Genomic DNA, 72,089 nt, shown 5'->3' with positions numbered 1-72,089 from the left:
TTATTGACATGATTTGAATTGATTTATCCCCCCTACTGGGCTTTTACTTTTGAAATTGATGATCTAGATGATGCCTAGGATAGGCCAATAATCCAGATATGAATGAGTGAGCCCACAAAGCCAGACAAAAGCATTTATCTTGCTTAAAAATCAGAGTCCTTTCTTCCTTTTCAATCAACTTCTAGGATGAAAAAAATGTTATATTTTAATTTAAATGAATACTGAGAACTATCTGCTATAGTGGATCAAGGGGACACTTGTCCAGACACTTGGCACATAAAGAAAAAGTAGGAGAGTAGATTCAATGACAATAATCCCACCTGCATTAAGTATTTCCTGAACCATACATGATGCCATATTCTAAATATATTTCAGTAAATTATTTCTTTTTTTTTTAAGATTTTATTTATTTATTTGACAGAGAGAGAGAGACAGCGAGAGAGGCAACACAAGCACGGGGAGAGGGAGAGGGAGAAGCAGACTCCCCACTGAGCAGGGAGCCCGATGCCGGGCTCGATCCCAGGACCCTGGGATCATGACCTGAGCTGAAGGCAGGCATTTAATGATTGAACCACCTAGGCGGCCCAGATAAGCATTAAAACTTTCTTTGGTGTCTGTGTATTTTCTCCGGAAGCTATTACTCATGCAAAGATCGTTCTTCCTGTTTCCTAACATACTCAGCAACTGATATGGTCATTATTTATATATTAATATACATACATACACATATATGTTATATATACACATAGTATTAGAATATAATATACAGAAAAAATTCCAGAAGGATATCCTTTCTTTTAACACTTCCTTTGTTATCTTTCTGTTAGGTTTGAAAAACTACACTAGTATCTTTATGAGCAGGTATCCCTTCTAGAAAAATTAAAAATCAGAAGAGCTTAAAAATCTAGCATTACTGTAGACTCTTAAAGTAAATAAATATAACATCTGAGTTTATGACAATTAACTCCTGGTTTTGAAGGTGGTATAGATGAACAGGTCATTCTCTTGAAACATACATTTGAACTGTATACACTCTGAGGGCAGGGAACAGGAGCAGGTCTCTCAGCTGGTAGCTGAGACCAGCAGACTTCATGGCATATTCGTTTCAACAGGACATTGCTGTTCTCTATTTCATGTTGCATACCTAGCGAACTCTACCAAAGGGTTGCTGGAGTGGTGGGGGGGTGGGAGGGATGGGGTGGCTGGGTGATAGACATTGGCGGGGGTATGGGCTATGGTGAGCACTGTGAATTGTGCAAGACTGTTGAATCACAGATCTGTACCTCTGAAACAATGCAATATATGTTAAGAAAAAAAAAGAAGAAGATAGCAGGAGAGGAAGAATGAAGGGGAGTAAATCGGAGTGGGAGACAAACCATGAGAGACGATGGACTCTGAAAAACAAACTGAGGGTTCTAGAGGGGAGGGGGTGGGGGGATGGGTTAGCCTAGTGATGGGTATTAAAGAGGGCACATTCTGCATGGAGCACTCGGTGTTATACACAAACAATGAATCATGGAACACTACATCAAAAACAAATGATGTAATATATGGTAATTAACATAACATAATAATAAAAAAAAGGAAAAAAGAGGGCACGTATTGAATGGAGCACTGGGTGTTATGCACAAACAATGAATCATGGAACACTACATCAAAAACTAATGATGTAATGTATGGTGATTAACATAACAATAAAAAAGAGAAAATGTGATAAAAAAGACAACATTTATATAACTGTTACTATCTGCCATATACTTTTTAACACTTGATAAGTCTAACTCATTTAATCCTTCTTCTAATTTGCAAGGTAGGTTCTATCTTCATTTTCATTTTCCAGACAAAAAAATGAGCAATGTGGTTGAGCAATCTGCTAAAGATCACACAACTAATAAGTGGTGGAGCCAGGCTGTGAATCTCAGCAGTCTGGCTTTAACCGTTTCTCTTCCCTCTAAGAAAAAAGAGAAAAGGTGAGAGATGGAAACAGTTAAAGCCATGGCTCCAGACATGGAGGGCAGAAGGTTTATGCAAAATGGAAAATACAATCAACTCTTTTCATAAACATGTGGAAAAAAAAAGTGATTCAATTGAATATTGATTCACATAAAATTTTGGGGTAAGAAACAGAGGAAAAGGCAGTAGTTTTATAACTGATTGACTTTATGGTAAATCAAGTTTTCTCTGAAGATGTTAAGAGCAAGTTTTCTAAGTTTAAAGTTAGACTGGAACACTTCTGTGATGTTATTGCAGAGATGTTCCTCTTAAGCTGAACAAGAATATGGAGGAGGACATTTATAAGCTAAAGAATGTATACAGTACAGACAATATAGGCTTATGGTAGAAGAAAATGACATCATAAACATGCGCTTCCAAGGAGGAGAAAACATGAAACATTAGTGAGCAGGAGCTGATTGACTATACTACTTCATAGGATAGTCAGTGCTGCACAATCAGTGATTGAGCCAGGCTGCCACTACTGTTTTTATAAACCCTACAAATGAAGAAGCAAGAATAAGAACCTCTGACATTAATGCTAGCTATTTAATAAAAAGTTTGGGTCATGGTTCAAAACTCCTTGAAAAAAGAAATGTCTTCTTTCCCAGAAACTTGACTCACCATGAAGAACATCCTGGATCTTAAAGTCTACTGTTTTTGTATCTGAATATTCATTTTATATAACTTTCTTTGATATTATTTAGCCCTCATCTTTCCAATGAGGGTAGTATAAATTATTTCATGGTATATGAGATATGTTGTATTTTTACTTCTACCAGGAAAACCAGGATAAAGATCTCAACATTAATATGAACTCATGCTGGAGAGAGTAAAAATCTGATAAATATGTAATGACCACTAACAATGAAATAGGGGGAAAAAAGTCAGAAATGGTGAACAATTCCATTAAGGGCACTGAAGAGGAAGGAAATCGCAAATCTCCTCCGGATGACTTATCCCCACAGGAAACAAAGTGAAGCTTGTCATGTTTTATAGGAAATAAGTGGCAAACATGGCTAAATTGATATGGAAAGGCTGACAGATGAGATTTGCAACAATAGTATTGCTCCCATATATTGATTTATATTTGTGTATCAGTCAGGGATTAGCCAGACCAATAGAAGCTCTTCTACATCTTTTGAAGAAAAATTGTCACTAAAAATATTTAGTTGAAGTATTGTGTGCATCCATAAAATATACATAATTTTACTGCTCAATGAATTTTCTTCGTAGGAACATACCCATGTCACATGACCCAGATTTAAAAATAGAACATTATCAGTACCTCAAAAGCCCACATCATGCTCTATTTCTGTCACTTCTTTACCTAAGGATATCTATGTAAGATTTATAGGGTAACTGGAAGGGTTGAGAAACAAAGGTCATTGAGGCCACCTCTAGCCTTCAGGAAATCTATAAATATAGAGAACCTAGAGGGATGTCACCATAAATGATCTCAGCTTTTTGTGGCACTAAAGTGGGGGTCTTGGAAAGAAATCTGTCTTGCCACTTGCCTTTGCCCAAAAATCTGTCCACGGTTGCCACCAGAAAATAATAGCTTGTTTTTTGCCTTCCAAATATTTTGCCACTGACTTTCACTGAACATTTCTACATGAGAATTTTAGAAATGTAATACTGTTAGCAATCCCTGTGGCTGACAGAAAATATTAGAAAATTAAAGACGGTACTGAGCATCAACTGAAAATATCTGATCTAGTCTTTTCCACCAGTTTAGCTTCTGAGTGTCCATACACACACTTCTGTGTATTTCTAAATGAGCACATCACAACAGGGTGCTATGATTCATCATGCAAATGGGGATAAAAAATGGGGAAAAGAAGTCTCATAAATAATTCCATTCATTTTTAGCTGGTACTTACTTCTTGATCAGTCACAATTATCCAATGATATTATGTAACTTAAATACCAATGTAACACCTTGTATAAACTATTGAAGGAAGGAAGGAGAGGGAGAGAGATGATAGATGGATGATCAGTGATAGATATGTTCAGCTACTACTGTTGTTATTTTTGTAAATAACCAATGCCATCATAAACACCTTACAAATGCCTTCCTCCTGCCACTACCCATGCTATGCTCCTTTCCCTCAGTAAGAATAAAACTATTAATGATTCTCATTTATTGGGTGAACAAAGTCTTCATTCGTCGTCTCTGGGATGACTGTGCCCCTGCCTGTATGAGATTGCTATCGTTCTCCGCTAACAATTACACTGGAAATAGAAACAATAGTACTTGCTTGAAAGAACCCCTTGATTCTAGACATAGTCTTCCTGTCCCTGTTGTAGAGCAGAAACCATAATTCCCCTTGATGGTTGGGATTCATCATCCCAAGCAGCATAGTAGTCCTTCTTTGTTATTGATTCAGGATCAGAAAGTACTTAATGTGTTCATATTTAAGCCTCAATTTCAAATTCAATTTGGTGATAGTTGTGTCTCCCATAAAAGCATAGCTCACTTGGAAACTAGGATTCACAACTTCCCCACTGTTTCCAGGATATATGCTTTCCTTTGGCCGTGGGACAAATGCTTCACATGTTTATACAGGGCATATGTTAAAATTCATATAGCACCGCACAAACATTAAGGCTTTGTCATTGCCAAACTTTGTCATAATTGAATATGCAGTAGCCATTTCACCATTCGGTCAGTCCTATTGTTCCTGCACGATGAGAACAGGGTAAAGTCAATGAATTCCATGGCTGTGAGCACCTTATCCCACTTACTCTGCTTTCAAATTAATTATAACAAAGTCTCAATCAAAATCATACCAGATTATTCTGAAGAAATGGACAACTTGATTCTAAAATACCTACAGACATGCAAAGAATCTAGAACAACGAAACCATTTTTAAAAGAATTTGTATTTCAAACCTTACTATAAAGCTATAGCAATCGAGATAGTCTGGCTTTGACAAAAAGACATATAGATAAATGAAAAGGAAAAGAAAATTCAGAAATACCCCTATGCCTATATAGTAAGTTAATTTTTGGCAAAGATGCCAGGATAATTCAATAAGGGAAAGAAACTCTTTTCAATAAAAGGTGCTAGAACAACTGGCTATTCATGTGAAAAAGAGAAATTCTACTCCTTATTTCTCACTGTAAACAATAACTTAAATATGTCTAACATGAAAACTATAATTATAAAATGTATTTTATACAAGAAGCACGAGATCTTTGCAACCGTAGAGTAGGTAAAAATGTCTTAGATACAAAACAAAAGCCATAAAAAGATAAACTTATCATAAAAATTAAACCTTTGTTCTCTGAAAGACATCATTACTATAATGAGAATGCAAGAAATAGGTTAGGAGAAAATATTTGCAAAACATGTATCTGTCAATGGAAATCCATCCAGAACATACGAAGAACTCTTACAATTGCAGGATAACAACCCAATTTTTAAAATGGGCAAATGGATATGCACTTCAATAAGCACATGAAAAGATGCTCAGTATCATCAGTCATTAGGAGATTATTAAAAAACAACATGATGAAATATTCTCTTATATCTACTAGACTGGCTAATAAAAATGTTGATAAAATCAATTATTGATGAAAATTGATAATAACCAGACCTTGCCTTGCCTTTTATGTAGAGGTGTAAAAATGGTTACCACCACTCTGTGGAAAAAGTTTTGACAGTTTCTTGTAAATGAAACATGCCCTTATCTTTAATCTAGCAATGCCAAGTCTATGTGTGACACAAGAGAAAAAAAAAAAACACACCTACAAAATGCACAGAAATGTTCATTGCAGTTTCGTTCTTAAGAGCCAAAACACTGGAAACAACCTAATTATTTGTCAGTTGGAGAACGGATAAAAAATTGTGGGGTATCTACACAATGGAACCCCACTCAACAACATAAACTAATGAGTTACTGACACATTTCACAATGTGAGTGAATCTCAAAAAGTCCATTATGCTAAATGTAAAGAACAAGAAGCAAAATACTATATACTGTATGATTCCACTTATATGCAACTCTGGAAAAGGCAAATGCAATGCATAGCCATAGAACGCAGAGCGGTGTTTGCCTAGGGCCAAAGTAGAGGACGGGGGTTTGAGAAGGACAAGTGGGGCTCTGGGGAATGCGGAAGTGGTCTAGACATTAACTGTGGTAGTGGTTAAAAAAGCATATGCATTTGTCTAATCTCATTAAAGTATACATTTAAAATGCATGTGTTTTACGGTATACAAACTAAAACAATATAGTTAATTTTAAAAATTGGTTTTTGATCAGAAGCAATATTTGAGCTGTAGTATTATGTAGTGTATACATGATGAGATTCAACATGATGATGGACAAGACCTTCAGGAAGTCCATGAGCGTGGTACTTGTACAAGCACCATGGGAAGGAGGGTCAAGTCCATATGCAGAATAAGTCCCGGAGATTGGGAAAAGAAGGGTAAGCAGAAAGATTCAAAACTACACATGATCCTGTAAGAACTGAATTTATGATGCTGCTTAAGGAGCCTATCATTTACAAATATCACTATATCCCTCACTTTTTTTTTTTTTCAGCGTATGAATTTTGGTGAGGTTTTTGCTGAGAGCCACAAAAATATCTGGAGGAACTTTCTCAATTGTTGTAAACTGACTTCATCCTACTAAACAAAACATGTCCTTATCACTGTTATATATCCAGTGCATCTTATTGCCCAAACAGTGCAGCTTCATTTGTTATCATTACTTTAATTTGACAGATTCAGTTAAGCTCTAAGTTAATGTCAAAAAAAAATGATTGTCACATAGTAGAATTTTAACAAAATATTAATAGTTTTATAAATGCATTTATTAGTACGCAATGGAAATTAACAAAGGCAAAAGCATCGCTTAAGATGGTCAATTTTAGGAGCAAGATGGCAGAGGAGTAGGAGACCTGGATTTCCTCTGGTCTCAGGAATTCAGCTGAATAGGGATCAAACCATACTGAACACCTACGAACTCAACAGGAGACCGAAGAAGAGAGTAGCAACAACTCTCTGAACAGAGACGCAACCACTTACTGGAAGGTAGGACGTGCGGAGAAGTGAATCGACGCGATATTCGGGAGGATAGACGGCAGGGGAGGGGCCTCCGTGGGCCGCTTCTGGCAAGTGATAGAGCCGCGGAGCATAAAATCGGAATTTTAGACGCCGGCTCCGCTGAGGGACGTCGTTCCAGTGGCTAAGCGGGGGGTGGAACCCTCGCGGGACAGTGTGGTCTCAGGACCCTCGGGGTCACAGAAAGACCGGGGGTGCCTGAGTGCAGCAGAGCTCCCAGGTATCGGAGTGGGGAAGCCGGCTGCAGAAACGGAGCCGAGGCGTGGGCTCTCAGCTCGGGGTTGCCATAAACTGTGATCCGCGGCCCAGTCGGGCCACTGCTCCTCCAGCAGGGACCCAACGAGCGGCAGATCCGGGGAGACTCCCCTCCCTCCCCCAGGAGGAGCGGCGCGGGAGCGCACCACAGGGATCTGCTGGGTTTGGAGACTCCACACGGGGTCGGGTGCCAGAGATAGCAACGTTCGGTCACAGGCTGGGTGAGCATGCAGTGCAGCCGGAGACCAGGGAGACGGGAGTGACTACTTTTCTCTGGGGGCGCACTGAGGAGCGGGGCCCCGAGTTCTCAGCTACTCCAGCGGAGATTGGGAGGCCACCATTTTCACCCTGGTCTTCCAAAGCTGTACCAGAGCTTGCAGGGAACAAAAGCTCCTGAGAGCAAACCCAAGCAGCTTGCTTAGCCCAGACCGACAAGGGTGGGGCAATTCTGCCTCCGGCAAAGACATTTGGGAACCACGGCAACAGGCGCCTCCCCCAGAAGATCTGAACGAACAGCCAGCAAGCCAAGACCAAGTTTACAGATCAAGGAGAACGGGAGAACTCCACCTCTAGGGGAATACTGCACATAGAATTCATGGCTTTTTTTTTTACCATGATTCATTAGATTTTCAAAGTTAATTTTTTAAACTGTTTCTTTAATATTTTTTCCCTTTTTCAACCAACACCTTATCAATCCCGTTTTAAAAAAAAAACATTTTTTATTTTTCTTTTTAGAGTCATATTTTGTCCCTTCATAGTAGTTACCCTTATTTTTAGCATATATACACATAAGTTGTTCTCTCTTTAAAATTTTGAGATACAGTTTCTTCTAACAGATCAAAATATACCCTAAATCACTAGTGTATGGCTTTGTTCTAGTATCCTGCCGGATCACATTCTCTCTCTTTTTTTTTTTAAATCTTCTTCTTTCTTTTTTCAAACAACTTCTTATCTTATCAATTCCTTTTATAAAATCTTTTATAATTTTCATCTTTACAGTCATCTTTCATCCCTTCATTGTATCAACCGTTATTTTGTACATATATAAGTCTTTCTTCCTTTAAAATTTTAGCAGGCACTTTCTTCTAACAGACCAAAATACGCCCAAAATCTAGTGTGTGCAACTGATCTATGCACTAGCCTGATCATATTTGATCATATTCTGTTTTTTTTTTGTATTGTTCTGTTTTTGTTTATCTTTCTCTTTTTGCTTTTTTTCCCTTTCTTTTCTCTTTCTTTTCTCTTTTTTCTTTCTTTCCCTTTCTTTTCCCCTGGTTTCAGGTCTTTTCTGATTTGTATAGAGTATATTTGCTGGGGACATTGTTAACCTGTTAGCATTTTGTTCTCTCATTCATCTATTCTCCTCTGGACAAAATGACAAGACGAAAAAAATCACCTCAGCAAAAAGAACAAGAGGTAGTACTGTCAGCCAGGGACCTACTCAATACGGACATTAGTACGATGTCGGACCTAGAGTTCAGAATCATGACTTTAAAGATACTAGTTGGGCTTGAAAAAAGCGTGGAAGTTATTAGAGAAACCCTTTCTAGAGAAATAAAAGAACTAAAATCTAACCAAGTCAAAATCAAAAAGGTTATTAATGAGGTGCAATCAAAAATGGGGGCACTAACTGCTAGGATAAATGAGGCAAAAGAGAGAATCAGTGATACAGAAGACCAAATGATGGAAAATAAAGAGGCTGAGAAAAAGAGAGAGAAACAACTACAGGATCACGAGAGTAGAATTCGGGAGATAAGCAATACGATAAGATGAAACAACATTAGAATAATTGGGATCCCAGAAGAAGAAGAAAGAGAGAGAGGGGCAGAAGGTATATTGGAGGAAATAATAGCAGAGAACTTCCCTAATGTGAGGAAGAAAACAGGCATCAACATCCAGAAGGCACAGAGAACCCTTCCCAAAATCAATAAAAAGAGGTCAACACCCCGACATCTAATAGTTAAACTTACGAGTCTCAGAGACAAAGAGAAAATCCTGAAAGCAGCTCGGGAGAAGAGACATGTAACCTACAATGGTAGAAATATTACGTTGGCAACAGACCTATCCACAGAGACCTGGCAGGCCAGAAAGGACTGGCATGATATCTTCAGAGCACTAAATGAGAAAAATATGTAGCCAAGAATACTATATCCAGCTAGGCTGTCATTGAAAATTGAAGGAGAGCTAAAAAGCTTCCAGGACAAACAAAAACTAAAGGAATTTGCAAACACGAAACCAGCCCTCCAAGAAATATTGAAAGGGGTCCTCTAAGCAAAGAGAGAGCCTAAAAGCTGCATAGATCAGAAAGGAACAGAGACAATATACAGAAACATTCACCTTACAGGCAATACAATGGCACTAAATTCATACCTTTCAATAGTTACCTTGAATGTAAGTGGGCTAAATGCCCCAATCAAAAGACACAGGCTATCAGATTGGATTAAAAAACAAGACCCATCGACATGCTGTCTGTAAGAGACTCATTTTAGAACCAAAGACACCCCCAGATTGAAAGTGAGGGGGTGGAAAACCATTTACCATGCTAATGGACACCAAAAGAAAGCTGGGGTGGGAATCCTTATATCAGACAAATTAGATTTGAAAACAAGCACTGTAATAAACTACTTAAAGGGTCTATCCAACCAGAGGATCTAACAATTGTAAATATCTATGCCCCTAACATGGGAGCAGCCAATTATATGAGGCAATTAATAACAAAAGCGAAGAAACACATTGACAACAATACAATAATAGTGAGGGACTTTAACACCCCCCTGACTGAAATGGACAGATCATCTAAGCAGAAGATCAACAAGGAAATAAAGACTTTAAATGACACACTGGACCAAATGGACTTCACAGACATATTCAGAACAGTCCATCCCAAAGCAATGGAATACACATTCTTCTCTAGTGCCCATGGAACATTCTCCAGAATTGATCACATCCTAGGTCACAAATCAGGTCTCAACCGGTACCAAAAGATTGGGATTATTCCCTGCATATTTTCAGACCACAATGCTTTGAAACTAGAACTCAATCACAAGAGGAAAGTCGGAAAGAACTCAAATACATGGAGGCTAAAGAGCATCCTACTAAAGAGTGAATGGGTCAACCAGGAAATTAAAGAATTATAAAAATTCATGGAAACCAATAAAAATGAAAACACAACTGTTCAAAATCTTTGGGATACAGCAAAGGCAGTCCTGAGAGGAAAGTATATAGCAATACAAGCCTTTCTCAAGAAACAAGAAAGGTCTCAAATACACAACCTAACCCTACACCTAAAGGAGTTGGAGAAAGAACAGCAAATAAAGCCCAAAACCAGCAGGAGAAGAGAAATAATCAAGATCAGAGCAGAAATCAATGAAATAGAAACCAAAAGAACAATAGAACAGATCTACGAAACTAGGAGCTGGTTCTTTGAAAGAATTAACAAGATTGATAAAGCCCTGGCCAGGCTTATCAAAAAGAAAAGAGAAATGACCCAAATCAACAAAGTCATGAATGAAAGAGGAGAGATCACAACCAACACCAAAGACATACAAACAATTAAAGAACATATTGTGAGCAACTCTATGCCAGCAAATTAGATAACCTGGAAGAAATGGGTGCATTCCTAGAGATGGATGAACTAGCAAAATTGAATCAGGAAGAAATAGAAAACCTGACAGGACCTATAACCACTAAGGAAATTGAAGCAGTCATCAAAAATCTCCCAACAAACAAAAGTCCAGGGCCAGATGGCTTCCCAGGGGAATTCTATCATACATTTAAAGAAGAATTAATACCTATTCTCCTGAAACTGTTCCAAAAAATAGAAATGGAAGGAAAACTTCCAAATTCATTTTATGAGGCCACCATTACCTTGATCCCAAAACCAAAGACCCCATCAAAAAGGAGAACTACAGACCAATATCCTTGATGAACATGAATGCAAAAATTCTCACCAAAATACTAGCCAATAGGATCCAACAGTACATTAAAAGGATTATTCACCATGACCAAGTGGGATCTATCCCTGGGCTGCAAGGTTGGTTCAACATCCGCAAATCAATCAACGTGATACAATACATTAACAAAAGAAAGAACAAGAATCATATGATCCTCTCAATAGATGCAGAAAAAGCATTTGACAAAGTACAGCATCCTTTCTTGATCAAAACTCTTCAGAGTATAGGGATAGAGGTACATATCTCAATTATCATAAAAGCCATCTATGAAAAACCTACAGCGAATATCATTCTCAATGGGGAAAAGCTGAGAGCTTTTCCCCTAAGGTCAGGAATGCGGCAGGGATGTCCACTATCACCACTGCTATTCAACATAGTATTAGAAGTCCTAGCCACAGCAATCAGACAACAAAAAGAAATCAAAGGCATCCAAATCGGCAAAGAGGAGGTCAAACTCTCACTCTTTGCAGATGATATGATACTGTATGTGGAAAACCCAAAAGACTCCACCCCAAAACAGCTAGAACTCATACAGGAATTCAGTAAAGTGGCAGGATATAAAATCAATGCACAGAAATCAGTGGCATTCCTATACACCAATAACAAGACAGAAGAGAGACAAATCAAGGAGTCGATCGCATTTACAATTGCACCCAAAACCATAAGATGCCTAGGAATAAATCTAACCAAAAAAGCAAAGGATCTGTACTCAGAAAACAATACAATACTCATGAAAGAAATTGAGGAAGACACAAAGAAATGGAAAAACCTTCCATGCTCATGGATTGGAAGAACAAACATTGTGAAGATGTCAATGCTACCTAGAGCAATCTACACATTCAATGCAATCCCCATCAAAATACCATCCATGTTTTTCAAAGAAATGGAACAAATAATCCTAAAATTTGTATGGTACCAGAAGAGACCCCGAATAGCCAGAGGAATGTTGAAAAAGAAAAGCAAAGCTGGCAGCATCACAATTCCGGACTTCCAGACCTATTACAAAGCTGTCATCATCAAGACAGTATGGTACTGGCACAAAAACAGACACATGGATCAATGGAACAGAATAGAGAGCCCAGAAATGAACCCTCAACTCTATGGTCAACTCATCTTTGACAAAGATGCCAGGAAAGAATGTCCAACGGCAAAAAGACAGTCTCTCCAACAATGGTGTTGGGAAAATTGGACAGCCACATGCAGAAGAATGAAACTGGACCATTTCCTTACACCACACACAAAAATAGACCCCAAATGGTTGAAAGACCTAAACGTGAGACAGGAGTCCATCAAAATCCTAAAGGAGAACACAGGCAGCAACCTCTTCGACCTCAACCGCAGGAACTTCTTCCTAGAAACATCACCAAAGGCAAGGGAAACCAGGGCAAAAATGAACTATTAGGATTTTATCAAGATAAAAAGCTTTAGCACAGCAAAAGAAACAGTCCACAAAACCAAAAGACAACTGACAGAATGGGAGAAATATTTGCAAATGACATATCAGATAAAGGGCTAGTACCAAAATCTATAAAAAACTTATCAAACTCAACCCCCAATGAACAAAGAATCCAATCAAGAAATGGGTAGAAGACATGAACAGACATTTTTCCAAAGAAGACATCCAAATGGCCAACAGACACAAGAAAAAGTGTTCAACATCGCACGGCATCAGGGAAATCCAAATCAAAACCTCAATCAGATACTACCTCACACCAGTCAGAATGGCTAAAATTAACAAGTCAGGAAATGACAGATGTTGGCGGAGATATGGAGAAAGGGGAACCCTCCTACACTGTTGGTGGGAATGCAAGCTGGTGCAGCCACTCTGGAAAACAGTATGGAGGTTCCTCAAACAGTTGAAAATAGAGCTACCATACGATCCAGCAATTGCACTACTGGGTATTTACCCCAAAGATACAAATGTAGGGATCCGAATGGGTACGTGCACCCCAATGTTTATAGCAGCAATGTCCACAATAGCCAAACTGTGGAAAGAGCCAAGATGTCCATCAACAAATGACTGGATAAAGAAGAAGTGGTATATATACACAATGGAATATTATGCAGCCATCAAAAGGAATGAGATCTTGCCATTTGCAACAACGTGGATGGAATTGGAGGGTGTTATGCTGAGTGAAATCAGTCAATCAGAGAAAGACATGTATCATATGATCTCACTGATATGAGGAATTCTTAATCTCAGGATACAAACTGAGTGTTGCTGGAGTGGGGGTGGGGTGGGAGGGATGGGGTGGCTGGGTGATAGACATTGGGGAGGGTATTTGCTATGGTGAGTGCTGTGAATTGTGCAAGACTGTTGAATCACAGATCTGTACTTCTGAAACAAATAATGCAACATATGTTAAGAAAAAAGAAAAAGAAGATAGCAGGAGGGGAAGAATGAAGGGGAGTAGGTCAGAGGGGGAGATGAACCATGAGAGACGATGGACTCTGAAAAACAAACTGAGGGTTCTAGAGGGGAGGAGTGTGGGGGGATGGGTTAGCCTGGTGATGGGTATTAAAGAGGGCACATTCTGCATGGAGCACTGGGTGTTCTGCACAAACAATGAATCATGGAACACTACATCCAGAACTAATGATGTAATGTATGGTGATTAACATAACAATAAAAAAATTTTTTAAAAAAGATGGTCAATTATATTTTATTGAATGTTAAGGGGAAATTATGTTAAAATTATTGACTTGGGAATGCACAAATATCTTGGTATGTATCCCATGTGAATATAATGGGTGGTCTCTTATACTTTGGCATTGAGTCTCACTGCAGTAAAAATTTTTAGCCAAACATTACTTTTTGCACCCACAGCTTGAGGTGAATATATGCAAATTGATTCTGTATTAGTCACCTCTAATTTTCACTGACATCCTTATAAAGTGTATTTTTTTAAATTTCTTCATTAACAAAACCTTATTTTCTACTATAGTATCACATGAAGTTTCACTACTCTGTGAACCATATTTTACACTAATGTTTATTTTAATGTTGGAATATTGTAACCTATAAAGAAATATAATAACAAGGGAACTTGGAAAGGAGTTAAAGGGCATGTTTATATATGATGTACCCAAATTATATTACCAGATTCATATCAAAAGGTAATTTTTTCCAACTATGAATAGTATTTATCAAGCAATTTAGAATATAAAATATTAGAGTTGGGGATGATTTCAAAATGAACTATTTGCTTGCTCAGAAAACTGAGGACCAGATGAATTAAGTAACCTTTTAAAAGCTTGTGCTGTTCCAAGGCCTGAAAATTTGATTTAATCCAATACCAGCTTTCCACTCAAAATTTGCAGCTAAACATACTGGAAATGGGGAGTAAATATAAATACATAAAATCCTGTCAACACATATAATTCAGGATATAAACATTTTTCTTCCACTCATCTTTTGCAATTTCTAAGTGACTTTTTTCTGAGCTTTTACTTATCTGTAGTGTCACATATATCCAACTTTTTACTGTAGACTACCTCAGGAAACCTTTTTTTTATCAAAGACAGTTTTTTTTAATTTATTTTTTAAAGACTTATTTATTTGAGACAGAGAGATAGAATGTGTGTGCCCACACACCTGTGTGAATGAGGGTAAGGGCAGAGCGAGAGAATCTTCAAGCAGACTCCCCAAGCTGAGCATGGAGTCCAACTTGGGTCTCTATCCCATGACCCATGAGATCAGACCTGAGCCAGAACCAAGAGCTGGAGGCTTAACCAACTGAGCTACCCAGAAGCCCCTCAAAGACAGTTTCTTAAAACACTTTTAGATTTCTAGAAAAAAAGAGAGAGAGAGAGAAAATAGTACAGACAGCATCCATATACCTTTGCATCCAGTTTCCACTATTATGAACATTTTAATGTTAGTACAGTACACTTCTTAATGAACCAAGGTTGATACATTATCATTAACTAAAGTACATGGTTTATTCCAATTTCCATAATTTTTACCAATGTCTTTTTCTATTCCAGGATCCCACCCAGGGTACCACATTTACATGTCATGTCTTCTTGGGCTCCTCTTGGCTATGACTGTTTCTCAGATTTTCCTTATTTTTGATGACCTTAATAGTTTTGAGGTGTACTGGTCAAGTACTGTAGCATGTTTTTCTCATGATGAGGCTGGGGTTATGGGTTTTGAGGAGAAAGATCGGAGAGGTAAAATGACATTTTCATTATATCTTATCAAGAATACAAGCAATCAATATGATTTATGACTGTTGATGTTGACCTTGATCATTTGGCTGAGGTAGTGATTGTCAGAATTCTCCACTTGTAAAGTTATTCTTTTTTCCCCCTTTCTATACTTTTTGGAAAGGATATGCACAATTATATTTAAGAACTAGAGAGTTATGCTCCCCCTCCTTTAGGTCAAAGTATCTGCATAAATTATTTGGACTTCTGCATAAGAAATTATTCATCTCTTCTCCCCATTAAGTATGGACTTATTCATTCTGTATGTTGGGTTATAATTAACATTATTTTGTTACTCAATTTGTTCTACATGCAGCCATTGGGACCATTTTTGTTGGCTCTTGTGCCCCTCTGACTACCCCCATCAGTGTGGGGTTTGTTTTGTTTTTCTTTAACACAAAACACTCCAGGCTCATTTGTGATTTCCCTGCTCTAGTCCTAGAGTCAACCAGTTCTCCAAGGAGTTCTGGTTCTTTTTCTCCGAGAATGGTATAAGAAACAAGTATCTGGGTGCCCATTGAGCCCAGAGGCCTCTGTGAAATCAGGAATTTTGTCCTGCCACAATGATATTTGTGAAGCAGTGCAAATATATTATGAAAGATAATCAGTAGTGGCTTTTTGATATGTTGCTCTATCTTAATTGGAGATTTTCTCCTACATTTCCTGAGTAGAGAGAGGATACAATCATATTTTATATGGAAGATGTGTATTAGATGTATCAAAAGCAATACTGTGTTTCCCCAGTGACTTCCTCCCCTTCTTTTGTTTTGTCAATAACTCTTTGCTCACTTGACTTTACCAAATGCTCCCTTCACTTGTAGGCCCCAGAGAGTTGATAAACAGAGTACAACAAAAGGTAAATAGCCTCTCACCTGAGTTCAGGCCCCTGGGCACTCTACTGAATTGAAGTGGAATCACCAATGTCTTAGCTTTTATATCTTCTTCTAGATATCCTAGAATATTTTCATCTGAAAAATGCATTTTCCGATTTTGTAAAATTGACCCTCATCAGAAAGATTTTAAGAAAGAGCAAATGAGGGTGCTGGGTGGCTCAGTCATTAAGCATCTGCCTTCGGCTCAGGTCATAATCCCAGGGTCCTGGGATTGAGTCCCATATCTGGCTCCCTGCTCGGCAGGAAGCCTGCTTCTCCCTCTCCCACTCCCCCTGTTTGTGTTCCCTCTGTTGCTGTGTCTCTCTCTGTCAAATAAATAAATAAAATCTTTAAAAAAAAGAAAGAAAGAAAAAGCAAATGAGTTTTCTGGGAGAAGAAAGAGAGGCTGGGAAAATGGCACACTGTACCCTGAGTCTCAGAGAAGGTTGTCACATATACCAAAAGAAGAACAATAGAAATTTCTGCTCTGAGGTGTGAGCTATAGAATTCTTTTAAAGTACTAGATTATGTGTCTATTTTTGTGCCAATGCCATATTGTTTTGATCACTACAGCTTTGTAGTATAACTTGAAATCTGAAATTGTGATGTCTCCAGCTTTGCTTTTCTTTTTCAAGGTTGCTTTGGCTATTCGGGGTCTTTTGTGGTTCCATACAAATTTTAGGATTGCTTGTTCTAGCTCTGTGAAAAATGCTATTGGTATTTTGATAGGAATTGCTTTGAAGGTGTAGATTGCTTTGGGTAGTAAAGATGTTTTAACAATATTTGTTCTTCCAATCTATGAGCACTGAATGTTTTTCCATTTGTTCATGTCACCTTCAATTTCTTCCAGTGTCTTAGCTTTTATATCTTCTTCATAGTTTTATAGTGTTTTAGAGTTTTCAGAGTACAGGTCTTTCATCTCTTTGTTTAGGTCTATTAATAGGTATCTTACTGTTTTTATGTTTTTAGTACAATTACCAATGGGAAAGATTCCTTAATTTCTCTTTCTGCTGCTTCATTATTGTTGTATAGAAATGCAACAGATTTCTGTACATTGATTTTGCATCCTGCAACTTCACTGAGTTCATTTATCAGTACTAGCAATTTTTTGGTGGAGTCTTTCAGGTATTCTATATAGTGTATCATGTCATCTGCAAATAGTGAAAGTTTTACTTCTTCCTTGCTGATTTGGATGCCTTTTGTTTCTTTATGTTGTCTGATTCTTGTGGCTAGGACCTCAGTACTATGTTAAATAACAGTGGTGAGAATGGACATCTCTGTCCCGTTCCTGACCATAGAGGAAAAGCTCTCAGTTTTTCCCCACTCAGGATTATATTACAGCTGTGGGTTTTTCACAGATGGCCTTTGTGATATTGAGGTATGTTCTCTCTAAACCTACCTTGTTGAGGGTTTTTTATCATGAGTGGACATTGTGATTGTCAAATGAGTTTTCTGTGTCTATTGAAAGAATCATAATGCTCTTATCTTTTCTTTTATTAATGTGGTGTATCACAATGATTGATTTACAGATACTGAACCAGCCTTGCAATGCAGGAATAAATCCCACTTGATTGTAGTGAATGATTTTTTTTAATGTATTGTTGGATTTGGTTTGCTAGTATTTTATTGAGAATTTCTGCATCCATATTCATCAGGGATATGGGTTTGTAGTTGTCTTTTTTGGTGGAGTCTTTATCTGGTTTTGGTATCAGGGTAACAGCCTTACAGAATGAATTTGGAAGTTTTCTTCCTTTTCTATTTTTTGGAATAGTTTGAGAAGAATTGGTATTAACTCCTTTTTAAATGTTTGAGAGACACATAAATCAATGGCACAGAACAGAAACCCCAGAAATGAACCCACAACTAAATGGTCAATTAATCTTCGACAAAGCAGGAAAGAATATCCATTGGGAAAAAGACAGTCTCCTCACCAAATAGCGTTGGGAAAACTGGATAGCAACATCCAAAAAAATGAAAGTGGGCCACTCTTTTACACCATATAAAAATAAATTTAATATGGATTAAAGTCCTCAATGTAAGACATGTAAAAATCCTAGAAGAGAGCACCGGCAGGTAACCTCTTTGACATCAGCCATAGCAACTTCTTCCTAGATAGGTCTCCTGAGGCAAGGAAAACAAAAGCAAAAACAAACTATTGGGACTTCATCAGAACTAAAAGCTTCTGCACAGTGAGGGAAACAATCAACAAAACTAAGAGGCAACCTATGGAATGGAAGAAGATATTTTCCAATGACATAGCTGATAAAGGGTTAGTGTCTAAAATATATAAAGAACTTCTAAAACTCAACACCCAAAAAACAAATAATCCAGTTAAAAAACGGGCAGAAGACCTAGACATTTTTTCCAAAAAGACATCCAGATAGCCAATATACACATGAAACAATGCTGAACATCACTGATCATCAGGGAAATACAAATCAAAATAACAATGGGATATCACCTGACACCGGTCAGAATGGCCAAAATCAAAAACACAAGAAACAACAGGTGTTGGTGAGGATGTGGAGAAAGGGGAAACCTCTTGCACTGTTGGTAGGAACGCAGCCACTCTGGAAGACAGTTTGGAGGTTCCTCAAACAGTTAAGAATAAAACTACCCTATAATCCAGCAATTGCACTGCCAGGTATTTACCCAAAGAAGGCAAAAATACTAATTCAAAGGGATACATACACTCTGATGGTTATTGCAGCATTATGGAAACAGCCAGAAATGAATAGCCAAATTATGGAAACAGCCTTAGTGTCTATCAACTGATGAATGGGTAGAGAAGATGGGGTGTGTGTGTGTGTATGTATATATATGGAATATTACTCAGCCATAAAAATGAAATCTTACCATTTGCAGTGATGTGGATGGAGCCAGAGTATATTACGCTAAGTGAAATAAGTCAGAGAAAGACAAATGCCACATTATTGCACTCATATGTGGAATTTAAGAAACAAAACAAATGAACAAAGGGGAAAAAAGAGAGACAAACGAAGAAACAGACTCTTAACTATGAGAACAAACTGAAGGTTACCAGAGGGGAGGTGGGTGGAGGGGACAGGTGAGATAGGTAATAAGGATTAAGGAGCACACTTGTGATGAGCACTCGGTGTTATATGGATAAAATGTTGAATCACTATATTGTACACCTGCAACTAATATTACACTGAATGTTAACTGGAATTTAGATAAAAACTTCAAAAAAATTAAATAAAGTGTTAGATTATTGATTTTCCCTGGAGATTTCCTACTTGAAGAATGAAAATAACAAAAACAATCTCTAAAGAGGGCTATCGACTTTCACAACACTGGAGCTACAAATATTTTCAGCTTTACTATAAAAAGGTGAATAATATTCAATATTAAAATATTTGTTCTTGGGGCACCTGGCTGGCTCAGTCGGTGAAGCGTGCCACTCTTGATCTCAGGGTTGTGAATTTAAGCCCCATGTTGGACATAGAGATTACTTAAAAAAAAAAAGTTAAAAAAATATTTGTTCTTCCTTCATGTTTATGTGAAATTATTCATGTTTGTAATCTATTCAGTATATTATTCTGGCCTTTCATCCCTTTTTTACATGCTAAACCTGTTCGATTCACTTAAATCACAAGAGAAGATACCTACAAAAACAAGAGTTCCAACACAGGTATGTCAGTTTTGTTCTTTTAAGCTAAAGGCTTATAGGAAAAATACTAAAGTGAGATTTTATTTTTAATTTAATTCACTTTACAACTGATATTTTTAGATGGCATTTTCTAAGTGCCAACTTAAATGCTGTTGGTATTTTAAATATAGAGGAATACTAATTTCATTTTGAAGGAATTTAATTCCTAAAAAGAGATAATATCCATAGTGTAATTATTTACCTAATTCTATGCAGATATATGTATGTATATGTCCATTAACCTATCTATTCATTTATCATCTATCAATTAATTACTATATATATTATTGAAAAATATATATATATCCACATGCATTCTAATTCTTTTTTTAACTATTCCCTAAAATACAGTTGATTAGGATATTTTATGTTTTTAGTAATCCTGATGGTGTCACAGGCTACAGTTACTAAATAGGATAAACAAATTTTTCAGATTTTTTTTTTTTACTAAAATGAATGCTGAGATATAATGTAGTCCACTTCTGACTTCATCAATATTTACTTGGTTGTCCTTAGCCAGTCACTAACTATAATTTTATCTTAGTATCCTCAGATATCGGAGAATTGGTCTAGGTGATGTTTGAGTCCTTTAGAGTACTAGCATTCTATGATCAGGTTTGGTTCTTTGATTTTATTCTCTCCATGAACAGAATCAATGGACAGGAAAAATGATCCTTTAACAAATAATTATTTCGGGCGCCTGGGTGGCTCAGTTGGTTAAGCGACTGCCTTCGGCTCAGGTCATGATCCTGGAGTCCTGGGATCCAGTCCCGCATCGGGCTCCCTGCTCAGTGGGGAGTCTGCTTCTCCCTCTGACCCTCCCCCGCTCATGCTCTCTCTCTCATTCTCTCTCTCAAATAAATAAATAAAATCTTTAAAAAAAAACAAATAATTATTTCATGTCCTTTCCCATTCATGCAATGTTTCAATAACAATTTTCTTCACAAATGGGTATAAACAGGCATGATCAAGAATAAGAAACTGAAAAGTCAAGCCTTTAACTTGAAAGGTTGAGGTTTTTCCCTCAGTGCACGCAACAACTTAGGAAACAGTTATTTTTGTAAGGAAAAATGATTCTATCCTTTACCTAACTTTATTCCATTCATGTATTCTGGGAATAGCATTCCTTAATATTTTAGAAGCAATCAATAGCAGATGATACCTCTTAGCTACTCTACTCAAGAGAACGAACTTTGTCTTCATTTTTTGCAGAGTCAATGCTCTCTTTAACTCTAAATTACTTATTATATACCATTCGGGCTGTAGAGGAAGCCGTGTTTTAAAAAATGAGGGTCATGTAAAATAAATTAATTTTAAATTATTATTCAAGTATGTCTCGCATAGGCTTTGGATTTACTCTTCAGTACTACTGAGCAGCAAACAAAACAAAGTGCTTCTTTGGAATAAACTTTCTAAGCAGATTTTTGAACCTGAGACACAAGAGTATGACCATACTAGCTTCTGTTGTTTGTAGGTGAATCTACAATCCAAGGAGAATTTTGTGTTTGATCAAGGTAAAACAGACCATTGAGTGTATTCTGATTGTGATCATGAAAATTTAACATGGTGCTTGAAACATAGCTGACACTCACAACATTTTTGTAGAGTGAATGAATGCATACAAAATGAATAAATAATCGAATGACTTCACCCTCCTTGGTTAGAAATTGCTTTGTAATGTTACCACTCTTGATAGATGTAAGACATATTAATATCTATATGAAACCCAAAGCTTCATTTCTATGATTACTATTTTGTTTGGTCGTAGCTGTGTTCTCAACCACATTGGCGAAATGCTTTGAAATTCCTCAAATCAATGTGCTACGTAGTCATACACTTTAATTATAAAACCATCTCTATAGCAAAATAGACTGTTACTAATTTTCTTAGCATTTCTCTGAAACTGTAAAACTTCCTCTAAAATTTTGCTTCTGCATTCTATAAACAAAGTTATAGAAATAATGTAGGCAAGAGGAAGTCATGATTAGAACCGTGCTTTTTCCAAGGCATCCATGGATGACATAGCCAGCTGACTACAGAAAGCAAGAACATCCTCTTTCAAAATATAAGAGAATTTGATTCAGTTACAAAGCAATAAAGTTTAAAAAAAATCCTCATGAAGCTTCCCATAATATACAAAACTAAGAAATCGGCATTATTACAATACTATTCTCTAAAGTAGAGACTTACTTGGATTTCACCACTTTTTACACTGACGTCCTATTTCTCATCTAGGATTCCAAGATTCAAATTGCATTTTGTCATTATCTTGTTATAGAATTCTCCAGTCTGTTATGGTTTCTGTCTTTCCTGGTTTTTATAACCTTGACAGTTCTAAAGAGCATGGTTAGATATTTTGTAAAGTGTCTTTCATTTGAATGTATCTCTTATATTCTCATGATTAGAACGGAGTAATTGGTTTGAGAGAAGAATACCACAGAAGTGAAGGGCCTTTCTCATCACTCAGAGAGTATCTGATGCTACTGTGACTTTTCTGTGGTGATGTTAACCTTGAGAACTTGGCTAAAGTGATATCTGCCAGGTTTACCCATTACACACTTATCATTTTTCTCTTGCCACACTTTCTTCTTTGGAAGTTAGTCACTAAGTCTAGCTTAGAGAAGAGAAGAAAAGAGAAAGAGAAGAAAATTCAAAGAAAATTCATTTCCTCCTCTTTGAAGGAATATCTAATTATATATTTTTTCTAATTATATTTTTTAAAATTCCTCTGTATCTCTGTATTTCCTCCCCATTTATACTTACTTATTCATTCATTCATTTATCTCACTATGTACTGATCAATAATGCCCCCATCACTGCTGCCACCACCAACTGGCTTCCCATCTTCTAGACTTGAAACCTTTAAATATGTTCTTTGCACTGTGGCTAGAGTGATTACTATAAGCCAAAGGAGTAACTTTGATATTCTTCTGCTGTAATTATTTCATCCCTCCCCTACTAGGACATCATTGTCATACTTGGATATAAAAGTTTGGCACAAAAGATCTTTAATTTCTTAGCGCTGCCTACTTTTCTAGTCCGATCCCCCCATGCCGACTGCTTTACCCTTTATATTCTGGCAGTATACATTTTTTCCCCTAAATGCATTATCGGTTTCATGCTTACATAAATTGGTTAATGCAGAAACACTCTTCCTATCTTTCTTCACCCTGGCCTATGTTTATTCAGACTTGAGCTTAATTCCAGCCTGATTTCCTCCCAGAATCTTTCTCTGAGTCCCTACATGGGGCAAATATCCTTCCTGCTGGGCTCCCCTAGATTTCAGGCCATGCATCTATCATAGAATTACCATGTTGTATTAAAATGATCTGATTATGTGTCTGTTTCCCTTACCAAACTATGATCTCCCTTGGGGCAGAGGACATGTTTCTATTCTTCATCTTTATGGCCTTAGTGCCTGGCACAGCCCTTGCCCATTGAAGGCAATCAGCAAGTGTTTACACAATTGACAAAAGGGAAAATCTAATTTCAAATCCACTTTCTGACCCTTAAACTTTACTATTCCCATTATGCCATTTTTATCTTCTGTCAGTAAGATTATATTAGGTGATTTGTTAAACAGGAAAATATTATTGAAATAATTACAGAAGGTATTATAATGCTTCACTGCTTGATACACTGGCTTTCCATTGGCTTATAAGGAGCAGTCACCTATTCTGTTCAGTAGGATAACTACAGCCAAGGCTTTTGTAAATATAATAAACAGAGATTAGGGTTTGAGTCTTTCACTTTCAACCCATATAACTTTGACCAGATCACTTATTCATGTATTTTTGGTTAATAAGACCAAAAATTTGGCATCAAATGAAATAAATACCATTGACCACTGAACAACACAAAGGTTAGGGGTGCTGATCCCCATGCAGATGAAAATCTGTATATAACTTTTGAGTCACCAAACATTCAACTACTAATAGTCTATTGTTGACCAAAAGCCTTACCAATAACATAAACAGTCAATTAACACATATTTTGTATATGTATTATATACTGTATTCTTAAAGTAAGCTAGAGAATAGAAAATGTCCAGAAAATCACAGGGAAGAGAAAATACATTTAGTACTATACTGTAAAAAATCAGCATATAAGTGGACCTACACAGTTCATACCAGTGTTCTTCAAGGGTCAACTATACTGAGAAAGTCCAATAGAAACTAAGGCTTTCATTGGTAAAAGAAGTGATTATTTATATTATTAGTACTCAAATAACTCATACAGTGATATTGAGTAATATCTTATTTCAGTTAAAGTATAAAGGTACCTGCCATAATACACCATTTTCTAAAGAAAATAAATACTATGCAAATGAATCTTTCTGTAGAAAACCATCACCTCTTCTAGGGAAGTGCTGTGAAAATCTCAAAAGACTACTTGTGTTCTGTTTCATTTTGTTTTGTTTTTTGGCAGGGTCTTAGAGATTCTTTGTGGAGATTCACTGAGAGAAAATATTCTATGGATGAAATTATCCTAGCACAACACGGTTCCTTCTAGACTCTCAACCACTTGCGTTTTCTGTAAATTATATAGTACAGTATTTCAGGGACCCCAAATGCTTAAAGCATTAAGATTTTAATGGTATTAACATAAATCTACGTAAGTTGGAATGACCAGAAGAATAATGATACAGTATCTTTGATCATACTTGAATAAATGAATCCAAATGTGACAACAGTTAAAATGCATAGAACATATATTACGGTAAAGACTTCATGTTGTTTCATTTTAAGCTTAAATTAATCTTTGAGAAATTTCTATTCTCCTGCTATCAATGTGAAAATTAAGCCTGAGAGAAATTGGGTAACTTGACTAGAGTCATAGACAGCAAATAATGGTAGTATCAGGATCTGAATCTGTCTCCAGAGCCCATGTTCTCAAATCACTATATTTTTGTGCTCTGCGGGATGTCAGGATTACAAATTCAAAAAATCTCACAGTGACCTATACATTTCTATACTGGGTGTGTGGGGTGGGGTGAGGCTTTATTCTTGAATATCTATTAAAGTGACTACATTGGAACTTCCAGGGAAGATGGCAGAGTAGGAGGATCCTAAGCTCACCTCCCTCCACAGATACACCTAGGTAACCCACCCATATCAAAGCAAACAACCCAGAAACAACCTGAACACTGGGAGAACAGACTTTCTACAACTAGATGTAGAGAAAAGGCCACATGAAAGAGGATAGGAAGGGTGGAAGGAGGTGGACAGAAGCCAAACAAAACCCTAAGACTATCCACTGGAGGGAAGGATGTCATAGATGCAGAAAGGGGAAAGAAAGAGACCCTCACACCAGGCACCCCAGGCATGGGAGAACTGACAGGGGTGATAAATCTCTATAATAGTTGGCTCTGAAAACAAGAGAGGTCCAACTTCAAGTATTCTTATAATCAGTGGGGCTTAAAACTTGGAACTTTAAATATCAGTGGGCTTTGCTGTAGGAGAGCTGAGAGGGCAACAGGAAGCTGAGTCCCTGCATTTAGTGAGACAGCACAACAAACAGACCCAATGAGATATAGCACAGAAGCAACAGTTTGAAAAATACTTGGGGTATATGGGAGGGAGGTTTGTTTACTAATCTCTGAGTGTGTACTGGAGGGGCAGAAACCTTGGGAGTCTTCTCTAAGAACAAAAGAGCTAGCAATCACCATTTCCCTCCCCCACCCCAGCCTAGATACACAAATACTTGTGGGAACCAGTGCAGTGCCCAAACCACCTAGCTTGCTAACAGTGCACCCTACCTCCATGCACTTCGGTGGATCTGCCCCCTCCACCCTTGTGGGCCTCCACAGGAGTCTTTACAGGGAGTAGCAAGTCCCCTCCCACAGCAAACAGCACAGACCTGGTTGGCACCACAACCCCCCATGTTCTCCGGCAGACCTGAACCCTCCAATACACCCTTGGCCAGAGCCCATCCATACGGATGCCACAAACCTGGGAATGGGCAAGCAACCCCAACAGAAGCCAGCACCATACCAAAGTAACTCCTGCCCCATGAAGAGGGGAGGATAACCATACTAAATAGTCCCACTGCAGTCCCAGCAATCAGCTGGGGGACTACATCAGGTCTGATGGCAGACCCCACCCATCAATGGGAGTTTCTCAGAGAACAAAACAAAAAATGTGTCTGTCATTTCATGATACCACATCTCCAGCAAACACTTGGTCTGACTCAATTAAAGCCCAAGGTGGTTTGAGACTGTCCTACTAATACCACAGGGACCAAACCCTGCCCACAACAAGCAAAGAAAGCCACTGAAGATGACTGGACTAAAGGCAAAAGTGGTTCAGCCACAAGGGTAAGGTGCACAAACACACATAGGAGACACCCTTGAAGCATGAGTTTTGGTGAACAGAGGTCACTGCACTGCAGCGCACTATAAGGACCTCTTTTTCATAAGGCCACTACTTTCAAGAACAGGAGACATTGTTGACTTTCCTAAAACAGAAGCAGACACAGACTTAAACAAAATGAGGAGACAGAGGAATCTGTCCCAAATGAAAAAGCAGGACAAAAATCACACCAAGAGAGGGAAAAAAAAAAAGGAAGTAAGTAATATGACTGACTAATAAAGAATTTCAAGAAATGGTCATAAAGATACTCGCTGGACTTGAGAAAAGAGTAGAGGACCTCAATGAGACCCTCAACAAAGAAAGAAAACAAAAAAGAACGAATCAGAGATGAAGAACTCAGTAAATGAAATTAAAAATACATTAGATGGAATAAATAATAACTAGATGAAACAGAAGAATAGATCAGCCACCTACAGGATAGAGTAATGGAAAGCAATCAAGCTGAACAAGAGAGCGAAAAATAATAATAAATCAAAACAGACTAAGGGAGGAGGAGTAGGAGACCTGGATTTCGTCTGGTCTCAGGAATTCAGCTGAATAGGGATCAAACCTTTCTGAACACTTACGAACTCAACAGGAGATCAAAGAAAGAATAGCAACAACTCTATGAACAGAAAAGCGACCACTTTCTCGAAGGTAGGACATGCGGAGAAGTGAATCCGAGGCGATATTCGAGAGGATAGATGGCGGGGGAGGGGGCCTCCGTCAGCCACTTCTGGCAAGTGATAGAGCCGTGGAGCACAAAATCGGAACTTTCAGAAGTCAGCTCCACTAAGGGACATCACTCCAGTGGCTAAGCTGGGGGTTGAACCCTCGCAGGACAGTGTGGTCTCAGGACCCTCGGGGTCACAGAAAAACCGGGGGTGCCTGAGTGTGGCAGAGCTCCCAGCTATTGGAGTGGGGAAGCCGGCTGCAGAGACAGAGCCGAGGAGCAGGCTCTCAGCTCAGGGTTGCCATAAACCCTGATCCGCGACACAGTCGGGCCACTGCTCCAACAGCAAGGACCCAACAAGTGGCAGATCCAGGGAGACTCCCCTTCCTCCCCCAGGAGGAGCGGTGCGAGAGCGCACCACAGGGATCTGCTGGGTTTGGAGACTCCCCACGGGGTCGGGTGCCAGAGATAGAGACGCTTGGTCACAGGCTGGGTGAGCACGGAGTGTGGCTGGAGACCGGGGAGACGGGAGTGATTGACTGCTTTTCTCTGGGGGTGCACTGAGGAGTGGGGCCCCAAGTTCTCAGCTCCTCTGGGGCGGAGACTGGGAGGCCGCCATTTTCACTCTCGTCCTCCAAAGCGGTATGCAAAGCTTCCAGGGAACAAAAGCTCCCGAGAGCAGAGTACTTAGCCCGGACCGACAAGGGCGGGGAAATTCGCCTCCGGCAAAGACATTTGGAAACCACGGCAATAGGCCACTCCCCCAGAAGATCAGCACGAACAGCCCTCCAAGACCAAGTTTACCGATCAATGAGAATGGCAGAACTCCCATGCTAGGGGAACAATGCACATAGAATTCATGGCTATTTTTAGCATAATTCATTAGTCTTTCAAAGTTAATTTTTTTCACTTTTTTTTTTGATTTTTCTTTTTCCCTTTTTCAACCAAAATATTATCAATCCCTTTTTTAAAAAAAAAATTTTTATTTTTCATTTTTAGAGTCATATTCTATCCCTTCATAGTAGTTACCCTTATTTTTGGCATATATATATAAGTTGTTCTCTCTTTAAAAATTTGAGATACAGTTTCTTCTAACAGATCAAAATATACCTTAAATCTCTAGTGTATGGCTTTGTTCTAGTCTCCTGCCTGATCACATTCTCTCCCCCTTTTTTTTCTTTTTCTTTTTTTTTTAATCCTCTTCTTTCTTTTTTCAAGCACCTTATCAATTCCTTTTTTAAATTTTTTAATAATTTTCATCTTTACAGTGATATTCCATCCCTTGACTGTATCAACCCTTATTTTGTATATATATAAGCCTTTCCTTCTTTAAAATTTTAGGAGGCACTTTCTTCTAACAGACCAAATAACACCGAAAATCTAGTGTGTGTCACTGATCTATGCACTAGGCTTATCACCTTATCATATTTGATCATATTCTGGTTTTTTTTTGTTTTGATCTGTTTTTGTTTGTTTTTATCTTTTTCTTTTACTTTTCTCTGTCTTTTTTCCTTCTTTCCCTTTCTTTTCCCCTGGTTTCAGGTCTTTTCTGATTTGTTTAGAGTATATTTTCTGGGGACGTTGTTAACCTCTTAGCATTTTGATCTCTCACTCATCTATTATCCTCTGGACAAAATGACAAGACGATAAAAATCACCTCAGCAAAAAAGAACAAGAGGTAGTACGATCTGCCAAGGACCTACTCAATACGGACATTAGTATGATGTCAGACCAAGAGTTCAGAATCATGATTTTAAAGATACTAGCTGGGCTTGGAAAAAGCATGGAAGTTATTAGAGAAACCCTTCCTGGAGAAATAAAAGAACTAAAATCTAACCAAGTCGAAATCAAAAAGGCTATTAATGAGGTGCAATCAAAAATGGGGGCACTAACTGCTAGGATAAATGAGGCAGAAGAGAGAATTAGCGATATAGAAGACCAAATGATGGAAAAGAAAGAGGCTGAGAAAAAGAGAGATAAACAACTACTGGACTATGAGGTCAGAATTTGAGAGATAAGCGATACGATAAGACGAAACAACATTAGAATACTTGGGATCCCAGAAGAAGAAGAAAGAGAAAGAGGGGGGCAGAAGGTATACTGGAGCAAATTATAGCAGAGAACTTCCCTAACGTGGGGAAGGAAACAGGCATCAAAATGCAGGAGGCACAGAGAACCCCTCTCAAAATCAATAAAAATAGGTCAACACCCCGATATCCACTAGTAAAACTTACGAGTCTCAGAGACAAAGGGAAAATCCTGAAAGCAGCTCAAGAGAAGAGATATGTAACCTATAATGGTAGAAACATTAGATTGGCAACAGACCTATCCACAGAGACCTGGCAGGCCAGAAAGGACTGGCATGATATCTTCAGAGCACTAAATGAGAAAAATATGCAGCCAAGAATACTATATCCAGCTAGGCTCTCATTGAAAATTGAAGGAGAGCTGAAAAGCTTCCAGGACAAACAAAAACTAAAGGAATTTGCAAACATGAAACCAGCCCTCCAAGAAATATTGAAAGGGGTCCTCTAAGCAAAGAGAGAGCCTAAAAGCAGCAGACATCAGAAAGGAACACAGACAATATACAGTAACAGTCACCTTACAGGCAATACAATGGCACTAAATTCATACCTTTCAATAGTTACCTTGAATGTAAATGGGCTAAATGCCCCAATCAAAACACATAGGCTATCAGATTGGATTAAAAAACAAGACCCATCGACATGCTGTCTGCAAGAGACTCATTTTAGACCCAAAGACACCCCCAGATTGAAAGTGAGGGGGTGGAAAACCATTTACCATGCTAATGGACACCAAAAGAAAGCTGGGGTGGCAATCCTTATATCAGACAAATTAGATTTTAAAACAAACACTGTAATAAGAGATGAGGAAGGACACTATATCCTACTTAAAGGGTCCATCCAACCAGAATATCTAACAATTGTAAATATCTATGCCCCTAACATGGGAGCAGCCAATTAGATAAGGCAATTAACAAAAGCAAAGAAACACATTGACAACAATAGAATAATGGTGGGAGACTTTAACACCCCCACACTGAAATGGACAGATCATCTAAGCAAAAGATCAACAAGTAAATGAAGACTTTAAATGAAACACTGGACCAAATGGACTTCACAGACATATTCGGAAAATTCCATCCCAAAGCAACAGAATACACATTCTTCTCTAGTGCCCATGGAACATTCTCCAGAATTGATAACATCCTAGGTCACAAATCAGATCTCAACCGGTACCAAAAGACTGAGATTATTCCCTGCATATTATCAGACCACAATGTTTTGAAACTAGAACTCAATCACAAGAGGAAAGTCGGAAAGAACTCAAATACATGGAGGCTAAAGAGCATCCTACTAAAGAACGAATGACTCAACCAGGAAATTAAAGAAGAATTATAAAAATTCATGGAAACCAATGAAAATGAAAACACAACTGTTCAGAATCTTTGGGATACAGCAAAGGCAGTCCTGAGAGGAAAGTATATAGCAATACAAGCCTTTCTCAAGAAACAAGAAAGGTCTCAAATACACAACCTAACCCTATACCTAAAGGAGCTAGAGAAAAAACAGCAAATAAAGCCTAAACCCAGCAGGAGAAGAGAAATAATCAAGATCAGAGCAGAAATCAGTGAAATAGAAACCGAAAGAACAGTAGAACAGATCTACGAAACTAGGAGCTGCTTCTTTGAAAGAATTAACAAGATTGATAAACCCCTGGCCAGGCTTATCAAAAAGAAAAGAGAAATGACCCAAATCAACAAAATCATGAATGAAAGAGGAGAGATCACAACCAACACCAAAGACATACAAACAGTTATAAGAACATATTATGAGCAACCCTATGCCAGCAAATTAGATAACCTGGAAGAAATGGATGCATTCCTAGAGATGTATCAACTACCAAAATTGAACCAGGAAGAAATAGAAAACCTGAACAGACCTATAACCACTAAGGAAATTGAAGCAGTCATCAAAAATCTCCCAAGAAACAAAAGCCCAGGGCCAGATGGCTTCCCAGGGGAATTCTACCAAACATTTAAAGAAGAATTAATACCTATTCTCCTGAAACTGTTCCAAAAAATAGAAATGGAAGGAAAACTTCCAAACTCATTTTATGAGGCCACCATTACCTTGATCCCCAAACCAGAAAAAGACCCCATCAAAAAGGAGAATTACAGACCAATATCCTTGATGAACATGAATGCAAAAATTCTCACCAAAATACTAGCCAATAGGATCCAACAGTACATTAAAAGGATTATTCACCATGACCAAGTGGGATCTATCCCTGGGCTGCAAGGTTGGTTCAACATCCGCAAATCAATCAACGTGATACAATATATTAAAAAAAGAAAGAGCAAGAATCATATGATCCTCTCAATAGATGCAGAAAAAGCATTTGACAAAGTACAACATCCTTTTTGATCAAAACTCTTCAGAGTATAGGGATAGAGGGTACATATCTCAATATCATAAAAGCCACCTATGAAAAACCTACAGCGAATATCATTCTCAATGGGGAAAAGCTGAGAGCTTTCCCCCTAAGGTCAGAACGCGGCAGGGATGTCCACTATCACCACTGCTATTCAACATAGTATTAGAAGTCCTAGCCACAGCAATCAGACAACAAAAAGAAATCAAAGGCATCCAAATCGGCAAAGAGGAGGTCAAACTCTCACTCTTTGCATATGATATGATACTGTATGTGGAAAACCCAAAAGACTCCACCCCAAAACTGCTAGAACTCATACAGGAGTTCAGTAAAGTGGCAGGATATAAAATCAATGCACAGAAATCAGTGGCATTCCTATACACCAACAACAAGACAGAAGAGAGGCAAATCAAGGAGTCGATCCCATTTACAATTGCACCCAAAACCATAAGATGCCTAGGAATAAATCTAACCAAAGAGGCAAAGGATCTGCACTCAGAAAACAATAAAATACCCATGAAAGAAATTGAGGAAGACACAAAGAAATGGAAAAACGTTCCATGCTCATGGGTTGGAAGAACAAACATTGTGAAGATGTCAATGCTACCTAGAGCAAACTACACATTCAATGCAATCCCCATCAAAATACCTTCAACTTTTTTCAAAGAAATGGAAGAAATAATCCTAAAATTTGTATGGAACCAGAAAAGACCCTGAATAGCCAAAGAAATGTTGAAAAAGAAAAGCAAAGCCGGCGGCATCACAATTCCAGACTTCCAACTCTATTACAAAGCTGTCATCATCAAGACAGTATGGTACTGGCACAAAAGCAGACACATAGATCAATGGAACAGAATAGAGAGCCCAGAAATGGACCCCTAACTCTATGGTCAACTCATCTTTGACAAAGCAGGAAAGAATGTCCAGTGGAAAAAAGACAGTCTCTTCCACAAATGGTGTTGGGAAAATTGGACAGCCACATGCGGAAGAATGAAACTGGAGCATTTCCTTACACCACACACAAAAATAGCCTCCAAATGCTTGAGAGACCTAAATATGAGACAGGAGTCCATCAAAATCCTAAAGGAGAACACAGGCAGCAACCACTTCGACCTCATCCGCAGCAACATCTTCCTAGAAACATCGCCAAAGGCACGGAAAGCAAGGGCAAAAATGAACTATTGGGACTTCATCAAGATAAAAAGCTTTTGCACAGCAAACGAAACAGTCCACAAAACCAAAAGACAAAGACAGAATGGGAGAAGATATTTGCAAATGACATATCAGATGAAGGGCTAGTATCCAAAATCTATAAAGAGCTTATTAAACTCAACACCCAGAGAACAAATGATCCAATCAAGAAATGGGCAGAAGACATGAACAGACATTTTTCCAAAGAAGACATCCAAATGGCCAACAGACACATGAAAAAGTGCTCAACATCGCTCGGCATCAGGGAAATCCAAATCAAAACCTCAATGAGATACCACCTCACACCAGTCAGAATGGCTAAAATTAACAAGTCAGGAAATGACAGATGTTGGCAGGGATGCGGAGAAAGGGGAACCCTCCTACACTGTTGGTGGGAATGCAAGCTGGTGCAACCACTCTGGGAAACAGTATGGAGGTTCCTCAAAGAGTTGAAAAAGGAGCTACCCTATGACCCAGCAATTGCACTACTGGGTATTTACCCCAAAGATACGAATGTAGTGATCTGAAGGGGTATGTGCACCGCAGTGTTTATAGCAGCAATGTCCACAATAGCCAAACTGTGGAAAGAGCCAAGATGTCCATCGACAGATGACTGGATAAAGAAGAGGTGGTATATATACACCATGGAATATTATGCAGCCATCAAAAGGAATGAAATCATGCCATTTGCAACAATGTGGATGGAATTGTAGGGTATTATGCTGAGCGAAATAAGTCAATCAGAGAAAGACGTGTATCATATGATCTCACTGATAGGAGGAATTCTTAATCTCAGGAAATAAACTGAGGGTTGCTCGAATGGTGGGGGGTGGGAGGGATGGGGTGGCTGGGTGATAGACACTGGGGAGGGTATGTGCTATGGTGAGCGCTGTGAATTGTGTAAGACTGTTGAATCACAGATCTGTACCTCTGAAACAAATAATACATTATATGTTAAAAAAAAAAAAGAAGAAGAAGATAGCAGGAGGGGGAGAATGAAGGGGGGAAATCGGAGGGGGAGACGAACCATGAGAGACTATGGACTCTGAGAAACAAACTGAGGGTTCTAGAGGGGAGGGGGGTGGGGGAATGGGTTAGCCTGGTGATGGGTATTAAAGAGGGCACGTACTGAATGGAGCACTCTGTGTTATACGCAAACAATGAATCATGGAACACTACATTAAAAACGAATGATGTAACGTATGGTGATTAACATAACATAATAATAATAAAAAAAGTAAGATGATGGAATGGATTAAAAAAAACAAGACCCAGCTGCATACAAGATGCTAATTTCAGTCCTAATGACAAATGCTGATTGAAACTGAAAGGAAGGACCAAAACATTTATTAAACAAATGGAAGTGAAAAGAAAGCCAGGGTACCCATACTTATATTGGATGAAATAGACTTTAAAACAAACTGTAACAAGAAACAAAAAAAGACACCATATAATCATAAAGGCAACAATCCAGTAAGAATACCTAACAATTGTAAATATTTATATACCCAACATGGGAGCACCCCACTATATAAAGCAGCTAATAACAACATAAATGAAGTAATTGATGCTAATATAATAATAGTAGAGGACTTTAACAACCCACTTACATCAATGGGTAGATCATCCAAATGAAAATCAACAATGAAACAATATTGGACAAGATGGATCTAACAGATCATTCCATCCTAAAATAGCAATAAATACATCATTTTCAAAGTGGGGGATTAAAGACTTAATTTGAGACATGAACACATTAAAACCTTGGAAGAGAGCACAGACAGTAATGTCTCTAACATCAGCTGCAACAATATTTTTGTTGATAGGTCTCCTGCAGCAAGGGAAATAAAAGCAAACAAACTATTGGGACTAAATCAAAATTAAAAGGTTCTGCATGGTGAAGGAAACAATTAACAACAAAAAAAAAGACAACCTATTGAATGAGAGTAGATATTTGCAAATGCCATATCCGATAAGGGTTAATATCCAAAATATATAAAGAACTTCTAAAATTCGACACCCAAAAAACAAATAATCCAGTTAAATAATGGGCAGAAGATATGAGCAGACACTTCTCCAAAGAAGACACCCAGATGGGCAACAGACACATGAAATGATGCTCAACATCACTCATCATCAGGGAATTGCAAATAAAAACTACAATGAGATATCACCTCATGCCTCTCAGAATGGCTAAAATCAAAAACACAAGAAACAGCAGGTGTTGATGAAGATGTGGACAAAAAGGAACCCTCATGCTCTGTTGGTGGGAATGCAAACTGGTACAGCCACTGTGGAAAACAGTATGGAGTTTCCTCAAAAAAATAAAAAATAGAATTACTGTATGATACTGTAATTCCACTACTGGGTATTTACCTGAAAAATATGCAAACACTAATTTAAAAGATATATTCACCCTTATGTTTTATTGCATTTTTTTTTTACAATAGACAATAATGGAAGTAGCCCATGTATCCACTGACAGATGAATGGATAAAGAAGAGGGGTGTGTGTGTGTGTGTGTGTGTGTGTGTGTGTGTGTGTGTGTGTGTGTGTGTGTAAAGGATATTAAGAAGAGGTGGTACATTTACATATATAATGGAGTATTAATCAGCCATAAAAACGAAATCTTGCCAATTGCAACAACATGGATAGAGCTAGAGAGTATAATGTTAAATATCACTCAGAGAAAGATAATACCATATGATTTCACTCATATGTGCAATTTAAGAAACAAAACAAATGAGCAAAGAGGAAAAAAAGAGAGGGGGGGAGTAAACTAAGAAGCACTCTTAACTACAGAGAACTGCTGGTTACCCGAGGGGAGGTGGGTGGGGGGATGGGTAAAATCCATGATGCGGATTAAGGAGCGCACTTGTGATGAGCAACGGGTGATGTATGGAATTGCTGAATCACTATATTGCACGTCTGAAACTAATATTACACTGTATGTTAACTTTACTGGAATTAAAATAAAATAATAAAGTGACTAAATTGCTTCCTTATGGGCAGCTTCCTGGCACTTTGTTAACACTGAACTAGAACAGATTTATTTTGCACATGATTATTGTGTTAACGTAAAACTACCTGGAGACTGTACTTCCTTTTGCTTCTTCGTAACTTTAACGTCTACCTGCACTTCAACCCTAGAATATCATTAAGTATCAAATTCTCGTCAGTTGCACCTAGCTGGAAAGTACATACTTCATGAGGATAACATTATTTAATAGTACTGTATTCTCAGTTAGATGTCTCACAGGACTATAAATTCGAGCCCTGTACCACACTAGATGTATAATATTGTAAAAGTTGTCTTCTGTAGAAGTTTCTAAACAATGCCCTTGATTTATGGACAACTTTATGAAAAGAGAATGTATTCATATTCTCAACAATTTGATGACTAAAACATTAATTATAACTAAATATGAACGAAGTCTATGTAAGAACTTGTCATTACATAGTTAAGAATCAGTCAATGTAGAGCCTAATTCAATGTAAGACCAAAAAATGTAAGATTTCTAGGCTCTGAAAATCCTCTAGTGAACCATTTAAGAAATGAAGCATGAAGACACTGTAGATCCATAGGAGAACCTGAGAAGAGGAGGACAGTGGAAAAATAAGATTAAAAAAGTGAACTTAAAGAATATTCTTCATAGTCACCCACTGAACAAAATGTATTTTTAAGTTGCATGAAATTATCACAGCTAATCTAAATAAGGAACATGTAAAAGCCATCTTTTATCATTTATGTCTTCTTTTTTCCAAGTGATGATTGATCATCTTCTCTTAAAGCAACATGTGATTGTATATGCCTAATATCAATGTTCTCTTACAAAGGAAGACAAATAGGGGCATCTGGATGACTCAGTTGGTTGGGCATCTGCCTTCGGCTTGAGTCATGATCTCGGGGTCCTGGGATTGAGCCCCGTGTCGGGCTCCCTGCTCACTGGGGAGTCTGCTTCTCCTTCTCCCTCCGCCCCTGCCCCTGCTCATATTCTCCCTCTCTCAAATTAAAAAAAACAAAAACAAAAAACAAAGAAAGACAAATAACAAAAAAAGTATATAACCCACATTAAATTTTTGTGACAATTGGAGGTTGAAGAATAAGTATCTATTCTAACTTTTAAAAAAATCACTTTTCAAGTTGGTGAAATTAATTCTATTTATGGGAAGGGGAATTGTGTTATGTCCACTTAGTTGAATGTGGCCCCTACAGATGATTTTTAACAGTTGATTGTTTCTGGATAATGACTGAGTTCTAATATAACACCTTATGGCAGAATCCAGAACAAACCAAACTGGAACTTGGGCCCAGGTTAGTAAAGGGGGAGAAAAGGTTTTTGTGGTAGGTCAGGGAGGCCAAACAACATAGTTCTATCTATTTAGCTCAAGCAATCTGACCATTATGTACACAATCAAGATAATTCTGCTAATTAGATATTAATTAGAATTTAATCTAGTGATCGGGCTAATCAGCTAATTTGCAGAATAAGACATTGAGTAAAGGCACTAACTCATTTGATAGATTTGCCTCATACTTCAGCCACAGGCCATCAGAGATGCAGTGTGCACTTCAAACAGCAAAGGGGCCCTGTCACGCTCCTTCCAGGGAACACACTGAGCATCTCACCAACAAGCAGCCACAGTTTTAAACTATGTCTTTTAGCATCTGTGGTTTATCTTGATTTATTTTGTGTATCCATTAGCAAGTTATTCCTAAGGTATCAGAAAAGCTTAAGGAAGGATACTTTCTGGGTCTGAGAACACTTCAAAATTTTCTGTATCAATTAATGGTAATCGCTTCTTTGTCTCTGGCATTTCAGCTTACAAAAGTTTTCATAGGAACATGCTGCTTTCAGAGAGCAAGAGAAACCTGTATTGTAAGTGTTTGTTTCGTGGATTTCTGTGTGGTCTTGAAGTCTACGGAGATGAAAGATCTCACCGTTAAGTTTCAAACAGAAATTAAGTCTAATGTTCAAAACCATTATACATTACAAGAAAGAAGTCATACTCCAGGACAGCACAGAGGGCATTACCTTCCAAAGGAAGGTGTTTTTTTTTTTTTTTTTTTTTTTTGGTCTTATGGGGGGGGAAAAAACCCAAAACCTTATTTTTTTGGTTAATTTGTAAAATGGTTTCCAGTAGTAATTATATATTAAGATCTAGTTTACCCTAGCCTTGGCTTTCCTTTTATAGTTGATTTCCTAATTATTCTCATCATAGATTTCAGAAACTTGACAATAAACCAGAATCAACTGAGGTAACTTGGAGTTAAGAAAAACAGGGAACAGACACAGTTGCAGGTGTGACCTGGGAGATCACAGATCGAGGCAGGTGGTAAAAGTGGTATATATAATCAAGAAAGAGGTTAAGATTAATTAAAACACAATAATTGCAAGGGAGTCCATCTTAACAGAATAACAACCCACTAGCGTACAACTAACAAGCAGTCATTTCCAGGATACTCATTTTTTATAACTCACTTAGCCCAAGACAGTTCCAAAACATGGCCAGTCTAGAGGTGGATCTCAGTAGAACACAAGTGAACATGGGGAGTTACAAGAAAACCCGATACTAGTAAGTCATAAAGAAAAACAGTCTGAACTTATAGGGTTCTAAACTTACAGAGAATTTCCTTTAGGTAGAACTAAATACTTAGGGCACAATGTAAGAGAACTTAATGATCATGAATTGCCTGATAATTTACAAATAGTGAAATGTATTGTACATTACTAAAATTTTTGAAAATCAATAGTCTGAGTGGCATGCACAGTGGATGCTGGTTAATTTTGTCAAATTGAAGGGATCACTGAGCACCCAAATGTTTGGTCAAACACTATTCTGGGTGTTTTCTGTAAGTGTGTTTTTAGATGAGTTTAACATTTAAATTGATAGACTAAATAAAAGCAGATCACCCTCCCTAATTAATGGATGGGCCCCCATCCAATCATTTGAAAGCCTGAACAGAACAAAAAGGCTGAACTTTTCCCCAAGTAAGAGAGAATTCCTTCTGCCTGACTGCCTTAAAGCTACAACATTGTTTCTTTCTCCCTTCAGACTCAAACTGAAATGTTGGCTTTTCCTGGGTCTGAAGACTGCTGGCCTTTGGACTAGAACTATGCCATTGGCTCTCCTGGGTCTCCAGCTTGTTAATCATATTAGCCAATTCCTTACGCTAAATCTCTTTCCATTTATATATAATTCTATTGGTTCTTTCTATGGAAAACCCTAACTAATACAGAGAATAAGTTAACCAGAGTAGACGGCCAGGTTAGGTAACTGTGTGCTAATTTTTTAAAAAAGATAAAAGTTATAAGCAATCTTGAAAATATAATGGCTTCGCTGGCTGTAACTGACAGATCCATAATTTTGATGACCCTAACAGTTTTGAGGAATTTTGGTCAGGTATATAATAGGATGTTCCCTTACTGAAATTTGTCTTATCGATTTCTCTTGATACGACTGGAATTACAGGTTTTGGGGAGGACAAACCATAAAAGCAAAGAATCATTCTCATCACATCATATCAAAGGTCCATACTATCAACAAAATTTGACTGTTGATATTGACCTTAATCATTTGGCCGAGGCAATGTTTGTCAAGATTCTCCACTGTGAAATTACTCTGTCCCCCTTTTCCATACTGCACTCTTTGCAAGGAAGTCACTATTCGTAGCCCACACTTAAAAAGTAGGGAGTTATGCTTCCTCTCCTTCAGGGTTGAGTATCTACATAAATTATTGGGAATTTTCTGCATCGGATATTTGTCTTTTCTCCCCCATTTACTTAGTTGTTTATTTCTATCAGTATGCGTTCACAGATATTTATTTTATACTTTGGATAATAATCCAATACTGCTTAATTTACTCTGCTACTTTGTCAAGTTTTTATTTTCTTTGCTTGTTTTTAGCATCTCTTTTTTTATCTTTTATTTTTTTATTATGTTATGTTAATCACCATACATTACATCATTAGTTTTTGATATAGTGTTCCATGATTCATTGTTTGCGTATAATACCCAGTGCTCCATGCAGGGTTTGCCTGGTGATGGGTGTTTTTAGCATTTCTTTAATTTCTGGTACTACAAGATCCTCCAGGCTCTTCTTGTAGGTTTCCTGCCTCAGTCTTGAAATCAGTCATTTCACCAAGAAGCCTTTAAATGCTATTTTATCTGATTATAATAATACTAGTCCCAGTTTCTTTATGGGGAGCGAGAGGGGTGGTGGCATGGGATTTTATTGGTATCATTTTAATTTTCTGTGTATTAAGTTTCACCTTACTGGGTCACTAGGTTTAGGTGTAGCTAATGAAAATAACAATTAGGTACATTTGTTTTTTCTAATTGTAGAATGTCTCTTTGTAGGGTAAAAACAATCAACTTGTATTATATACATTTATTTATACGTCTTCACTTAGCTTTAATTTTAATTTGCTTTTAAAATTCATATTCCCTTCTATATTTCATTCCTTTTATTTGATTAAATGAATTTTATTTCCTTTCCCCCACTCCTTGTTTATATACTAAATGATATTTGAAGTTTTGAGTGGTTACCCTCAAATTTTTAGCAGTATACTTGTCTTAATGAAGTATAATTAATCTCTCTCCCATCCTTCTACATAATTACGGAACATTAACATAATATCATCCAAGTTTGATCACCTTTGTACTTTGTATATTACTTTGTCTTATATTTAAGTTTTACTTATTTTAGATTTTGGGTTGGATTGGCAATAACTTCTTGTTCTTTTAAAAAACTTAGGGCATACTAGTGGTGACTGCTTTGAGAATAACAAGCACAAATCCTATTCAAACTATAATTTGAGAAAACAGTGTAAGTTGGGAAGGGAACACACACACACACACACACACAAATATGAAAAAGTCAGCTCACTGGAAAGATTGAAGCAGTCAGAATAATCATTCACTATATTATTAGCAAGTGAAGTAAGAATTTGTTTCCTTACATATAATAATCAAAACTGTTATTCATGCTACCTTTATCTTAATATTGATCATTCTGCTAAAGAAATAGGTGTGATTCTTGTTTTTTTGAAGGAAACCCAGCAAGAGTGGGTTTCAAGAAGACTTTCTTTCTACAGATACAGAAGATGCTTAGTTGTACAACAAGTGGAAAATGTGCACCTTTGGCACAGGCAAATTTGAAATTCTTCTCTTTCGATAGACACACAGGTGCCTGATAGCTTATTACCAACTCTTTAAAAACAATCAGAGGAATATGAGAAAAATAAAACCACAGAGGTGAAAAAAAAGTATGAGAATTACATAGAGCTTTAAATTTTCTGCTTAGCAAACAACTTGATTATTCACTAAGGTTAGCAGAAATGAAAAACATATTTGAAGACTCAAGTCAGAAAGATAAATATGTTATACCCATCTGGCAGGCAAGCAGTGTTTTCTTGTGGAATAGGGGAACCATCTCTAGAGAGAAGACTGGATTTATTCAGAGTTATATGATCTAACTACAGAGACTTAAAAAGAAGGAAATAGAAATGAGAAAATCTCCCTGCCATTATTTTACAGGCCACTAACTTGAATCTCATACTGGAAAAGTTTAATTTTTTAAAATAAATTAGAAAATTAACAACAAAGACAAACACAAATATCAACAACACCTTTTGTGGTGAACAGACCACCCATGATCCCTACCTCCTTGCAACTCCATCTTTGTATAATCCTCTTGTGTCTGAGCAATACCTGTGACTTGCTTCTAACCAAACGGATGCAAAAATGTAATGAGTGTTGCATTCTTCGTGCCACTCTCTCTCTCCCCATCTCTCTCTAGCTTAGAAGAAGCAAGCTGCCATAAATCATACAGCTGCAAGGTTATGAAATCTGTCAACAACTTCAGAGAGCTTAGAAGGAGATTGTCCCCACTTCAGGCTCCAGATAGGAACCCGACACTGGCCAACACCTTAGCTGCAGCCTCGCAGAGGATCTCACTAAGCCATGCCTGGACTCCTGAGCCATGAAAACCATAAGATATTAAGTATATGTTGTTTAAAGCTGCTGAGTTTGTGGTAGTTTTGTCATTTAGCAACAGAAAAATAATACACCTACTTATATTAGGTTATTTATTTGTTTATTCAATCTGTACCTGCTTAGACACTGGGATGAGTCCAGTGCTAAACCAAGGTTTACAGCCTAATGGATCAGACACTCAGTATATTGTGCAAGAATTGGGAGGAAATATAGGATTCTGTTGGAGCTACAGAAGGCTTTCTGGGGAAAAAAAAGATATCTAGTATAAAATTTGAAATATAAATTTTCTAGGTGAAAAGAATGTGAAGAGAAGAATGTTTCAGAAAGAGACAACTCATGCAATGCTCAGTATGAAACCGAAAATAGATCAGCCTAGCAGTTTAGATGTGTGTGTGTGTGTGTGTGTGTGTGTGCGTGTGTTTTAGTAGAAGTAGGAGGCAGCAAAAGATTGAATAAAGAAGTACATTTATGCAGGTTTATTCTTGTAAATCATGTTACAGAGTTTGGACCATACCCTAATAAACTGCTATTTTCCTTTAGGTGTGTGTATCATATGGTATTTTGTCTTCACTTATTAAAGGTTCCAGATCATGAAAGAGCAGTCTTATATATTTTTTTTCATCATTCTGGCCTCAGTTCACTCCATCTCTAACTTTCTTATATGAAGTAAACACTGTGATGGTTGGAGTAAATGACTAAGAGAGCATTGCAGAACCTGCCTCTAATATCAAGGCTGTTGTGTACAGCCATGCAAGCTGAAATACTAAGAACTCCAGAGGATTTCAGTTACATAGAGCAATGTTTCTCAAACACCAGTATGCATAAGAATTACCCAGGGATCTTTTTAAAGTGCAGGTTCCAATTAGGTAGGTCTGGGAAGGGCCTCAGATTCTGAATTTCTAACAGGATCTCAGGTGATGCTGATGCTGCTCGCAAGAGCACACTTGCAATAGCACAGAAATAAATCATAATGTAAATCACAATTTACATGTAATATAAATCATAATGAGTCCTCCAGACTTCGTTATTGACAACTAGTAGAGCAGTTGGGGCACCATGAATTTCAGAAATCTCAGGTGTGGTTAGGGCTATGCGGTAAGACTCAATTAATTATAGTTAGAGATTTTTTAAATATGAAAGGATTTCTTGAGCTCTTTTGAATAAAAAATAGTTTTAGTGTGCCCAATTCCAGTTCCTTAGGTTATGTACTATGATTAAAATAGAGTTTAGGGCTTTATGAGTATTTCATATCTAGGTCAGTATTGAACCACTACCAGCTCTGTAATCCCAGGCAGAATTCTATGTTGGGAAAATTGAGTTGTAGTTGAATTTGTGAATACATAAAGAGGAAAGGTTATCCCTGGCGATGAGAAAGGAAAATGTATAAGTACATACAGATATACTATGTATATATAGTATAGAGTATCCCTTCCTCTACAAACCAAGGGCACATGCCCTTCAGCTACCACCCCTTTCAACTCCTGCCCCAGGTGACCTGGGCTCTCAGATAAGCCCCACTACCAGATAGCCCCACACTCCCAAAATCACTCTCCAGACTCAGTTTCCCATTATTTCATGGCCTTATTCTCTATTAAGCCTATCCTGATGAATGACAATATATCCCAACAAATCATCATGATACTTGTCAAAGCTTGGTTCCACCAGAGAGCAGTTCTGAGGTGGAAATTTGCATGGAGGAAGTTTTTTTGGAAAGCACTATTGAGATCAACAGTTGGGGGAATGTGAAGACAAGACTGAGCTGAGGAAAAGGTTAGGCTATGATGAAGTCACGACAGAGGCCTCAGCTGATGCCATGGGGAGCTCTGGCACTGGGCTGGTCCCAAAGGGTTGCCTCAGATTGAAGCAAGAGGGCCAGCTTGTTCTAGCCCCACATAAAACAGTCATTGTATTTAGACTGTCACTGGAGAGGGGGCATGGTATTATTAGATGACGAAGCTCTTTTCTGCCCAGATCAAACATCAGGAGGGAATACTCAACTGCCCCAGCCATTAGCCATCAACATTCCCAGTAGCTGGGCGGGGGGTGGGGGGGGGGGGAGGCCTCTATTCCAGAAGGAGGGGTTATATAAACTTCACAATGGAATATTTATTATGACCCCTCCCTAAATAAGGTGTTTTAAGCCTTAAATGCCTTAACACAAGAATGCAAAAGAGCAAGTAATGCAGCCATTTCATGCTCTATTATAGAAATAGTTCAGGATATGAAAGTTTCTCATACCATCCAGGTCAGTGTTTCTGAACCTACCTTAGTGAAGGACCAGGGTTTTTTCCTTATTATTTCAAATCTGCCATAAAAAGATAGATGGTCTTATCACACATGACCAGGGCACAGTCCGCACCAGGAGAGTTGAACAACATCTGAAATATATAACTCTTCAACGAGATATGTACACTGGTCACAAACTTAAGTGTTGCAGCAATGCCAAATCACTGTAAACATTTGTAGAAGTTACTCTCTCTCCATTTTTGTACTTATAAAGGACTAAAACAGTTCACCGAGGGGCACTGGCTTTGTGTGCTATTCAGACGCACACTGTACTTTTGGAAACCCTGTTTCAAGTCCTCACCTGACTCCCATCTTTAAAAAAATTAAAAAGCAACATAAAGAACAATTACAACAATAAAAACTACAACAATAATACCATCAATTACAGTTCAGCTTGAGAAAATAGATATGTAAGACTTTTCTTGTTTCTTACCTTGGTTTCAAGGCTCAAGTGAATTGAACTTCCCCTGCCTTTAAGTCTAAGCTTTTTTCTAGGTTATTTTAATCTCAATCTCTATCAGGAAAGGACATTTGTCAATGCCCCCGTTTCATGGAGGTAATATTCCTTTAGTTGCTTTTTAAATTTTTATCCCCTTTCATACTTATGGGACATTTTCAGACCCACACTGTGCTGTTTCTGAATCAAACACTGACAGAAAAGGTCTGTTTTAAAGCTTATTCCTGCTGAATTTGAGTCAGCCTCCTGTTACAGTGTCATTCTAAAGTTTAAGCTGCTGTAAGTTCAAAAAGATGTGAAAAAAGAGCTAGACGGGACCCTTATATGGGTAGTGCAGCTCCTATTAGGTCTTCTGAATACCAGAACTGCTTTGACAATCCACTTGGACTTGAGCTGAGAGGCAATATTTTTCTTAGGTGCTGGGAAGCACCTACCCACTGCAGGCAGAACTTCTTAGAAAGTACAGCTTTTACTTTTACCATTAGATTCCAAAAATAGCATGTCCTTTATAGACATTCTTCTATTCCCTCCTGCCCACAAACACAAAGAAAATACAATTCAGTTTCTGCTTTGGACTCTGATCATCACAACACCAAAACAGAGACTCTGTAATAACTAACTGATCTTGAAAACATAAAGACTTCTAGATTAAGGAAAAAGATTCCTGGAAATTCCTACCATGTCAAAGCCTAGACCATGGGGAATGGTTTCTGACAGAAAAGAATATGTCCACCCTAATACCAAATAGGAATCCCCTAAGTTGGGAGGGAGGGGGAGCAGCAGTAGGGCTGCACTATATTTGTAAGGTAAACATATTCTTGTATCATGAACTAGTGATCATTATTATAGCTTCGCATACATTTAAATAGAACAAAATTTGATCTTGAAAAAAGAAAACAAGGGTTGTTACAAATCAACTAAGAAATTATATCTCAAAGCATCATCACCATCATTATAATTATTGTACGAGCTTTTACCATGTGCCAATTACTATTCAAAGTGTTTTAACTGTAACTGATCTAAGCTTCCTAATAAAAACCTATGATGTAGGTATAGAAATAATTATCAAATATATGTATATATATACATATATATATATATCACAAACCACACATATATCTTTCACATTAGAAAAATAAATGTTGGGGCGCCTGGGTGGCTCAGTCGGTTAAGTGTCTCACTGGCTCAGGTCATGATCTCAGGGTCCCGGGATGGAGCCCCATGTTGGCTTCCTGCTCAGCGGGGAGTCTGTTTCTCCTTCTCCCTCTGCCCCTCCTCCTTGTTCTCTCTCTCTAATAAACGATTAAAACTTAAAATAATGTTACTGAGAACTATATTGATTTCCCATGAAAAACCAACTATTTAGATGTTATTTGGCATTAAAATAAGAATTGCCTTATTTTGAGGGAATTTTAAGGAAAGAGGAATGTCTTTTAAGCCAGAGTACCAGTGTAAGATGTAGTGATGGCATTTGCTTTAGCTTCAACACCAGCCCAGACAGCAACGTATGAATTTTGTTCAAATTCTGCACATACACAGTGTTGGACTTTCTAAGGAAAAACATCATTAAGTTGCATGCTGTAGGCTTCTCATTATAACTTTCAGGTATGCCTGGAAAAATTTAGCAAACCATTGTTATGAATATGTTTTCTGAAGTTGATTAAAGAAATACTCACTTTCATTTCTAGAATATGTAACCATCCTATAGGAATTACTGATATAGATTTGCTCATCCTGAATATAGACCAAGGTAAAAAAAAAAAATAAGTCTTATTATTCAGGTATCTGAAGCTCAGAGGAGAGAACATAATGACCCTTTTTTTGACCTCTCTTTTCATTCTTTTCTCTTTGGTCTCCTTTTCTTCTGTCCTATATCTAAGTAATTCTCAATAAATCCACCTCTAAGAACTTAATTTTGGGTTTTAGAGAGCAGTGTACAGTTTCATTCTACAGTGATCAAAAATGAGCAAGGTAGAGCTTCATTTTCAATCCACTCGACCTAATTTTTTTTTTCGGATTTATAGTGTCAAAGTGTTTCTAGAATCATGCTTCAATGCTGAAACTCGGGGGCTGATACAGTTCTTTTTTCCTCCTTATGCATGCTCAGCACCATCTGAAGAAGCAGGGATCCTGACGTGCTTCCCCTAGGACCACCAGAGCTACTGCAACTAAACTTACGGAGAAGCTTCAGATTCAAGAATGAATCAAACTGAAGCACCATCCACTGGAAGGTGACTGAGTTACACCAGTGCACTGAATTCTTTATCAGAGCACTATGATCATAAGACAAGGAATAAAAATCTAATTGCTTCTATATTCACTTCAGAGATTGCACCTGCCACTCCTACTCATCTTTAGAAATGTGCAATAGAAATGCAGTAAAAGATAGCAGTAATTTTCAGGCTGAAAACTATCTTTAGGAATATATTTTCCTGGCTATGTTGTTACATGTGCCAGTGGGGCTCTACTGGTGAATGGATTCACTGATTTAACCATAATTTGCTTCCCTGATCATTCAATCAATAGGTGTTTATTAATCTCTGGGCTAGTCAATAATATTCAAGGTACTCTGATAAATACAAAAGGCAATAAAATGGATCTATAATATTATTAGGTGCTAAGTTACATGGTATATGTGTAAAGCACAAGAGAAGAATGGATAAAGAAATAATGAATGTAATGATAAATTCATTGAGGAATTAGTATTAGGGTTAGTCCTTAGAAACAGGATTTTATTAAACAAAGATAAAGGGAAGAGAGGAGTATGAGACTACTAAACAAGTTACATAGTCAAATATTTTTGAACTAGAATCTAAACCTCTCTCCTTATTCTAAAATCAGAAGATTTTAATATTCAAAAATTTTTTAAAAATCTGATGCTAAAATTTGGGAATTATGCTCCCCCTAGTTGAAAATTATGAGAAACTGAATTAAGTCTGGACATATCATGATATCCATTTGAGACATTTTAGAACACTTTCATTAAACATCTCTATTGTTATATGTGTGTGTGTGTGTGTGTGTGTGTGTGTGTGTGTGTGTGTGTGTAGGGAGGGACAGAGGGAAAGAGAGAGAGAAATTCATTTGAACTTATGTATACTTAGAGCATGAATAAAAAGCAAAGTACACAGAAGTCCATATAGCATGGTTGTATAATCTAAAATTACTTATACAAACACTCACACATGTTTGCATATATATAAACATGTTTCAGGAAAAAAAAACAGCAAACCCAAACCCCTGATAATGCTATTATATTTGAGAAGAGAAACTAGTAATCATAGGAATGGAAAAATAAACTATTTCCAATTTTATACTCTTCTGCACTATTTGCTTTGGGTGACATGTTCATATATTGCTTTCATAATTAAAAATCTAGTCAAAATTTGATACTAACATTTGTACAATAACAAAAGCATACAAAAATATGTTGGTTGTAAAGATCACATGATAATGCACTTTAAAGCATCAGTGGAAATGTCAGTGGAAATCATCTTAAGTTAGTTTCCTGTGCAATTTGAAAATGATCCAGTCATCGGAGTTCCAAAATGATCTAGTTGAGAGTCTTTCTCATCCTGTTTAATTCCTCCTTCTCTGGGAACATTTGCCACATGGCTGTGACTGATGGCAATGCAACTTCTAGACTTCAGCAGGAAGAAATGATTTCCATTTGCTTTCTCTTATGATTATGAGTTCCTGGAGAGTTACAAAGTGCAGAATGAAGGGGAAGTATTCTGTTTGACAGGAGTTCATAGTAATAAGCTGTCATCCTTTAAAAGGAATTCAGTAAATATTCCTTTAAAGCAGCTTCTCTAATAACTTACACAGTAGTGGAAAACAACATGATGCCTCGACTTATGGCTACCCTTCAACCAAGTGACAATAGGTCCGACAGTTAAAGATAGGCCTTTCCCAATAGCCCAGAGAATTAAAGAAATTGTTCATTGATTTCTTCTATTCTATTCTACAGAAGGCTTGAACTCCCTGGCTACTCTATTTATATATATCATCTGTAGACCATTCAATGTGCAAAGGCATTTGGATAAATTTTCAGTTTATAAATATTACTGTGCTTTCAAATATCTTTTTCACTCTCTCCCTCTGCCATAATACTGAACAATGTGAATATTTTCTTTGAGATTAAAGCAAATTATAAATTTATGGGACTGATTGGTGCCCAGAAGTTGGGATATACTTCATTAAAGTCAAAGGAGAGAAATTAACAAATTATAAATGTGAAATTTGACCTGAATGATGCAAAGTTTACAGTAAATTTCGGCTGGAGTTACATAAAAGCACAATAGAAACTATTCGAAAGGATGGCTCATTTTCCCAGTTTTCCTCAAAATAAAAGAAAATAAAGGCCTGCAGACATTTAACTTGCTTGTCTTAATTAGAAGGGGCTGGAGTAAAAAAATATGTTGAATATAGTCCATCATTCTGATCTGAGAAAATACAAGGAAATGATTCCCCCTCCTTCTAATTACTGAAATAATTAACATGATAAGGAGACCAGAGTAATTTACTTCACTACATACATTCAGCATCATTTTACTTTTCAGATTTCACTTGTTTGGCAGGCTTTGTATTTCTCAGCTTTGAGATCAGGGAAGAGGGTTAAAATCATTTCAAATTGCTGTAAGATTGAATGAATTCTCTGCAAAAAAAAAAAAAATGACCAAGTGTCTTAGTGAGTTGTCCAAAGTTGCACTTGAAGGAAAAAATGTACTATTTCTGAAAAAGAAAAGTAATGGAAAAATGTAAGCAGTGAAGTTCCTTTACCAGTAATGCTACCTCATTGAGCAGTCAGCTACGTGTGCTTTGAATAAAAGTCATCAGTTTTTCTATTATCTTTAGGTTTTGTTTTTTTTTTTAATAAAGGACACACCACAGTTTATAAAACCATGTGAGTCAGCTTTTCCTTCTTATTTCGAGGACTATTTTGAAGAACATAATTAAACATTCTTTAAAAATAGTTAATGTGCAACAAACTAATAATCCAATTTAAAAATGGACAGAGGAACTGAATAGAGTGTTTCCAAAGAAGACGTACAGATGGCCAACAGACACATGAAAAGATGCTCAACATCATTAATCATCAGAGAAATGCAAATTAAAACCACAATGAGATATCACCTTAGACCTGTCAGAATGGCTAGAATCTAAAAAATATGAAATAACAAATGTTAGTGAGGGGATGTAGGGAAAGAAAAACCTTCATGCACTGTTAGTAGGAATGTAAATTGGGGCAGCACTGTAGAAAACATTATGGAATTTCCTCCAATAATTAAAAATAAAAATACCATATGATCCAGTAATTCCACTAATAGGTATTTACCTAAGGAAAACAAAAATATAAAATCAAAAAGATACATGTCCCCCTCTGTTTACTGCAGAATTATTTACAATAGCCAAGATATGGAAACAATCCAAGTGTCTATCGATAAATGAATGGATAAAGAAGAGGTGGTTTACACACACACACACACACACACACACACACACACACACACACACAAGAATAGTCCTCAGCCATAAAGAGGAATGAGATCTTGTCATCTGCAAGAACATGGGTGCACCTAGAGGGTATTATACTAAGTGAAATAAATCACACAGAAGACAAATACCATATGATTTCACTTATACGTGGAATCTAAAAGAATAAAACAAATGAATAAACAAAAAGCAGAAACAGATCCATAAATGCAGAGAAAGGAAGAGAAGGACAGTGAGGGGTATAGGCAAAATAGGCAAAGGGAAGTGGGAAATACAGGCTTCCAGATATAGACTGATTAAGTCATGGAGATAAAAGGTCCAGTGTAAGGAAAATAGTCAGTGATACTGTAATAGGGTTGTATGGTGACAGATGGTAGCTCCACTTGTAGTGAGCACAGCGTAAGGTAGAGACTTGTTGAATACTATGTTGTATCCCTAAAACTAATATCAACAACAACAAAAGTAGTTAATGTGTTCTAAATAATGTTGATCACTTAAAATTATCCGGTTAGTGTTTCCAAGTAGAAAGGATTAATCATACAAAACTGTGTCAAGTTCACAAGTGTCAAAGGTAACAAACTCTTTTGAAAATTTTTAAAAGAAAGTAATAAGTGTAAAGTTGAGCCAATTTAGCTCTGTTAGACGTACATCCATTTTTGTACTCGTTGCAGTTACTCATAATATACACAGAAAACCTACCCTTCAAGCAACAACATTATGTCTTTCTGTGGTGGGTTTTTTTTTTTTTTTTGGTGACATAAGTTTAAAAATCTTGAGCAATCCTTTTTTTCCCCTTAGATGAAAAATTAATTTGAGGCACTCTCCAATAATTCAAAAGTGGTGAAATCAATTTCACTCCAACTTTTAAAAGAAATAAATGTTATAAAAGTGCAGGGTAGAAGCAATAATGTAAAATAGTAACAATTTCCTGATGCTATCTTTTGGATAAAGAAGTACTAATTTCCTATTGATTTGAGAGCAGATTTATATATAGATACACTAATGATACAGACATTGGTCATTTAGAAAAGGAGCCAGCTCAAATGAGTGAATTTGCATCCTAGACAGCTGAGTTCGGATTTTTTTTTAAATTTTAACCAATAGCAGTAAACATATGTCCCTAGAAAATTACTGGAAATTTACTTTAAGTTTTACAAATAAAAAAAATGGGCATATCAATACATACCAATGGCAAGTACTGTAGTGTCTTGTATAAAAATACAAAGATGCATTGTTGATAGAATGCAATATTTCACTCTGTAATATTAGAACAGGAAGGAATGGCCTAGATCAACTGATCCATTACCTTCACTGTAGAATGAGGAAACTCTAGTCCTACAAGGTAAGGTGACCTGTCCATGCCACCCAGAGACAGTCAGTGCTAAACCTGGCCAGAGAGTACAGAATTTCTAATCATTGCACCATCACTCTTTCCACTTAAATTAGGGTAATGCTAATAGCTGGATTTCAAAGATCCAAAAATGTGAAGGTACAAATATAAGAGAAGTACACTTGTGGCCCATGCAACAGACCTGGGTGAATGTACCCTGTCAGTGGAAGATCTCTCAGTTACAAAATTATTCCGGTATCTAGGCAGACTACAGCTCTGAGGGGTTTCTTTTTTTCTTTTATTTTGAGGCTTCTTAATAAATAGCTCCCAAAGTTGTCTGGGAAGGTCAGTTCCTTCCTAATTGGCTGGAAGAAGGAAGTAGCATGTAGGAGAACACTGAAGAAGAAGGTTTTGGGGGGAACATGGCCAGAAATGACAATCATTACTTTTGATAGCATTCCACTGGCTAGCACCTAGTCCCTCGACAACAAGAGAGGCTCAGGAATGTAGTCTAACTATTTGCCTACAAGAAAAAGAAAGCAAACTTTGGTGACTATCTAGTAGTCTTTACTTCATGGTACATGATATTAATCTGCATGGATAATTTAGAAAAGGCATCCTGCATCCCAGCCCCGAGTTCTATAACTCAAAGAGATAATTGGGTAAATAAATAAACATCTAGTAATCTCTACCACTACACTTAACTACTTTATGGTATGTGGTCCTAATCTGTGAGAGTGCCTGCACCCTGCATCCCAGCCCTGACATCAATATCAGAAAGATTTGGGGTGGCTGCTCCATAGTTATCTTCTCCCATGGTCAAATCACTGGTGATAACACTAAGAGTGACTTCTCCTGCATGCCCAGTTTGAATGCAGGAGCTCAGTCTTCCATTCTGTGCTGACCTCACATCTATTTCCGCTTGCAGTTTAACATACAAGTACTAGGGAAAATTAGAAGTTACATCCACTTTAAAAATGAATTAACTACTTTATTCAGAGTAGACATCTATTTATATGCTGTGCATACATTTTACAAATGAAATATACATTGGAAAATCATTTGACCTAGGATCACAGGGGCATTTAATTTGAAATTAAAAAATAAAAGCTTCTCTGTGAATGGATTTTTTAATTCATGATTTTCTTTCTTTCTTTCTTTCTCTCTCTCTCTCTCTTTCTTTCTTCTTTCTTTCTTACTTACTTACTTACTTACCTATTTTAAGTAGGCTCAATGCCCAACACGGGGCTTGAACTCACACCCCTGAGATTGAGAGTTCCATGTTCTACTGACTGAGCCAGCCAGGCACTCCTATTAATGTGTTTTTTGTTTTTGTTACAAATGGCCAATTTATGTTTACAAAATGAATAAACTCTTTAATATTTATATATTAGGACCCATACTTTAAAACATTTATATTTTTAATATGTTAAAAGTAAAAAGATGTGAGAGAAAACAAAGCCATAAAGGCTTAATTTTGAATTTTTAAATGCTAGAACTTAGAAAAATTAAAAGCACTCAAATCATAGGCAATAGATTTGGAAGAACCACACACACTAAAAAATGGATTATCACTTGGAGACTATAAACCAAATCCCCTGTCTGAAGCAAGCTGGGGAGGAGGAGGAGAGAGCATGGATGTCCCTGAATGAGGGACCCTGGACTCTGCTCCCTGGGTCAAGCACAAAAGAAAGGCTAACAAAGCAAGTGACTTGTCTATGTGTTTCATTTTAGCTTTTCTGTTTGGGATGTAAGCGTCATTTTAATTTGCATCTTACTGATGAATAATAATGTTCAGCCCAATTTCAAAAACTTAGCAGTGATTTAGATATCCTATTTTGGAAAATACCTCTTAAAGTCTTTTGCTCATTTTTTTAAGTTGGTTTTTTCTTAGTCTGTAGGAGTTTTTTTTCTTCTTTCAGTTTTACTGATGTAACTGACAAACAACATTGTGTAAGCATATAGCACAATAATTTCACTTACAGATATTGAAAATGGTTACCATTTTAAGTTTAGTTACCATCTATCATCTCATATAGATGCCAAAAAAAAAAGTCCCCCTTGTGATGAGGTTAGCATCTACCTTCTTAGCAACTTTTAAATATACCACACAGCAGTGTTACTATTAGAGTTGTCATGTTGTACATGATATCCCCACTACTTATAACGGCAAGTTTGTACCTTTTGAACACTTCCATCCAATGTAGGATTTTTTATGTATTGTGTATGTGTACATATATATATATTTTAAAGATATCATGTGTATTTATATATTGTGTATATATATTTTACATATTGTATATAATATATATTTTTATATATTCTGGATAAGATTATTTGTCAGATATATGTATTGTGATTATTTCCCCCATCTATAGCTTGTCTCTTTACTCAAAATGTTGTCTTTTGATAAACAGAATAATTTTAATGAGGTCCAAATTTTATTTTATTTTATGGCCAGGGTTTTTTCTATCCTGTTTAAGAAATAACTTTTTTCAACATAATAAAGGCCATATATAAAAACCGACAGCCTCAGCACCTGGGTGGTTCAGTTGGTTAAGCGTCTGCCTTCAGCTCAGGTCATGATCCCAGGATCCTCGGATTGAGTCCCACATCAGGCTCCCTGCTCAGCAGGGAGTCTGCTTCTCCTTCTACCCCCACCCCTGCTCATGATCTCTCTCTCCCTCTCTCTCTCTCGCTCTCACTCTCTCTCTCAAATAAATAAAATCTTAAAAAAAAAAAAAACAACTCACAGCTAACAGCATACTCGATGAAAAACTGAGAGCTTTTCCCCTAAGATCAGGAATAAAACAAGAATGTCTTCTCTCACCACTTTTATTCAATATAATAATGGAAGTCCTAGACAGAGCATTCAGACAAGAAAGGCACTCAAATTGGTAAGAAAGAAGGAAAACTCACTATTCGTAGATGACATGATACTGTATATAAAAAACCCAGAAGATTCCACCAAAAAAAAAAAAATTACTGGAAATGATAAGTGAACTCAGTAAAGTCTCAGGATACAAAATCAATATGCAGAAATCTGTTGTATTTATATATCCTAATAATGAAGTAGCAGAAAGAGAAATTAAGAAAACAGTTCCATGTACAATTGTGGTGAAAATAATAAAATACCTAGTAATAAACTTAACCAAGGATGTGGAAGACCTGTACTCTGAAAACTAGAACACTGATGACAGAAACTGAAAATGACACACAAACAAATGGATGGAAAGATATTCCATACTCATGGATTGGGAGAACAAATATTGTTAAAAAGTCCATATTAGCCAAAGCAATCTACAGATGTAATGCAATCCCTATCAAATACCAGTGGTGTTTTTCACAGAACTAGAACAAATAATCCTAAAATTTGTATGGAACCACAGAAAATAGAATAACAAATCTGGAGCTATCAATCCCAGATTTCAAGAGATATATATAAAGGTGCTGTAATCAAGAGTATAGTACTGGCACAAAAATAGACACACAGATCAATGACACAGAATAAGAGTCCAGAAATAAACTCATAATTATATGATCAATTAATCTACAACAAAGGAGGCAAGAATATGCAATGTGAAAAAGACAATGTCTTCAACAGTTGGTGTTGGGAAAACTGGACATCTACAGTCCAAAGACTGAAACTGGATCACTTTCTTACACCATACACAAAAATAAACTCAAAATGCATTAAAGACCTTAATGTGAGGCATGAAACCATAAAACCCTGGAAGAGAGCACAGGCAGTAACATCTGACATCCCCTGAAGCAACATTTTTCTAGATATGTCTCCCGAGGCAAGGGAAATAAAAGCAAAAAACAAACAAACAAAAACTACTGGGACTGCATCAAAATAAAAAGGTTTTGCACAGAATACAAAAAAAAAAATCAACAAAACTAAAAGACAACCTACTGAAAGGGAGAAGATACTTGCAAATGATATATCTGATAGGCGGTTAATACCCCAAATATATAAAGAACTTATATAACTCAACACCAAAAAACCCCCAAGTAATCCAATTAAATGAGCAGACATTTCTCCAAAGAAGACATACAAAGAGCCAACAGACACATGAAAAGATGTTCAACATCACTCATCATCAAGGAAATGCAAAGCAAAACCACAATGAGTTCTAAAATCAAAAACACAAAAAACAACTAGTGTTGTCAAGGATGTGGAGAAAAAGAAACCCTTGTCTACTGTTGCTGGGAATGCAAACTAGTACAGTTACTGTGGAAAAGTAAAAAAAAAAAAAAAAAAAAAGGAGATTCCTCAAAAAAAAAAAAATAGAATTACCATATGACCCAATAATTCCACTACTGGATATTTGCCAAAGAATATGAAAACACTAATTTGAAAAGATATATGCACACTTCTGGTTTTTTTTTTTTTGCACCCCTCCATTTACTGTAGCATCATTTCCAATAGCCAAGATATAGAAGCAACCCAAGTGTCCATCAACAGATGAATGGATAAAGAAGATGTGGTAGAGAGATAGATAGTAAACTATCAGTCAGCCATAAAAAAGAATGAAATCTTGCCATTTACAACAAAATGGATGGATCTAGGTGTTATAATGCTAAGTGAAATAAGTCAGTCAGAGAAGGACAAATACCACATGATGTCACTCATTTGTGTAATTTAAGAAACGAAACAAATGAACAGAGGAAAAAAGACAACAACAAAAAACAGACTGTTAAATACAGAGAACTGGTGATTACCAGAGGGGAGGGGGATGGGGACACAAGTGAAATAGGAGAGAGGATTGAGAGTACACTTATCCTGATGAGCACTGAGTAATGTGTAGAACTGCTGAATGACTACATCATATACCTGAAACTAATATAACACTGTATGTTAAAAAGTAGGTCTGCTTTTCTCAAGGTAACGAAGACATTCTCTTATGTTTTTCATAGGATGTTATTGTTTTACCTTTCAAATAAAAGTAGTTGATCCAGGGGCGCCTGGGTGGCTCAGTTGGTTAAGTGTCTGCCTTCAGCTCAGGTCATGACCCTGGGGTCCTGGGATCGAGCCTCCCTGCTCAGTGGGGAGCCTGCTTCTCCCTCTCCCTGCTGCTCTCCCTGCTTGTGCTCTCTCTCTTTCTCAAGTAAATAAAATCTTAAAAAAACAAGTAGTTGATCTCCTCAAAATTTTGCGTAGTGTGAGGAAAGGGTTAATGTTTATTATTTTCTATGTAGATGCTCATTTGACCCTTTGGGGGTCTTATTAATGTTAATAAAAAGAACATTTCTTCTACATTGAAATGAGTTGCTGAACCCCTATGTGACTGTATATGTGGAAGTCTCTTTTTAGACTCTCTTTTGTTTTATTTTGCTTGCACCAATACCGCACTTTTTAAGCTCCTGTAGTTTATAGGAAGTCTGCCGTCTAGCAGGGCAAACCCTTCAACCGTCTCACCCTTTTCCTCTCCCTTCTCTTCCCTCTCCTCCTTCAAGGTTGTCTTAGCTAGTCCACGGAGATTTCCATATTAAAATATTCCATACAAGAAAATATTCTGCAATAAATTTCCACTTACTTCCCATCTAAAATTCCATGTAAATTTTACACTAAACTGGTCAATTTTAACAAGAACCCTAGGATTTTGACTGCAACAGCGTCACCCCCCGAAACCTCCGTCTGATAAGTCTGTTCTTTTGTCTTGAGGGGCAGATTGAGTCAGATCTGAGGTAGGAAACTCCTTCAAATGGAACTTTTTTTCCCTTAAACACCAGGAAACAATGGGAGATAAGGAACCCTCAAACACAGGGCCCCCGGATCCTCAGAACTCAGCAAATGTCCCAACAAGGAAGCTGGCTCTGATTTTAGGACTCCCAAGTTTCCAACTGTCATGTGAGCTCCACTTAATTCTCAAATCTCACAGGTCTCTCTTTATTTCCAATAAGGTCTCTTGAAGCACAAACTTCGGTCTGTACCCTGACAAAATAGATACAGGTAGAAAATAGCCAGCAATCATCTGCTTACCTCACAAAGACCCTCTTTCAGAATTAGAGTTCATCATTGCTTCCTCAACTCTCATATCTTAAAAAATATGATTTTTCTTAATATATCTAGTCTTTTTTACTTTTGCAGCAGGAATGAAATTTACTTCATTCAAGTCAAAAATGGATGACCATTTCTATATGTATTCTTGTGGAAAATATGCTATCTTGAAAAAGATCCCCACTCTATCCTAATTTCCCCCCCTATACACTTAACATCATATAAATAATAGACTGTGGTAAGAAGATACCTCAAATTTATATATAACAGGTTTTTGTTCCCCAAGTGAGAGAGGTATTTGAGATAGAAATTGAGTTATTGAAAAGAATAAAATTATATTACTTGTTAACTTGGAATAATATAAATATTCATTACTTAAAATTGGGGACAAATTGGAATCAAATTTTAAAACAAAAACTTTGAAAATCTTTCAGAACGTATTTCTTCCTCATAAGAGAAATTGCCCTCAGAAAGCTCCTTCAGAGATTTAGATGGATAGGTGATAGGACATCAGCTACCAGGTTTGTATATATTTATATAGTTTATAGGTCAGATTATGATTTTATTACTTGAAAATGACATACAGCAAAACCCAATAAGCTAATAAGTATGTCCCAGGCACAAAAAAATAAATAATGAAGTGAGAAAACAATAAGTGAGTTAGGTTTGAGGTCAATCTCTGGGTGAGAAACAGACAATCATATTTTGAACCCAGACCCCTGACTCTTAAGCGTAGCCTCAATATTTCTCATAAAATTTTCCCTATACTTCTGATTTATACAGTTCCCAGCTAGGCATATGAGAAATAAAGAGGAATTTAATAGGACTAACTCACAGAATAATGTTTAATAAATATTTGAGGGTCTAATAGACCTTAGGCATTGTTCCATATAATCTTTGAAAAATGAGAAAAGTATACAATGTCTAGTCCCTGATATAGCTGATTTGTAGGTTAGACAAAGAGACTAGAGGAACATACATGAGAAGAAAAATTATAATTTAACAGTATACCAAAGCAGTACATGATATTGATAATTGAGGATTTTTATTGTTGCTTTGTACTATCAGATTATTAATACTAGAACGCTACCACTATACTGGCTTTCATCCCGAGAAAACCATAGCTATTATGAGGGCTCCTTTTTCCTAATAATCCTTTGTCAGATTATCAACTAAAATATCCACATAGGCTTAGAAAATTATGTTTGAGTAGATTCTCTTGAAGCTACCGTGTTTTTTTCCCCCACTTATGCTCTTAAAATCATTTCCAGAGATTTTAAATAGTTTAGTTTTTTTTTTCTTTTTTTCATTGTTTTCTTTTAGGTCAGTTATAGAAGAGCAAGTCTGTGTAGCACCTCAGTCTGTCATGTTGGAAGTGAAACTCTGCACATCCTCTATTTTCAACACTTAGGAACTTTGGGTTCTGCTTAATTTAGACACAAAAAAAGTTCATTATGGGGTGCCTCGGTGGCTCAGTTGGTTAAGCATCTGACTCTTGATTTTGGCTCAGGTCATGATCTCATGAGATTGAGCCCCATGTCAAGCTCCATACTCAATGGAGAGTCTGCTTGAGATTCTTTCTCTTTCTCTTCTTCTGCCCCTCCCTCCACCTTGTGCTCTCTAAAATAAATAATCTTCTTAAAAAGTATATTATGGAGGTCATTTCTTCACTTACTACAAGCAGAGGAGTTAAAGATCAATATTTCCAATAGAATGGAGGTATTTTTTGGTCATTTTCCAGTAGTAGTTCTTTCTCGAAATAAATATACTTTATATTTCTCTTCCTGGCTCTAGCTGTGGACACAGCTGATAAAGCAATGGTGATGTGGGAGCAGTGAGAGCCAACATTCTATGCTTCCCCTTGACTCATAATTTTTTAAGTAACAAAATAAAATTTCCCTGGAATATTTATATTTTACACATCAGGCACATCGAGACTGTCAGTTCTCACTTTTAATTACTTGTCTAATTGGTTTTCATTTTAAATCCTGCCATAAACCTCCTTCATGCCACCTGCTTATTCACAGTAGAATGGGAAGGGAAAGGGGACAAAGAGAACAGGCAGAAATTATGGCTCAAATAAATTCTTTTTAATCTTAGGCACTCAAGAATATGCTACAAATGAGAATGCTGCCTTCATACTGGAGGGCATGAAATAATGTAATTAGTAGATAGCATGAACTCTCTGTTCTCTAAATCTGTTTGTGTTTTACATATGAAATTCTAGACACACAGGCATAAAACTTACCCAATTTGTGTCTCTGATATGGTCAAACACCATAGGTTCTAGCTTATTTTGTAAACTACTAAAGATTTGGGATACCCTTTTCTAAATCTGAATTCTACACAGTGTGATTTTCTGTCTACTTGTCACAGAATACCCAGAAGTATTTATTTAAAATGCCAACTCTAGTTCCTAGTCAAGTCATTATCTTTAGAGATTGAGAACATAACGCTGCATTTTTAACAAGCCCTCCAGGTGATTTCAATGACCGCTAAAGTGTGAGAACCAGTCACTCCGTACCTGGTTTTGTGTGAGGGGCTCATGGACATGGTTTGCTGGAGGAGCTAATGCTGTGTGACGTGAAGAATGTTGGGATGAACATTAGGAAGAGGCTGCTCTGCCACTTGGAAGCTGATGACAGCCGAGTGGCTTGTTCTTTCTGAGCACTGTCTATTCATTTATAAATGGGAAAAATATTTCAGTTCCCTTCTTAGGGCAAATGTGAATATCAGGCAAGATAGATCCATTCAGCAAAACCACTTTGCAAAATGGGATACTCTTTAACAAACAAAGGGAACTTAAGATAGAGGTTTTCTTGTTTGTTTGTTTTTTTGTTCTTTTTAAGTTTTTATTTAAATTCCAGTTGATGTATAGTATAATGTTAGTTTCAGGTGTACAATATAGTGATTCAACACTTCCATACAACACATGGTGCTCATCACAACAAGTGCCCTCCTTAATCCCCATCACGTATTTCACCCATCCCCCCACCCTCCCTATGGTAACCATCAGTTTGTTCTCTATAGTTAAGAGTGTTTCTTGGTCTGCCTTTTTTTTTTTCTTTTGCTCATTTGTTTTGTTTCTTAAATTCTACATATGAGTGAAATCATATGGTATGTCTTTCTCTGACTTATTTCACTTAACATACTACTCTCTAGCTCCACCCATGTCATTGTAAATGGCAAGATTTCATTCTTTTTTTTATGGCTGAGTAATATTGCATTGTGTATATATACCATATCTTCTTTATCCATTCATCAGTCAGTGGACACTGGGGCAATTTCTATAATTCAGCAATAGTAGATAATGCTGCTATAAACATATGGGTACATGTATCCCTTTGAATTAGTACTTTCGCATTTTGGGGGTAAATACCTAGTAGTACAATTTCTGAATCATAGGGTAGTTCTATTTTTAACTTTTCGAGGCACTTCCATACTGTTTTCTGGAATGGCTGCACCATTTTTATTCCCACCAACAGTGCAAGAGGGTGTCCCTTTCTCCATATATTTTCTTTTATCTTCACAATGACTTTATAACTTTACTAGTATAGAAAGCAAAAAAAACATATTTTAAAAAATTATAGTTACAGAAAAAAAGGATATATGAGAAAGTCTGCTTTCAGTTATTTTCAACAGGTGATTCAGGAGCTAGAAAATGTTGTACATACATCAAAATATTCCCAAAAGCTTACATTTTGATGGGCACCTTAAATGAATTTGGTGAGTCAGAATAAGTTATGGGTGACATGCAGTGATTAATAATGAGGATATTAATTATATTCTTGAATTGTGGCACCTACATTCAGTCCCCAAAGAATAAAATGATGGTCACAGCTAGCAATATTTATCAAAGTGACACCAAAGTCACAATACATGGATTTACTCTTCACCTACTGAAATTTACAGACTTTGATTAAGTCATGTGATAATACATGCAGGACATCCTGGATCTACTGTATATCAAAAGGACAACATACTGACAGCTTCCCCTTGAAACATCTGCAAGTGACCAAATTCCAGAGAGCATATGTCTGAGAATAGTACCAATGACATACGGTTAATGGATGAATCACTTATCAGCCAAAAGTCCTCCACCTCTCTACTAACATTCTGTTCCTATTAGAACTCACTGATTATTTTTATTGAAGGATAAAGGGACATTTACATTAGCTAGAGTTTTCCCTGTACAACATCTAAAGCCCATGTTAAGAACAATCAATCTAGAAATTTACAGGGGAAACCATCATCATGACTATAATTGGGTAGGAAGGGAAACAACTAATGTATATCCTTAGTAATATAGCTAGAACAAGGGTGTCAAGTTTCAGGCAACCATAATCTTGTTTCTTTTCTGTATGTTTCTTGATGTGGCTAATTTAATCACACTGATGCATATACGTCATTTAAAATAGAGTTACAGTTTAGAAAGAGACCATTGAAATAATATACCTAAAGGATTCAAACTCAAATAATTTTAGAATAACCAGCTAAGGTAAGTACATAGGGACTGATGGTTTCTGCATGGAGAGACATTTGGATTGACATACAAGAAAAACAGATGACTGTTCTGTCAACTGATTCACCCACTTCTCATTTCTGAGTGAGGAAAGAAACAGACCCATAAAAATCATGCAGCATTTTAGTAGCAGGACCCACATTACAACCCAATTCTACTAATGTATTCAATTTTGGTTTGATTTAGAATCAAAGCTAAGGCTACTTTAACACACCTGTTATAATTTATACATTTCCGAACCCAAATTTGCAAGACAGAAGATTTATACGTATTATTTTACAGCATCCAATTTATGACTTCCGTTCATTTAGATATCTTGGCAGCATAATTCTGAATATCCTAAAGTTCTTTGAGTGCTTGGTTTATGTCACTAATTTATATAATTTTTTCTTACTTCCTTAACTGTGCTTATCATGACATGCTATACTTTATGTCTATAGCTATACTCCTTTCCAATAAGAAATATATATCTACATAGTTGTACAGACACTTAAATTGTTTTCTGATACATCTAGGGCCTAGGTGGCCAAGAGATAAATTTTATATACAGCCTACTTCTCTAAAAGGTTAGCCAGTGAAATTATTTCTTTAGCATCATGATACTTAATGGATTATTAACCAACTAAATTGTGGGATCTTATTTAAATGAATTCTTGAACAGCAACTAGGAATCCAGATGGCTGGTTTATTTAATAGGCGATATGGGAAAAGAAAGTAGGCAAGGAGAGCTGCCTCAAAAAATATTAAACAACTTTTAAAGCTTTTTGACATACTAGCAATACTGCTTACACATTACAAAATGCTTTTATATGTTAAATACCACTAACAAATGGGTAAAGCTCATAAGCATATGTTCCCACTTTTAAGCAGGGGACATAACACACATAAATGCAAGGTCCTAAATAAATTATAAACTTATAACCAGATGCTATAAGGGTAGATAAAAATATGCTCTCAAAAAGTTAATAGCCAGCTCATTAAGGACAGAGTCACCTTCTGCTCTTCTAATAGTTTTATTGTAAATGAACACCACAGAAAACAGATACTGTGAACAAAGTAGACACAAGTTAAGAGCGAAATTAAAAATGGAAAGTGGACAATTTGAAAATTTACTCCCAAGGACTTCAGTCTATGTATTAGATGCCAAAAAGTAAAAATGCACATTTATTAAGCCATGACCAAAGCCAATATTTTATTTTATAAACTAAAAAAGTTGAAATATTTCACTTTCAGAAACACTTATTGCAGTTAATATTTAGTTCTTAATAAGAAAAGATCTATATTTATTTAGAGTACACATGCCTTTTAAAAGTATATATTTCTAAGAAGAATGTATCTTCATGAGTAAGGAAAGGGAAGAAAGGGGAAGGAGATGTTGAATACACTGAGTGTCAAGTGCCAATGGAAATGTTGGGCCATTGGCTGGAATTCAAGAATAAATATTTTGGAGGGAAGCTTGGCTGGAGGTTGGATTTTAAAATACCTACTGAAAATGATAGCTAAAACAATGAGGGTAAATAAGTAAGGAAGAAAATGTGCAGAGAAAGAAGAACTGAAGTTCTAACTTTGTCTAAGTTTTGGACTCAGAATAGAAGACCCTGAAGGACAGAAAGGAGCATGGTGTGAGGAGGAAAGAAAATCACAAGGATGATGCTGTTTTATCACAGCGACAAAATAGTTTGATTTCAAGAAAAGCTAGAGATGCAAATCGACTACCCATACTCCTGAACCACAGCTTCCTCACCTGCTGAGAGACAGTACTTAGAAATGCCCAAAAGTTCCTTCCAGTTCAAGCCAAATTCTGTCAATTGGCAATTAGATAGTTGCCTGCTTTACAGCAATTTTAGGGGGCTGGGGGAAACGAAATTCAGATTTCAAGGGCTTGCTTATTTATTTATTTAGAAATTCAGATTTCAAGGGCTTATTTATTTTTTGTAAACGGCAAAAAATGTTTTTATTTTTATCTACTTTTTCAATGTTTCAAGTTTTTATTTAAATTCTAGTTAGTTAACATTCAGTGTAATATTAGTTTCAGGAGAATTTAGAAATTCATCACTTACATATAACACTCAGTGTTCATCACAACTGCACTCCTTGATATCCATTAGCCATTTAGCCCATCCACCATCAACCTCAATTTGTTCTCTATAGTTAAGAGTCTCTTTCAAGGGTTTGTTTAAAAAGGGGATGGCTGGGCAATGGTTAATCTCTGATGGAATCAACTTTGTCAACAATGACTTTCAAAATATTCTCAGCATATAAAATCTTACAAATATTTGTATACATGTATTTAATCTGCAGAATTGGCTATTCCAGCTATAATTGCAGCTATTTCTTTAATTTTCATGAAGTTCTTATCCTTATAGCAAACTTTAAGGATAAAATGTTACCATTAATCACTAAGATATTCCTGAAACTAGCATTGATCTTAATATTAACTGGGAAAGACCAGTGAATACATAAAGAATGGGCAAGACACCGTAGCAACAGAATCACCCATGGTAACTAGGAAAAGGCAGAGTCACATATTTCCAAGCAAGAGAGCTCTGCTCTGCTGTGTATGGTGACTACACTTAACAGTTTAAAAGAGAAATACTTAAATACCAACTAACAGAAAGTATTTGGCAGAATACTAACAAGAGGACAGTATTACTTGTGCCAAACTATTTAGAGAGATAAAGAGGGGATGAACCCACCAAGAAGATATAACATTTATGAAATTGCAGGCACTAATAAATTTTCTAGAAAGAGATAAAGCATATACTGATAACAAAGAGAAAAAAATATACTGACAGTAGATGAATGTAATATATTTTTAGCAGAAACTGATAAACCTTCAAACTTAATATGGATAGAAATGTAAAAAACATAATAAATTGATTATGAGATTTATCCATATACCCATATTTATAGAACCTTATATTCTAAAAAGGGACAAAATACATATTTAAGACATATGGAATAGAACATACAAAACATGTACAAAATTTTTATCAGGTACTAGGTCTGAAAAGATTATTAAAAAAAATTGTCATGTTGGACCCCATTCTGTAGCTAAATGAAATATAATTTCCTTATGGTTGTGTATGTCTATATGACTGAGTTCTTGCAAATAAAATGGAGTGCAAGTAACAAGTACAACTTCTGTATCCCTTGTTACAAGGGGGTTATTTGCCTTAGATTTGCTTGCTTTCTTCTTTTCTTTTCTCAACTAGGCATCAACTAGCTTTCACTTTGCAGATAAGGAAAACACCCAGGAGGCGTTATGCTGAGCGAAATAAGTCAATCAGAGAAAGACATGTATCATATGATCTCACTGATATGAGGAATTCTTAATCTCAGGAAACAAACTGAGGGTTGCTGGAGTGGTGGGGGGTGGGAGGGATGGGGTGGCTGGGTGATAGACATTGGGGGATGGTGTGTGCTATGGTGAGCGCTGTGAATTGTGCAAGACTTGCATCACAGATCTGTACCTCTGAAACAAATAATATATGTTAAAAAAAAAAAAGAAGAAGAAGATAGCAAGAGGGGAAGAATGAAGGGGTGGAAATCGGAGGGGGAGACAAACCATGAGAGACGATTGACTCTGAGAAACAAACTGAGGGTTCTAGAGGCGAGGGGTGTGGGGGGATGGGTTAGCCTGGTGATGGTTATTAAAGAGGACACGTTCTGCACGGAGCACTGGGTGTTATACGCAAACAATGAATTATGGAACACTACATCAAAAAAAAAGTCACATACTTTATGATTTCATTTATATAACATTCTTGAAATTAGAAAATTATAGAGCTAGAACAAAGATTAGTGGTTGCCAGGGGTTAGGGTTGGTGGTGGAGAGAGATGCATGTACATAACTCTAAAGGAGTAGCATAAGGGAGATCTTTGTGATGGAATTGTTCTTGATTAGGGTGGGAGGTACACATATTTACAATAAAAATGTACCCTTGTACCAATGTCAAAAAAAAAAAAAAAAAGCAGAACAACTAAGGAAGAAGCCTGGTTACCTGAACGACCTTGTGGAGCGGAGCTGTCCTATTGGCCTGGACCAGGCGGACTGGTACATGAGACAGAAACACACTCTATCCTATTTAAGCCACTCTATCTTTGTTACAGCAACTTAGAATTGATGTTTAAAATATGTTCCAAAGGATTTAAAACCTCTGGGAAGCTGCAACTCTTTTCCAGTTAATGCAGACATTTCAATCACTTTGGTGTTATAAAACATCCCATGCTCTCTCATTAACACATGCACTCTATTGCCTCCAAGTGGATGTCAGGACTATCTAAATCCTTTTATCTATACTACATTGTTCTCTATTTTCAGTTTTCCCACAATTCAAGATTGCCCTCAAATGTTTAATGAGAAAACTGTTGTTTCAAACAAAGGCTAACATTTTGCATATCATAAAAATTATGTGTATATGCAATAAAACTGCCAAAAGGATCAGAGATTCTACAAAGCATTTAGATTAGTAGACAGTTTCATGCATTTCTACCTTAAATAAAAACTCTTAAGTTTAAGAATTTTCTTCTGAGAGACAATGATCTGCAACTTAGACTCATAAAAAAAGTATTTGCTACAGCCATGGGAATATAATGTATAGCATGGTGACTATAGTTAATAATACTGTATTGCATACTTGAAAGTTGCTATGACAGTGTATCTTAAAAGTCCTCATCACAAGAAAAAGAATTGTAACTGTGTATGATGACAGACATTATTGTGATCATTTCACGATATTTACAAACATCGAATCATTATGCTGTACCCTTGGAACTAATACAATGTTATATGTCAACTGTGCCTCACTTTAAAAAAAAAAAGGTTGAATACACACTTCAGCAAATATGTGGTATTTGGGGCTCCTGGGTGGCTCAGTTGTTAAGCGTCTGCCTTCTGCTCAGGTCATGATCCCAGGGTCCTGGGATCGAGCCCCACATCAAGCTCCCTGCTCGGCGGGAAGCCTGCTTCTCCCTCTCCCACTCCCCCTGTTTGTGTTCCCTCTCTCGCTGTCTCTCTCTGTGTCAAATGAATAAATAAAATCTTTAAAAAAAATATGTGGGTTTTTGAGCATCAACTACGTGTTTGGCAGTGTGCTTTATATCACATGCCTGAATATAAATAATAATCTCCAAGTGTTTAACTGATTTTGTAGTTTTTCATTTTAGCTTTAAAATAAAACACCCCTGAAAGAAATTATCATTAAATACATTTATTAGATGAGAATACTCTGACATAGGGGGGTTAAATCATTGGCTAGAGATCACAGTGGTGAAGTAGCTGCTGTGTAATATGGACAAAGACCTCCAAACCACTGGAATGTTTTAGCAAGAAACTGAATAACCCCTGAGGACTAGAAATATTTTTTTAAATTTTCAAACATTTTTTCTTGTGTAAAAATTATGACATTAACTTTTCATTTGTCTAAGTATTGGGGCTTAGATACCCCACTCATGAGAAACCTTTATAATGCTTGAGTTGATGTCCCAGTTCTGCAGTAGACTAGCTATATGACCTGGGGCATATTTTCTTAGATATAAAATAGAAATACTAATTTTTAGTCAATTGAAATAAAATCCAGACAAGTAAGCATTTATTTCAAGTTTGAAACATTATGTACATTTAAACAAAAATATGAATCTTTCAGTAATTCAAATATTAGTAAATTTATCATTCACCAAATATTCATCAAATGCTGAATTTGGTAATTAGCAACTATTTAGCAATATTTTTTGATAATAACTTGGCAAAGACTTTTTTGTTAAATTAAGTCAACAAATTGTAATCTATCAATATTTATTAGCCCTTTCCTCTTTTTTTCTCTGCCATTACCACGTTCCTTTTCCCTGACCTCTTTAAAAGAAATATTTTTTATAAATATAAATAGAGCATTAGGAATAATTAGTCAACAATTACTTGTCAAATAATGTTTTATTTCAAAACAGTGGTGCTGAGCACATTGATAGATAAGAAAGAAGTGAAGGATTAATTATCCACAAGAAGTTTGCAATCGTATTTGAGAGCAAAAAGTGATACAGCATAAGTAATACATATATAAGAACTAACAAATTTGGGAGCAGAGTATATGAAACAAATATAAATTTGGAGAAAGGTTAGAAATCTTCTCTGAACCAGGGAAGACATGAGGGATTGGCTCATTGCCATCTTATTTATTATGCCTATTTAGGTGTTCCTTTCAAAGAGGATGTCATTATGGACATGTGTTGTAAGAACAGTATTTAGTACTTCAAACACATTTCAAAATCATCAACACATAATAGAAACTTAATAGGACCTATCTTTTGGCCTTATGTCCTCTTTTATCACAGATATGACATTCTTCCCAAGTAAATTATTCTATTGCTATACTGTGCACCCAGTCAAAATCAAGGTAGGAGAATAGAAACCAAAGCAGTTATTTTTAAAAAGAGAATTTTACACAGAGAATTAGTTAAGCTGATATTAGAAAGTCAAGGGGACAAACAAATACTGAGATGAAAAGAGGTAACAATGGCAAGAAGTAGCTAACATAATTGAGGCTCCAAGACCAAAGGGAAGAGTTAAATAATCAGAAGCCAGCAGTTTGGAGGAACAAGAACCAAAGATCTATAACCAAAGCCTCTGAGAAGCAGACCCTGTAGGGCTAATGCTAACATCTCTGGAACCTGAAAGAGAACCATTGTGCAGCTGGGCCTAGACCCTGAGGGAGGGAGGCCAGCTGGTCAATGCTGGCCTTGCTGCCCAGGCTGGTTCTGGGAGTAAGGAAGCTGGGAACTGGAAGCACCTGCCGTTGCCCAAGGTGAAGGGCCAACACTGGAGCAATGCCAACCAAACAACATGCCAACAGGAAGGGGAAATCCCGTTCTCCCTTCCTATCTTCCGCACTTGTCCCAGTGTCCTTACTGGCAGAACCTAAAGGGGAATCAGTGGGCAAGGAAAACACATCATTGGCAGTGTTCCAGCCCCAGCATCAAAATGTGCAACATGGAGGGTGAGTTCACTGCTGAGAAACAAGAGCTTAGTAAAAGTAACAAAGTTATATTGTAAGATGATGAATAAAATATAAACATTTCATAATAAATTTACCATCTTACTATGAAATTGAAATCCTTCTTGCATAATTTCATTATACTGCATTTAGCTTTTGCTATTGCTAAATGTGCATCTCTCCGTGGGAAAGAGAAACGAAAAATTCTGGAAAGGTGAGTGAAAGTAATATAATAATCACAACTATTTAAAGACTATTACTGAGGGGCGCCTGGGTGGCTCAGTTGGTTAAGCAACTGCCTTCGGCTCAGGTCATGATCCTGGAGTCCCGGGATCGAGTCCCGCATCAGGCTCCCTGCTCGGCAGAGAGTCTGCTTCTCCCTCTGACCTTCCCCTCTCTCATGCTCTCTCTCTCTCTCTCATTCTCTCTCTCAAATAAATACATAAAATCTTTAAAAAAAAAAAACAAAGACTATTACTGAAAGAAGAAGATATTTTACTTTCATTACAATTGTGTTTACTGCAAGCAAAATTTTAACAGACAAATTAATGTCGATGAGAAGGAATCAGAGACTGAAGGATACCTGTGTGTGTGCTAATGAATAACCGCCACACACCAAATGAGAAAGATAGACTAAAAGAAGACTAAGTGGTGAATGATGACACTAATGAGCAGCAGCTGTGTAACATTTTTCATGATTTCCCTACTTTTGTACATGAAGCAGAAATCCCTGTCTGTAATCAAGGTGTTGTCTGGATTGGAATCATTTTAAGGCTCTAGCGGGGGAGATCCGTTTCAAGCTCACCCTTTTAAGTGTTAGGAAGGGCTCAGACCCTTGTTGGCCATTGGCCAGAAACATAAGTTCTTGGCTAAGTGGGCATCCCTTAGGGCAGCTGTGAAATCATATGAAATACATACAATGGTCTTTGCCTCCTTGTTCCTGACATGGAGCTCCTAAAACCCTTGTAAACAGAATTGCTAGGAGAATCTTTTGTTCTAACATTTAGTCTTTGACCCTAGTTCCTGACCCAGAATTCATAAGATCTTTGTAATTACCTTAGTGATAGGAGCATCTGACCCCAAACTCCTAAGCTCTTGAATTTCCCGAGTGATAGAAATGGGTTTTGTTCTGAAGAGGTGACTCTTAGCGGGCTCCTAGATGGGGGCTGGACACCACAAAGACCAATCCATGATTAGAAGTTTGGAACTTTCAGTCCCACCTCCCCATTCTCTGGGGAGGAGAGAGAGAGGCTAGAAATGGTATTAATGATCCATCATGGCTGCATGATGAAACCTTCATAAAACCCCCATCCTACAAGGAGCTTTTGGCTTAGTGAACACATCCATGTATCAAGAAGATGGCACGACCCAGCTCCACGGGAACCAAAGCTCCTGCACCAGACACAATTCCGGACCTCACCCTATGTATCTCTTCATCTGACTGTTCATTTATATCCTTTATCACATCCTTTATTATATAATAATATACATGTAAGTAAGTGTCTTACGGAGTTTTGTGGGCTATTCTAGCAAATGATCAAAACAAGGAAGGGGTCATGGGACCTCTGATTTGTAACCAAGTGAGACAGAAGTTGTGAGTAATTTGGGGCATACTGCTTGTGAATGACATCTGAGGTGAGTTGGAGATGGGTGGGAGGTGAGGGTTAGTTTTGTGGAACTCAGTTTTTAACCTGTAGGGTCTGTGCAAACTTCAGTTAGGGTCAGAATTGAACTGAACTGTAGGACACGGAAGTGGTATTACAGAAAATTCCTTGCTGTGGGAACCTGACCCCCACTGCGCCCCCCCCAAAAACACATCTGGTGTCAGCAATGTTGTGAGTGAGGTAGTAGTGTAAGACTAAAAGAGAAACACAAAAGAAGTATTTTTCCTAGCATAGCACAGGGAGTGATTAAGATAGCCAGAGAGATCAACCAAGATGCATGCCACAGTCTTTCTGCAACCTAGCTCAGAAATGACCACCCAGTGGGGCACCTGGGTGGCTTAGTCGTTAAGCATCTGCCTTCGGCTAAGGTCATGATCCCAGGGTCCTGGGATCCAGCCCTACATCGGGCTCCCCACTCAGCGGGAAGCCTGCTTCTCCTTCCCCCACTCCCCCTGCTTGTGTTCCCTCTCTCGCTATGTCTCTCTGTGTCAAATAAATAAATAAAATCTTATAAAAAAAAGAAATGACTGCCCATCACTCCTATTGCATCCTATTCTCTCCAAGTAAATTCACTAAATCCAGCTCATACTCAAGGGAAAGGATTATACACAGCCATGAATACCAGAAGTCTGGGATCATTGGGGACCGTGATATATATAGGCTGCCACAGATGTTTCAATTTTGAAAACAACAGGGTGGTCTGTGTTCTGTGTTCTGACAGAATCATACAAAAAGGGTTGACATCAAATTTTTGAAGACTATGGAATCCTCTATTTGAAATATTTTTGTAATAGACCTGCCAGTATTATATACTTAAATAAGGTAATATATCAAATCAGGAACAAACACAAGTATATGTCATTTTCAATTCCATACTGATTCTTCCCCCAAAGCTATAGTTCTGTGGGCATATAGTGATTGATTTAGTAGATCAATACTGTTATCTGTGTGACAATAATGATCATTTTGTGATTTTTAGGGGCTTTTCCCTTAGAGTGCAAGTTTGCTGCCAAACTCCAGGAATCACACCTTAGTTCAAGACAGAGAGAAAGGAGAAGAAATGGCACCAGCAAGCACTCCTCCTCTCCTGGAAGAAGGAAATCTGAGAAGCTCTCCAGCAGATTCTGCTTTCATTACAATGTTCCTCCAGAGACCAAATAAAGAAACTGAGAGAACACTGACAGGTTTAGACTGATCATGATTTGACCCCTGGGGCTGGAAAAAAGTAGTGCATTTCTATCTGTTGAAAATTCAGGTCTTAGCAGATCAGATAGTGAGAAAAGGGTTTTGGATATATAATGAACAATCTGTCACACACATAAACAGTAATACCAAGTGTCTCCCCCTGTCTTGCATATTTTAAATTCAAAGAAACTGTTAGTATTCTAATTTATTTCTACCTTCTATTTTATCATATTAAATTATTAGCTACAGAAAATAAATGAAGCCAGATAGAGTCAGATGAATCAAGGACCTTAAGGCAATAAACTTTAGCTTTAATTTTTGAGTTGTTAACTTGTCTTATTTTGAAACAAAAATATATTAGAACAATATGAAACTATAGAAGCTTTATACATGAGATGTTAATAGCAAAACTTTTTTCTTTTTATAAAGAAATCTTTACCTTTTAGAAAGTCTGTTATCTGGCA

This window comes from Zalophus californianus, chromosome 3 (assembly GCF_009762305.2).
Source record: "Zalophus californianus isolate mZalCal1 chromosome 3, mZalCal1.pri.v2, whole genome shotgun sequence".
Lineage (NCBI taxonomy): Eukaryota > Metazoa > Chordata > Mammalia > Carnivora > Otariidae > Zalophus > Zalophus californianus.
This window is presented reverse-complemented; position numbering follows the sequence as displayed.